Below are 72,089 nucleotides of genomic sequence, written 5' to 3' on the forward strand. Positions count from 1 at the left end.
TTTGTTATGTTTCATTATAAATATTTTTATTTCTGCAAAATAAAAAGTGAGCAGGAAGAGAAGATATGGGGAGCTATGGCCTAAAACACAGAAGACTGGATTTTTCTTCTGTCTGGCAAAATCAAAAGTGAAGATTATTCTTTATTTTCTCTTTTTCTCTCTCTCTTTTTTTTTTTTTTTTTTGCCATTTATCAAATCCCTTTCCGTCACACTTAGAAAATGAATATTTTGTAGGTGCATACATTGCAGAGAATCATTAACAGCATGTTGAAACTAAGAGAGACAATACCACTAAAATTTGCATTAAGAAGAGATATTTTTCCATTGGAATTCACATTGGATTGTGAACTGGTCTATAAAGACTAACTCCTGTCTCCTGTAGCATGTATCCCAGACTACTTACTGAAAATTTCAGTACTACAGGTACCGCTTGCAAGAGAATTTCCAAAGCTTTGATGTTATCCAGTACATTCAGGACAAGCTTTTCCACTTTCTCTTCATTCATATTTGATAGTCTTAATCGTAAAAAATAAAGTCTTCCTTGGTTTCAGCAAATGGATTTTGCCCACCAAGGTAATAGATGGGGATATTAGCATACCCAACACATAAATAGGTAATGACTCATGCTTATTGTTGGCCTTTTGTCTTACGTTTCTTTGCAAATGCTATATGGACTATCTGACAAAACTCACATAAACAGTAGAGCTTAGAGGAGATACTTTATTTTGATTAAATCATTCTACAAAATGTTTTGCAGCCCATGTGGCCTTCTGCTCTTTTTCATATCATATGGAGAGAGACTTGTGTCTTTATTTCCCTATTTTTCAGGTTTTAAATTAACCTCATAATGTTACATTTGGTTTCTCCGTTTCTTTCCTGTCATTCTTAAAGTATGAGACAACAGACTGCCTGAGACTATGAGACAACAGACTGCCTGAGACTGTGGATTCATGCAATCTGCCAAGAGCAGAGAAAACTGCCCATGGTGAACATTCACTTCCTGCTGGTTTGAATCCTGATTTCAACTGGGAAAGATACTGCATAAGCAAACAGCTGCTTTTTAAGGAGAAAATAAGTGCATCACTTTACATACTGATTGTGTCATTACATCTATTTGCACACTATCATAGAACTTAGTGGCGTATACACTGTTGGTTTGTTCTTTTTCTCTTCTAGTCACTTCAATTAAAACTAAATTCCTCCTTTCCTTTCCTTTCCTTTCCTTTCCTTTCCTTTCCTTTCCTTTCCTCCTACTTCTCCTCCTTCTTCTTTTGACATTTTTTGAAGTCTGTTTCATAAATCATATTTGTCACCGTATTTTTGAAGACTGTGAAAAATCACTTGGCAAAGGCCTGCAGAATCTGTTGGATAACACTGTGTCTCAGAATAAATGTTCTGATGTCTATCCTAATGTATACTGATGGTGATGTACTTAAAATTTTATGTTTCAACTCATGGCTCTAGATGGTACAAATTTGTGGCAGGTGTCATGATACATAATTGCCTTTCGCTAGTGTTCTGTATTATGGACATTAGCTTAGCTTATGCTATTACTTCATAGGTGATAACAGAGCCTCTACATTTCTAATTAACTCCTGGACTCTGAACTGCAGTCATTACCGAAGCAGCAGAATGGAAACGACTGGTGACAGACAACAGTCATTTCCTGACCAGGTTCTGGCTCTCTGTTGCACTCCTGTTGTCACGCTCTGCTGGAGCAAGGATATGGGAGCAGTGTCAACAGCGATGGTCTGTTCTATTTAACTGCAGCTGCTGCAGAACAGGGTAAGGATTGGAGAGTTCGGGGAGCACTCTGAACATTTTTTTTAAACACAGTTTGGGAACATTCTGTAAAACAGAGAAGCAAATAGAAGCTGAAAATCTCATTAAGTTTGAAAGATGGAAATGGAAACTGTCTGCTAACTCCTGAATTGTTGTGTGGCCAGAATTTCTCACTGCAAACTGGTATGGATGTTTCTATGAGATTGGATGAGCAGCTCCTGCTCCATGACTTTTTTAGCAGAACAGATAAGACAAAGCATTTACAGAAGGGATTAAAAATCGTTCTCTACTTTCTTCTGAAAATGGATAATTTACTAGGGAGAGTGGGAGGAATGGAAGAACCCTGAAATTGCCTGTTGATTATGTTAATACCCTTCATACTATGGACATATTTTCTAAAAGAATGTTAAACTTTAAAAAATTGCTTTACATTTGTACTCAGTCTTTACATTGATCTCAGTGTGAAGTTTTGAATGCTCAGCAGGCATATAGCTCTGAATTTAGTGGTCTGAATTTGAGTGCAAATGTGACACTTTTGTCCTTTATTTTTATCTCAGCTTTTGCTCCATTTGAGTCCAATTTTAACATTTATGTCCTTTCATTTCATCCATTTATGATCAGTTAGGGCTTTCAAGCCCCCAACTGTAATGAAGGACTTAGAACCCTTGGTCTGTGATATTCATAAACATTTCTTCATCTTGTTCCATTTTTCACTCACAGTATACAGCATGAGAATACCAAAATCTGCAAGGTAGAAAGAGTCAATAATACCTAGCTGCAAAAGTGACTTTTGTTTGACAATTTTCCTGAAGACTGGAGTGATATATAAATATACAGCAGACAAATGGGATCTACAGGGACCCTTTAAGATCTTTATGAATATTTGAAAGGGCACCTGGAGCTGTGGCTACACAGGGCAATCAATTGCTATGAATTTTTATTTCCTCAAGTACTCAAAGGGCCTGACAGGTATATGTATTATCAGCAAGATTCATTTAAAGAAATATGGGGCTTATTTTGAGAGGACCAAGGGGGAAAAAACATCATTCATAACTAATCTTCTTTAAATTGAGTTTGGCAAAGCTTATTACTTAATTATTGGAATTATTGTAAAACTGAATGCTTCTTATTCTTTTTAGATGCTGCATAGTCTTTTTTGAAGTCTAGTGCTGCTTCCTTAGAAATTTGAAAAACAATCTGAGGAGCCTGCCAAAATTAATAATTAAAAGAAACATTTTTTTTTTTTTTTTAATAAGAATTGAAAATCAAATTAGAAGTTGGAATTTTGGAAGTGTCTGTCTTTCCTTTCTCTTTAGAGACTACTTTTCGAAAAATCTTCTCCTCCTTCTAAAGGAGAAGAGTTCAAACCTTTCAGCTTAATATTGACAGTCATCAAGTATTTTAAAATTGCATATTATATCAGAAACAGTTAGGAAACTATTGTGTCATTGGAAATTCCATTGTTACTGTCATTTATGTACCTCTTTTGTGATGCATATATGAAATAAGTTAAACCAGAAAAATAATTATTCATGCTTGTATTAAAGCTGTAAGAAAAAAGCATTGTATCTCTTTAAACTAAACTATAGCACCATCTATTTCTGTTTGGTTTTAGGTCAGGCCAAAATGTTGTTCTCAACAAAGCCCAAGTTCAAATGATGCAGAACTAACTTCAGTAAGAAAATTTAAAAGAGAGGAGGTATACTGCAGAAATAGCATACTGTACACCTGGTATAGAAATTAAGACTGTGGTTTGCTTGTGTTCATACTCAATGAAATGTGTAATCATAAAAGTGGTGGGTAGGCACCTTGGTTCTCTGAGATCCTAAATTCATTCTCAGAAATCCAGCTATTTAATCTTCCATTACAATACTGGCTCCTGAAATTATTTGTGGAAGAACAATTTGAAGGATTTGAGGCAGAAGGTGTCACTGTTATTTTAAATTACTCTAAGACACATGCTCCTCAGTTTTGACATTTTTCAGTTAGCTCAAACTTTTAGGAAGAACAAAATACAAACCAGGTTTTTATTGTGTAAGTTGCACACAGTATAAAATACTTGGTAAATTCTAAGAAGTCAGTAGGCAGAAATTAATGCATGAAATAAAATATTTGCTTGGTGATCATTCAGGATCCTCAGGGCCTAAGCTTTTTTTATAAAAAATCTATCTGAGAGAGAACTGTTTTCTCTTTACAGTATTTCATATCCAGAGGCCACTGGCCATAAAAGGTGTTGAATCCATTATAAGCTTGCAGAATTTGTGAAAATCATGTCACAGCTGAGTTTTTTGCCATTTCCTCAGATCAATTCCATAAGTACTAGTTCTGTAAAAGTAATTTTTTTTAATGCCTAAAGCTAAAATACAGCTAATATATACACAGATCAGTGATCATTGTTTAATAGGAGAAGAAGATTCAGTTGTGTGGTTGTTTTGAATATGGTGTACTGAAGTGTCAGCTCAAGCTATTTCTGATCTACAGATAGCCATTGACCTGTGTACACATGAAAACCTTGTTCAATACTCAGGTATATGACTGACTCATAGGTCCTCCTGATTAAATAACAAATGAACTAAAAAACCTCAATATCAACTACAGAAACTTTTAAACACCTATTCTCTTTCCCCTGCAGACAACACAGCCATTTAAACAGGAGCTTGGCAACCAACCTTGTTACTCAAATGTCTCTATACTCCTTGCTGTAGTTGACGACTGTATTTGTCAACTTGTATTTGTCCTTGTTATTTTCAGATCCTTACTTTCTGCTTCCTATTCTACATTTAGCCTGTTATTAGAAACATATTTAACTCTCCATTTCAATTATATTGATGTATGCTAATGATTCAAATAGCCATATTGCAATTACACCGCATGGGCAGAATTTCTCTTCATGGCTTCAATTAAATCTCATGCTATAGAGCTGAACAAGCAATTTTCTTCATTTCAATGTATGTAGGGAACAGCTACAGATAACAGTGATTTATGCATATTGTTCTCTGGAGGCTAAATGTATATAAGATTCAGGCCTTAAGACATTGTTCTGAGTTAAGGCATGGAAAGAGAAGGGTGTTAAGATTAACATAAACAGAACAAGTAAAAGTGCTAAAATTCCAAACTTTCTGAAAGTTTGAACAGAGGCAAAAAAGATGTTCATGATGGTCTCATCGTTTGAGGTAGTCAAAACTAACCCGTAGGCCCATAGACTAAAAGCAGACATAAGATTTTTCTGCCATGGAACACTGATGGCAAGACTGGAGATGCCTTTCCAGTGCCCTTTATCTCACTGGTTTTGCTCTAGGCTCTTTGTTCTAGTTTCATGCAAGATGCCGCTGATTTACCAACCTTTCTGAATTCTCAGCATTTAGTCGGTTTCCTGATCCCTTCATTGCTCTGTCTTTTCTGATAGAAGTTTTCTTAATCCTCTCTTCCAAATGAGAACATGAACAATAGAATGCTGCTCTTGTCTGGAGGATTTGACTAGAAGGTTCCCTGTGAAAATATACTTGAATATAGCAGATTTTTCCCCTTAATTTAAAACACCGGTAGAATACAAAACAATACAGTAAAGACACTGGAGTGACATTTTCACTACATAAAGTCAAATCCATTGACACTTTAGAAATGAGCAATACCTAAGTAAATATATCTGAAGTTTTCCTGGCTCATACTAAAATCTGTGATTTGCTGTAACTGACTGAGAAACTCAGACAAAAAAAAGTCACAAGGATAAAGAAACTACAGTGATACAGGTGAGTGATCACTCCTCCTTGTAAGGATGCTGTTCTGGCTAGAGGTAAACATGCAGAAATTTTATGAGTTGAATTCTCATACCCAAGTGCACATATACTAATACAAAATTACTACATTGTCTGGTTCCTCCTTAAAAAAAATCCCAATTTTTATAATTGTGATGTAGCTTCATTTGGTGAAGGCAGTTATCTGAAAACCACAGTAAAATACTTGTTGTGGGACTGTAATAACACTGCTTCTTCATTTATTTAAGTAAGACAAAGGATCTCTATTATACAGTTGTGTAATTAAGGACATCAGTAAATAGCATCCACCTGTCTTAACAACTGGCATTCTAGAAGAAATTAGTTTAGGAGCTGAAACACAGCCAAGAGGCTCAAAGGGAAAAACAATACCTTTAAATAAATTTGCAATCCAGAAAATACTAAGAAGAATAAATTCCACCTTATTTCCAGGGAGAAGTTCCTCAAAAATATGTAGGAATGCAGTGTACTTGCTAGTTATACAGGTGGACTGTTTTTTACACGCATGAGTGGATAATGTAGCATGCCTTGCCAGAATACAGACGGACTTTTCATTAGATTTGCCTTGCTCATCAAGTGGATATGTCCTGTCCTTTTGTTAGACTAAACATAGAGAAATGTTGTACTGATATGGCTGTAATACTGAGTAGTCCTGACTGGCAGGAAGATAAAGATCCTCGGATTTTTGTTTTTCAGTCTGCATTTCTTTGTTGCATTTGAATGTTCCTGAGAGCGTGTCTGGTCCTTCAAGGCCTTGAAAATCCCTCTTCTGCAAATCACCAGTCTTTTCATACCATGAAGTTTTATGCTCTGGCTTCAAGATTGTTTCCATTGTCCCTTTTTTCTCTAAAATAGTTAATGGGAATCTATGCTGTATGCGATCTGACTGTTAATAAACTCTCTGGAGTAAAGAGAGGAAGGAAAGAATTCATTTGCCCTGCTGAGAAACCATCCTCTGCCTCTGAGTCCATTCTGTTAAAGCATACAATTTTCTGCTGTCAGCCCTATACAGTCCTCATCAGTCCCTCCTGGTTTTCATCTTAAAAAAGGAGTAGCAGAGAAGAAGTGCTGTACCAGTCAGGTGCAAATGTCAGGAAGGATCTGCGACAAACCGTATATGTAAGCTCCATACAGACAAAGTCTGCAGTTCAGGAGTGTGTCTGTGTCAATGTATACATGCACACATATCATATTTATGTGCACAAAAAGATAGGATGGTAGAAATGAAGAGCAAGAAACAGGAAAAACCCCACAGGATCTGCACACAATAAACACAATACATCACTAACTTCTTTACTTTACATATCCTGGCAACAGCAGCCAAGTCACTGCATTGACGCTATACTACACAAATCAGTGAAGATTTAGATAATCATTACCACAAACTATGTTTTTGGGGGTTTTTTTTAGTCCACAAAAATGGTATTTTTGGTGTATTTATTAACACTTCTATTGTATTAGTTATTTTTAATTTATAGTTAGTCTCCAATAAATGATTTATTCTGAGGAAATAATTAACTCTGTTACAAACCATCAATTTCTATGTACAGAATCTACAGAATCTACATGAATAATTTACAAGTCTAATGCAAGTTCTAGATTTGTTTCTCTATCACCCTGCCCTGTTTCTGTCTTATTTACAAGCATTTTGCTTGAATTAATAAATAAACAATAGCTGAAATCTTTCATATTAATTAGCATAAAATGGCATTTGTTATAGCACTATTTAGCAAAGCAATCTGATGCAGAGGATTAGCACTGAAACTAAGATGTGAATAAATACATGGTAATTGAAACCAAATTCACTAACCACACACAGGATCACACTTTTAGATAAAGGTCTTGCATTTAATATGAGATAGTATAACCCTGCTGTGTGGACTATGATAAATTGCTTAGTGCATGTCTGCTGGGATGTGAGACGACAGGACATTATTCTTAACCCCAGAACTGTCAAACACGATTATTTCCACAGAAGCTTGACAGCACTGGGAGTGATAAAAGGAAGCCTCTGTAGGGAAGAGGGCAGGCAGGAGCCTAGAAGAACATTCTGCAGGTGTTTTTCATTGAATCAGAGAATCGTTAAAGTTGGAAAAGACCTAATGAGATCATCAACTCCAACTGTTAACACAACACTGTCAAGTCCATCACTAAAACCATGTCCCTAAGTGTCACATCTGCATGTGTTTTGAATACCTTTGTTTCAACCACTTCCCTGGGCAACTGGTTCCAATGTCTGACTATCTTTTAGGCACAGAAATTCTTCCTAAAACCTCCCCAGTGCAACTTGAAGCCATTTCCTCTTATCCTATCACCTGTTATTTGGGAGAAGAGACAAACCCCCACCTCACTGCAATCTCATTTAGGTAACTGTAGAAAGTGAAAATGTTCCCCCTGAACCTCCTTTACTCCAAGATAATCAACCCCAGCTTTTTCAGCTTCTCTTCATCCAACTTGTTCTCCTGACCCCCACCAGCTTCATTCCTCTCTAGACGTGCTCCAGCACCTCAATGTCTTTCTTATAGTGAAGCACAAAAACTGAACACAGGATCTGAGGTATGGCCTTACCAGTGCTGAGTACAGAGGGACAATCATTGCTCTGACCATACTATTGCTGAAAGAAGCCAGGATGCTTGGCCTTCTTGGCCACCTGGGTCCACTGCTGGCTCATGTTCAGTCCTGCCAACCAGCATCCCAGATCCTTTTCTGCAGGGCAGCTTTCCAGCTACTCTGCCCCCAGCCTGTTGTACTGCATGGCGTTATGACCCAAGAACCAGGCGCTTTGCCTTGCTGAAACACATGCAATTGACCATAGCCCATCTATCCAGCCTGTCCAGATCCCTCTTTTGAGCCTTCCTACCCTCCAAGCAGATCAACACTCCTTCGCAGTTTGCAAACTCACTGCAGGTATCCTTGATCCTCTGGTCCAGATAATTGATAAAGATATTGAGCAGGGATGACTCCAACAGTGAGATGTGGGTAAATAACTTGTATGAATGACTGTTGTCAGAAGGGAAGAAGCCTTAATTTTTCTGGGACAATTCACAGGCAGTTCTGTGATTTCTAGCACATAAAAAAACCCTTGCATCTTTGCTGCCACATGAATCTTCATCCCCTAATTCCATTGAGACACATTCTTGTTGAAAAGAATGCACAGTCTGTAATAATAGTGGTTGGATTTGTTCTGGGGTTTTTTTTTGCTCATAGTAAACAAATTTAGAAAAAATGGCATTGTCTACAGAAAGTGGGTTTTACTATTAACAACCATCCTATATGTGCAAAAGTGAAGAAAGAAGAAGTAAATTTATAGCAGAGCTAATACAAGAAGCCCTTATATATGTGATCTCAACAGATTTGTCACTAACAAACACCATGCCTGTGAGGTCCCTGCAGTAGAGCTTGTCTTACCGTGGCTGCACGTGCTCATGTTGAAACTGAGTGTGCTGCTTTGCTCTTGGATGTTGAATATTGAGCAGGCTTTTCAGGAGCTTTCTGCCAAGCTGGCAAAGGGGCTCTTGTGGGCTGCTGGGAGAACTGAGAATGTCCAGCTGCCAAGCTCTTGAAGGGGATGGAGTGGGTGGAAGGTGGCGGCAATCTAGTCTCAGACCCAGTAGCTACAACAAAGATAGACCTTGAAGAACTTTTGACATTCCTGCTGTGTCACATATGAAAAGAAATGTACAAAATATTATGGGAAAAGCATGCACATGCCATGTCTCTATTAGGCTGGCTCAGCACATTTTAATATAATAAGTGGGTGTGTGTCTGTTTGCTATGATCCACCCTTGAAGACAAGGGTAACCCAGGTTCTTGTAAATACATCCTTTGGGGCCGATGAGAGTGAAACAACATGGAAGTTGTTTCAGTGTTTATAAATATTTCATTGTTTCTAAATGAATAAATAAATAAATTAATATATGTACATTTTATTTTAGAACAATTTGATTGCAATGCAAAGCAGGTATGAGACCTTTTTAGGATTTTATTGTTAAGCTTAGGTGTGAACATGAATTTCCTGATTTCGGGTGTGAATGTGACCTTCCCAGGGGGTGGGATGTAAGGGAGGACATTTGGCATGATTGAAAGCACTATCCTGTCTCCTCAGGGTCTGCTTCTTATCTGTCTCTAAGCCTGGCTTGTGTCACTCTGTCTTATAAACATCAGAGGTTTCACCACCACACACCCAAAATCTCACCTCCTCCCCCTTGGAGCAAACTTGAAATTTCTGTTTGTACAAATATTAACTCTCCTGGAAAGTCAATGCCAACATTTTACCTTGTACTCTTCTGGCCTTATTCATTGTGTTTATGTCAAGAAAGCTAACTTCTGTACTGCTCTTTGCTTCTTGTTGGAATTTTGTTGGCTCTTGTAGTTGTCAGGAAAATGAAAGGTCACTGAGGACATTATGTGCCGTGTGCCAAAATGCACCAGAAGTTTAAATTCACTATTTAGTGAAACTCAGTGGAGGTTTAACAGAGAAGCAAGCAGCAGGACCTTCAGAGACATACAAAAAGACTGGGAAAGGGCTCTTAATTAGGGCCTTATTAAGTAGTACAGAAATAAGAGTATATGAGCCTGAATATTAGCAACATTCTTTGAAACTAGTTGAAGATTAGTAATAGGGAAGTGCACCATCCACAGGATGCCTGTCTTAGTTCTGTTGTCACACTAGGAGATTAGAATTATTCAAGTCTACATTTTGTCCTCAGAAGCATTAGGGATTGGTGAAATTTTTGCTAAATTTTTTGCTTTTCAGAAGCAGCTCACCACCAATTAATTACTTGATTCTCTTGTTGCAGCTACCTGCCATTACAAAAAAACAGTCTAGTAAAATTTTTTCTTGTCAATTAAGTAAAATGTAGAGAGAAATCAAATTTCCTCAATACTGAATGATTTCCATTTGCTAGACATTGGAGAAAACAATTCTTCTCACTGATACAGCTAAATAAAGATTTCTTTTATTTTTGTTGTGCAAGAATTACAGTAAAATTGAGCTATTTTGTTCTCTTTCCTCTAGGGTTTCCTAGCAGATAGAACAACCTAAACACTGTTGTAAAATAGTGTTAAGAATAAATGAGATAGAATGAATAAACCCAGCATGATTTAGAGGAAAACCTGTGGGAGAAAAGTAAAGATGCAGTGGAAGTGCTATGACTATGAACTGGTGAAGGGGATGCCAGGTAACATCTTTTATACTGCATCACTGTAGTCCAGGGAAGTCTGTCTGTACAAGAGAAGTAGAGTCTGAATAGAAATATATCCAATAAAGGAGAAGAGATGCATAAAGAATGCAGCCACAGTAATACACCAGGAAAAGTATTTGATTAGTGATATTTCAATTTTGACTGAAAGATTAATTTAAACTTTGATAAGGAAAGACATATACTATATTTATGCATTTATATGTTAGGGGTTGCCATGGAGAGAGCAATATAACACCTTTATTTCCTCTGTTCTTTTAATACTGAGATGCCCAGGCTGATTACTTGTCTTTAACTTTGGATAGAGATACCCTGCCTGAAGAAATCTCTGCCCTTGCCTTCTACAGTACCTCTAATTTTACTACCTAACTTTAAAAAGTTTGATTTTATTTTTTTTTCTGCAGAAATAGGAAATTTATGAGTAAGATGTACTGTTCTTGATTTTAGAGTTCAAGCAACAAAGAATCAGTCAGATAGATAGCTGAATAGGTTCCTTCATTGCAAATCAAAACTCAGTAAAAAGTCATGCTCTGTTTCCTAGCTTTGATGGGATCAGGTTTAATGGTTGTCTAGCTTTAGTTTTTCATCTGTGTGTAAAATTATGCTTGTGTGGTGCTTGCACAAGATTATGGAGGCTCCTGCAAATGTAGACAATCACTAAATACACCCATATTCCCTTCACTTGGCAGGAAGTCTAGCTGTCTATTTACTCTTGCAAGAATATAAATATTTTTTCAGCTTTGTTTTAAACAGCTCTTTAATTAGGAAGCTGGGAAACAGAAAAATATATTTTGACATTATGGTGTTGGTTTGGGTTTTTGTTTTTCTGGAGGAAAAGCACCTTTCAAAAAATTTTTTTAATGAGTACTGATATATCAAATAAGGAATATCAAATATTTCTTAGCTATTATGTGTAAACAATATGTGTAATATATATATAGAATTATTTAATGAATCTGAGGACTATAAGTATTATAATTAGTATGATGGTTAAAACATGTACAGATGTATGTGCCTTCAGGCTAATTTAGATGAATAAAATACTTATGATGATTAAGAATTGAGTTTCTGTGAATTTTTTCTTTATTTGTGATGTGCTTTACAGTGAATGGAACAAATTATTTGGTGCATACATTTTCTTTTGTTGTGAATTTTTTTTACATCATGGTAATTGCTGAACTATTTCACATGGCAGAAAGCACAGCTGACTGAAAAAGTCCTAAAACTTTGTAAATAATTTCCATCACATCATATTTCTCTATTTCCAAATGTCACATTGTAATAGTACATTGTAGAAATTTAACCAGGAAATTTTGATACTTCTTGGGAGGTAGAGTTGACCAACACATAGAATCAAATGCAGGGATAAAAGGAAGACTGCCATTCCTATGAAATTTGGGTCAACTAATGTGTAATTGAAAAAAAATGAAAAGTATCACCAATACTGAGACACTGAGTGCTTTCCCTAAAATTCAGTTAGTTTCACTTTTCATTTGAAAATTGGAATATAATTTCATTAAAACTATTCTGCTCGGGAAAAAAAAAAGCAATCTTTCAAGCACTTTTATGCTATAATGGCACACTGGTTCAAGATGGCTGCTTTTATTGCAGCTTTCTATTTTATTGTTTGAATCCCTCATTGCTCTTGAAAGGATTGTAACATAAATCCTGTGAAGGTTGGCAGCAAGTACAAATCTGGAGGGTCAGATTTAGAGTTGTGTGCATGGACCATGCACTTCAGAGCTAAGCTTCTAGATCCCTTAAACTTCAGAAGGTGAGAGCTGTTTAGAACCATATTTGACTTCTAGATTTTTTTTAGAGATGTCAAAAAATTGGGCTCAGATGTAAAGGAGCCTTAGATCTTGTTATGAAGGTTATCATAGCTTCCTTATTCTTCTTTCACTCACTTGTTCTTTCAGTTTTTCACCCTTTTGCTCTCTTGTTTTTTCTTACTCAGACTTACTTGTTTTAAGTATTCCTGGGATTCAAATAGAAGAGTGTGACTACAAAATATACAAATATTTTTGCCAAAATTTTGAAAGTGTGGAGGAGAATTATCTCTGCTGCACCATCAGTATTGATGCATGAAGATATGAAACGGCTGCAAGAAATTAAGTTAATGAAAACTTAAGGAGCAAAATATAATATCATGTTTTACATAAAATAAATGTTGTAAAAATAATCTGGTATCTTTATTGTAGGAATTCAAATAGCTTGATGATGAAACACTGATGATAACAAACTGTTATTAGACATGCCTCTGCTAATATTTGTGATGCACAATAATCCTGAGTAGGAAAACTGAATGAAACAGTATCACATAGAGTCACATAGATCTTAATGAACTAAAAAAGTGTTAAAAACATTTTTTTGGAATTTATTCTGGAAAAGATACATTCCATCAAACCCATGTCCATTGGAATTGCACTAGGAACTAATTTAGGAACAGTTCAGATAATAGAAGTTTTTAAAATCTGAGGATGTTCATTTTTTAATCACCTCATGTTATAAAAGCCTGAATTTTAAAATCTATCTTTTGAAGAGTTAGAGGGTTTTATCTTCAGAAAACCTTTTGAAGTCTGATCATCATCCGTCTTCTGAAACAAATGCAGCATTTGCTTGATGTCATTGAATAATGGCTTCCTTTGAGCTTCCCAATGACAATATTTTTAATGATTTTGCTCCTGCTTTTTGTCCTCTATGGAAAATTTCAAAAGTGGGCTGCCTTGTCTCTGAAAGTTTCAAAACTTTGAAGGGAAAGGTAATTTGAAGGTTGTCTTAATAAAAAGTATGAAAGCACCTGACAAAAGTGTCCAAGATGAAGAAAACAGCTGCAACTTCAAAAGTGAAGCTAAAAAGCTTCAAAGTACACAAAGAGGAAAAAGGTTCCCTTAATCTGTCATAAAGCATCTTTTGTAGCAGGATGTAATACGAAGAACAAGACTGAGAACTAAGCATTAGCACAGAGCATACTCATATTTCTGAATCACTGGAAGCCCGCTGCAATTGAACTGAAACAACTTGTCTTTGGGCAGCCACACTGTCCAACAGAAGGAGGTTAAAACAAACAATAAGCAAACCAAAACATATCCACACATAAAGAGAAAACCAAAGAAGGTATGTCAAAGACAAATTATATTTTGGTGTAGCTTCGTATTCTTACCCGTGAAAAATAAAACACATCATGTATCCTGTTCATCAAGTAAACTAATGTAGTTCAAGGTGAAAGGAAGATGGCAAATTTGACCTGATTCTCTGAACATCTAGTGAGAATGACTATCCACTATATTTAGTTATAAAAAGACTACTTAAAAATTGACCAGGTGTTAGAAGAAATGATAAATTAAAAAGAAAATTGAGAAAGAGAATTTGAAAAGGTAGCAAAAACTGGCCTAACTGGAATAGCTCTCAACAAAGTTATAGTGTTTTAAAACTCTTCTAAAACCTATGAAAAAGTGCTACTGTTAAATATGTAGTGAACACTTGATCACACAGTGAATTTATTAAATGTCAATGGTAATTTCAGGTAATGCTTATATCATGAGTAATTCAGCTATTAATTAAAAAAAAAATTAACATTTGAAGCAAAATCCAGCCTGCTGTTCATGTCCAATTGGTCGTTTCACAAACGACACAAACTTGTCTATTTCTTCCTGTGATGTAAGGACATAGCACTTGCAATGAACATCTTGGTCTACAGAGAAGATTCTGATGAATCCTATTATATCCTTTGGTACCACTGTATCTCATTGGTTATTTTTAAAATAAGTAATTATAATAATTTATTTTAATAAAATTAACCTATTTTTTATTTGGACTAGAGTTTTCTCATTAACATTCTGCTCTCTTAATTTTTTTTTGTTGCTGTTGTTGTTTTGTTTTGTTTTGTTTTGTTTATGTAGCTTTCTAGCAATGTTACTTTTATTTTTTGGTAGTCCTTTACATATACAGCGAGATTTAATGTATTAGGAATTCATGTAATGAAGCTGTGATTGAATATCAAAATCTGAAGCCAAATGGCAAATTGAGTTTTTTGTAACTGTCCTGGGACAAGTGGGTAAATGCGTTATTTATTAATGCATGTACATTTTCTTGCTTTGCAGCTCTAATTATGGGCATTTTTTCTACTCCTAGCAGGGGTAGAAATAAACTCACCCATAAAGCCACCAATTAGTGTGCCAGCAAGACCTTGGTGATTTTGCAAAACTAATTTTGTAAGGAGCTTTGTGCTTAGAGTTCCCAAGAAAGAGTCCTCTTAAAAACAGTTTAATGTACAGCTTAAATATAGCCAGGAAAAGAGAAAACCACAACATTTTTGTATCACTAAGTGAGGAGATAATATATTCTGAAAATGTCTTTCAGTTTTATTGAGTATTCTTGGTTAATGGCTTGACAATGGAATAGGGTGGAATGGGGTGTAGACTCATAAAATTAGCTGATGATTCTCTTGTGGCATAAGCCGCACTTAATTTGAAGGTCAGTGTGAGAACATAGTAGAAGAAAACAAGTTTCTTAGTTATACACCTAATTCCTTGTTCCTATAAGTGTCCTACTCCAGATGGTTTGCTGTTCTTGGATGAGAGAAAAGAAAAATTCCTGATATTTCTTTAACTTTTCTGACCATAATAGTAAGCAAAGTGTTCTCCAGCTCTCAAGTGTGTAGAAATATTTGCAATTTAGAATACATCAGATACTGGATGAGTAAGCTTTTAGAGACCTACATTTTTATTAGAATTATAAAATGTTATTAATGATAATTTTAGATACATACTTTGGTTTCTCCTTCATCCTTAATAATGAATGTTATAGTACTTCAGTTTAGCAAATCTATACCTGCTGACATTTTTTTCTTCCTTTTCACCTTAGTAATGTTACCGTAATTAATTGTTTTCTTTTTTATATTGTAAATTTGACTGCAGTGAAACAGACTTTACATCATAGTCACATCTTCAAGAAAAACCTCCCTTAAAAATTAATGGGAGAGAATGCTTCAGAATAGGGAACGTAATCTGATATTTTAGGAAACCTTTTAGTATAAATCATTTGAATGTATATTCATGCACATCGTTGTGGCAAACTGAGGAAAGGGTGTAATCTGAAATAATTTTCTCTAGTCCATAAATTTTAATAGTGCTGAAACCAAGTGCCATAGAGAAGATGAAGAATCTAAGCAAAAGATGCAAGAAAAAGAGTAGTCAGTGTGCTCATATTAGGGAGACAGATAAATGAGGAGAAATTGATCACAGAGAATTATTATCCACATAAAATAAAAAGTGATTGGAACACTCTGCTCCATTTATCATGTGCTAAATCTGTAGGCAGGATTTTGCTAAAATTCTTGTACTTATTCTCTGATGAGAGGGTTTAAATTTAAATTCTCAGGTCAATAGTTTTGCAGCATGAAATTTGCCTTCAGCTAAATTAAACAAGTTATATTTTCAATTTCATTTAGAAGGTAAGGATGGAAAGTCTATAGATACAAATGGCAGGAATATATCTAGAGGCTCTAAGGACCAATTCAAATAGGTTAGCCCCAAAGTGGATTTTTTATTACATTACTCCCATGAGAACATGCAGTAAAAATTACTTCCCTAGTATACGTCAGGAAAGTGAATGACACAAAATTTCAATTTTTGCATGTGATGAAGATGAGTGAATGATACCAATTCAAAGAAAGCAGCTACCTGAAAGAGACAAAGGCCAGCAAAAAACCCCAAGTCTGATCTCCTTGAAAAGTATTCATGTCATTAATGTGCTTGTCAAGAACAGCTGAATGATCTAGAGAAGCACTGAGATAAGATCTGAATGGGCTTGGCCAAACTGAAGAAGAAAGCAAATAAATTTTTAAGTTAAAGCTCAAGTATAAGGAATATAGAGAGCAACCTACAATAACAGCCTCTCCTTACACTGTGGTGATCAGACATGAAGATAAAAGAAGGTCCTCTAATCAGGACTTGCAGCCACTCTCAAGTCTTAGGTTTTTCTAGGAGTCTTTAGCCTTTAAGGGCATGCATCCCAAAGCACATGACCAGGTGCAATATTTTTGACATAATATCCAGAACTTCCCTTACGGGCATTGATATTATGGACTTAGGCTTAAAAAAGCCCACAATCTGTAAATTTCTGAGAAAGTTATCTGAATTCTAAATATCTTCTCCACCCGATTAATGTGTATGTATGATTAATGACTTTTTTTTCATTTCATTCATAATGCATTTTTTTTCAGGATGCTGAGCAACAAAGCTTACATTTCTTTCTCTACACAAAGACCTATTGCTTTTTGCTCTGATGTTTCATCAAGATGACAGGATTAGACTGTCCTAACAAGGTGATTTGGTAAATTAGACAGTATACCCAATGCACAAATGGTATTTAAGTACTCTTATTTTAATAAGTTGTAATTAAAATATTAATTTTAGCAGTAGAATAATTTAGGAATTTAGGAAATAGTTAAGAATTTTCAGTTTTCTGAATGCAAACTAGGCAATACTCTAACGAGCTCTTCTGGCTGTTTTGTTATTATTACTTTTAATTTTTTTCTTTTTTTTGGCATTATGTAGTGAAATGCTACTTTCTTTCACGATACATGGGGTATATCATGATGGGGTTAGTGCAGTAAATACTGCTCTTGACCAGACTAGAGCATAGAGCAGCGAAGATGTCTAGATGGCTGTTAAGATGAAAGAATGATTAGTGTCTGACATTCCGCTCCTGGTTCATAGGACTCTGAAAAGGGTACATAACATTTGAGGTGTTTCTTTTCCCTCAGTATAATTTATTTAGTGGTTTTCAGAGCAAGCTGTGGAAATGAAGAAATGGACAGGCAGTGCAACTTAAACCCTATGCTGTCTAGAAAAGCATGAGCTCCTCAAGGGTTGTTTGCGGCTCTTTAGTTCGGGGGGAGAATGGCAATAATCAGAAGAGCAGCAGGCACAAGTAAAATGTTGTTGTTGAGTGCTTCATAACAACAATTTAAATGAAGCAGCCTTAACATAAGTCCCTGATGAGTTACAGAAGCTTAATAGTTACTCTAAATTATCTGCAAACACATAAATGGTTCTAAAGTTACCATATTTTAAATCTGGAAAAGAAAGTCTCTTTGCAAATGCTTAGGGTTGTTTTTCCTAAATATGGCACATCAGGGATTTGACTTTTTTTTTTTTTTTGTCATCCTTCAAAAGTGAGACCTGTCTGAAGAGGCTAAATTATTTACCTTGACTCAAAAAATCAATTAAGAACCTTTTCTTCTTGTCAATAGCTATACTGTATACCACCGATTTAGAAAAACTTCTCAAGTTTCTATTTCCCTATTGCTAAACATAATTATAAACAATCCAATTCATTATGAAATCTTCCTGTCTTCAAGAGTTATGCTTTACTCCATTTAGTATTTCTGAAATTATCTTCTTCCTGAAATATGAGACTAAACAAGCCAAAAACATGCTGCAGACCTAAGAATTGCTAAATGTCTGTATGAGGAATGTGGTGGAAAGAGGAACAAAAATATTCAGTTTTGCCTACCTACACGTGCTTTGGTCCCTGTTCTGATTTGATGCCTACTAAATTTTACAGTATGCAGAGCACAAGAAAAATTCTAATCCATTTGTAAGGATAAATCATCTATGAGTATATAATGTTTTAGTGCTGTGTTGCAACAACAGCATTATAACATATAAGCATTAGCATCAGGGACATTGACAGTCTTGAGAAGGAGGCCTGTGCAAACCTCAACAATGCCAAATTCGAGGTCCTGCACCTGGATGCAAAATCCAAGTACAAAAAGAGGCTGCGCAGAGAATGGATCGAGAGGAGCCCTGAGGAGAAGGAAGTGTTGGCTGATGAGAAACTCAACATGACCCAGCCAGCGGTGTCCTGGCCTGCACCAAAAGCACTGTGGCCAGCAGGGTGAGCGAGGGGATTCTGCCCCTCTGCTGTACTCTGCTCTGGTGAGATCCCACCTGGAGTGTAGCACCAAGCTCTGGGGTCCCCAGCACAGGAGGGACATGCACCTAGTGGAGTGGGTGCAGAAGAGCTCAGCAAGAAGATCAGAAAGATGTAGTGCTTTTGCCATGAAGACAGGCTGAGAGACCTGGGGTTGTTCAGCCTGGAGAAGAGAAGACTTTTGGAACACCTTATAGCAACCTTCCAGAACCTGAAGGGCACCTACAGGAAAGGTGGAGAAGGACCTTTTACAAGGGCATGAAGTGATGGGAATGGCTTTAAGCTGAAAGAAGTTAGATTTTTATGAGATATCAAAAGGAAATTCTTTACTGTGGCAGTGGTGAAGTATTGGAACAGGTTGCCCAGAGAAGCTGTTATGTCCCATCCCTGGAAATGTTCAAAGCCAGGTTGGATGGCTTTGAGAAACTTTGAGCAACTAATAAGTGTCCCTTGTCCATGACGGGGGGGGGGGGGGGGGGGGGGGGTTAGAACGAGGAAATTTTTTAAGTTCTTTTCCAACCAAAACCATTCTGTAATTCTATGAATCTATGCTAACCTTTTAAGTTCCAGGGATGATATCAGACATGGGAGGTAGTTTTCATTTGCCACTGATGTCATTTCATTTTCTACTACTCTGCCTTGAAATCACTCCTCAACAAGAAATAATTTGATGGTATTTCCTCTAATTGATACTGGTTGTGGAAAAGTAGCATAATTTTCTGTCCAGAAAACTTAATTATTATTTTAAATAGCCTGATATTCATTCTATGGTTAGTTTAAGAAGTGCCATGCTTTCTAAATGTAAAGAAATTCAGAGGCAATACAGCAGGACAGGAAATTCACTCTTCTAACAAAACTAGAAAATATGTTTAGATAATATAAAATAACAGAAGGACAATAAGGATGGTCCACTAGCGCACTGGAGAGAACGTTAAAGTACATCAACATATTGTATTACATAAAACAAGGGAAAAAAAAAATCAACAATAAAGAAATTATTTACTGACTCTGGCATCTTCCGAGTTCTAAATTCTCATTTTTATTAGCCATTTATTCATTCACTATAAATTCTTCATCTCCTGCATAATACACACGCTATTTTGATTTCATCTGGAATGTAGATCCTTTGGATTTAGTGATTCTGCATTTCTCTACAACCAAATTACCTATAAAATAATGGTACAAAAACTGGATTTATACATATATTTTAACTACAGTGCTCTTAAATTAAAAGAAACTGCTCATATGAAAAAAGCTAGACATGCAATTAATGTAGTCAAAAATAATTAAAGTGCATTCTGTTGGGGTTTTTTTCTCTCTCTAATGCTGTATTTATAAAGGTAAAAAGGCTCATACCTTTAGAGAGAAAAACCTTTTAGCTGTAGCTGGGTTCAAGCTGTTTAAATTTTTATCCAGTAGGTGTTTCCACTGGCTTATTTAGGTTTTATTATATTTGCAATAAGCACACATTTATTTATGGAAACTTTATGGAAAAGGTAATCTATAAATTACCTCTTCCTATGGTTATTCTGCTCCCTACAGATATCTGCACTTTGTATCAGCCTTTGAATAGCTCTTATATTAAATTACAGATAAATTCTGCATAATAGGCAATTTGTGAGGATGAGTAAGACATTTCAGTTGAATGATCTCTTTCGTCCTAAGATTCTTGAGCTGAGCAGTATTTACAGGTGGATGAGCATTTGTATGGATTATTTTGGACTGATTAAAGTGACATCATAAAGTACAACAAGTACACAAATACAATTGTACTTGTGAATTTTGTTGCAGTTCATTTGAACCAACATTTGAACAGCCAAATTTATGATAACACTGAAGTCTCTTAATGTGTGTGGTTTTGATTTTATTTTGCCTTTTTTCATATACAAGACAGCTCTTGAACTACTAAGCCCATATATGATTTATGAAGAGATTGGAAATTTATTACATAAAATAGAGAGAAGATATCAGTGTTATTGAAAGAAGAGTTCTTAGAAGTGTCTTACTTGCACCTCCTTCCATATGTCAATATTTCTGTTTCTTTAGGCATATGTTTAATAACAAAATAAGTAAGTTTCTTTTGGGAAAAAGACCCCAAAACTTTGAAATCAAAAAATAAAAATACAGTTTTAAAAAATTTTTGTAGAAAACATGAACATAGTTTATTATAATTCAGACAACAATCTTCTTCACATAAAAGAAAATATTTTGATGACATAAGATGTAAATAAGAAGCCCATAAAATATTAGTGATATATTCAACAATGTGGTAGTTGCGTTATCGTTATTTCACTTTCATTGCATACTCCATTATTTCAAAGGGTCTTTCAGACTTATTAGCATTCTTCTCATGAGACAGAACATTAACTAGAGAGGCAAAGGTTTATGGGAGGAGTATTTGTACCTTGGCCACACTTGGGTGTTCAGGACGCTAGCCTCATTATGTGCAAAAACCTCATAAATACCTATAACAGTGTGGAAGACAGACAAACACTTCTTTGGGTTCCTGAACATCAGTGAATTCCATTAGTGTAACCTAGTCTTTCAGTCCTTGGCACAGGCAGCTTGGGAAGAGCTGCTGTTGTTGAAAGTAGAAACTCCTTTAAAATGGACGCCTACTTCTAATGTCTCATTTTGAAGGATGAGTGGTGTGTGCATTTCACCCATCACATCTCCCATCACTCCTAAAAATCCTTCACACAGTATGTCTCTCAGAACCCAGAATGATGCCTCTGAGTGATAAATTGCCCCTTGAGCAGTGAGTATTTTCAATGCAAAATTATGCAACACATCAAAAGTAAGGGTTTGGGGACAGTCTTTAGTAAGCAGAATTTAATAAGAAATTAAATCAAGTGCTGTGCTGATTATGTTACTCATTTGCATATATAATTCAGTAAGTCTCCTTCACTCTTAGTCTACTAGAGCTCAAGAATTTTCATCTTCCTCCAGTGACATACAGCACAAGGGCTTATTATTGGCCCAGTCAACTTACTCCAGTGAACTACCTGTCAAACCCATCACTTACACCATCATGTATTCCAGCTATGGCATGTTTTGCAAAGAAAGGAAATGAATGACTTGAAAAAGATTTAATAGATGGGAAAAAAAACACTACAGTTTAAGGGAAGAGTTAGATTTTTTTATTTTAGTCTGTTCACTTGCAAACATCAATTTTTGAAACACCACACAGGTTGACTGATGAAAAATAATTCATTTGAGATGCTATTCTGATGGCTTTGCCAGCCAAACCAAGCCTCAGGACTCTTAATCTTATATTCAACAAGGCTTAAAGACCCTAAATAATATTTATGAGTTTCTGTAAGTTTTGTTGCCACAAGGATTTGTTGTAGATTGGATTTACTTACCAGATTTTTGGAATGTATGTTGATATATGGTTTTATCTAACTCCAGGAGGAGGTAAGAGTCATCAGCTAGGAAAAAGGAAATTTAACTATCATTCTGCTGTTAAAGAAGAGACTATATCTTCAAAGTGATTTTACTGACTTGTAGAATTATTCTAGCAATTTCAGTGACTGTGGATATATTTTATATGTAAAGGGATATTTTTTTAAACAGAAAGCTCTGTCTGTGAAGCTCAGTTGAAGGTTATTATTATTTATCATGACCAGTGAATAGACTTTTGTACTGCACTTGTGATAGGAACAGTCTAGAACAATTTACATTGACTGTGTGTTTATTTTCATTTTAATTCTGCACACTAGTCCACCTTCTGAACAGCAGGGAGTAGAGAAGCTTGTCTCATCATCCTTGGTTTCAATTTTCTTTTTGGCATAGTCTTGGTGATTATCTTAACTAATGTTTGATAACAATTTATCAGTAAGAAGAGAACTGGTGCATTATTGGATGAAGCAGAGGTTGTTTCTTCTACAAAAATCTGTGTGTTTTTCATTCCCCACTGAATTTCCAAGTGTATTTGTTGTACTTGTTTAGATTTTTCATGTCATATGAAATGTTTCTTTCTGACAAAAAATCACTAAGGGAAGAAATGTTTCCACCAGGATAAGCTACATATAATTTGATTTATGTCATCATTCTGTGTTTGGTTGCATGGCAGATTTTTTTTTGTTTTGTTTTGTTTTTGTTTGTTTTTTGTATGTGTTTTTGTTTTGGTTTAGTGTAGTTTCAGAAGGTAGATTGAAAATCATCTGAATTTTTCCTATCTAGTATTCTTCTCACGTAAGGCTAGGGATGGAGAGGAAGTTTTTGTGCACAGGAATACCTCTCCAAAAGACTTTTTTCAGGCTTGTTAGAAAGTTCACATAAACTAGACATAGCTGTAAGGAGATGGATTGGTGGGCAGAATGAAGGTTAGGAGACATATATGATGAACACAATTTGTCTCATGGTTGTCCTTATCATAGATGCATACAACAAAATGTCTTCACTGAGCATAATAAAACGCAGTCACCTTTGCAACATTCCTTATGCAACAGCTGTTTAATTGTGCACAACAACATAGCAGTAATGCACTGCCACTTTAGTGGCAAAATATTCCCTTCACTATTAGACAATTATGCAGAGAGTTAATAATGAGGGGCACGATGCAATTAGGAACATTCTATTTGAGTGCATGAAGCACAGAGCATCCAACTGAAAATATGCATCGGGACATATAACGACCATAATGGCCAGGACACCAATTTGTCTGAAAGAGCAGCCCTTAATGTGGTTTTCTTGGGTAATGTGAAGAACTCTTAAAAAGGGCGTAATTCAGAGCACAAACACCCACACATTAGAAAAATGGGCAAATTGTTACACTGTGGAAATGTAGACCTTTCCCATACTTTTGTAGTATGCAATTTGGAAAAAAACATTTTTAAACATGCACTTTTATGTGACATTTTAGTTCTATAAAAGAAGTAGAATCTCCAAGTCCCAGTGTAAAGCAGCTAAAAAAGATCAAAGTATTTGAGGTTATGCAACAGTGAGGTTTGCAAAATTAAGTAGCAGTTTGAACTTTGACAGCTTAATTTTTCAAATCAGCATAAACTTCAAAGGATTTATCTTCTTTTAGAAATATGTTGAAGGGAAAAAAAAAAAAAAAGGCATAGCCTGACTTCTACTTATTGTCCCCATATTGGAAATTCCTTTTCTTTGACATGCCGTGTCTCTGAGGCTTGGATTTACAAGCAACTAGACACTGCTACACAGCAATTTTCAAACCCATAAAACTTCCTTTGAGGGGAGACAAATATGTTAGCCTAAGGTTTGTGCTTTCAAATGGGCTTTCATCCTCAGTTGTTTCTTTTCATTATTTCAGGGTTAGTGCTTGACCTTGCTTTTCTGGAATGTGAATTAGGACTAAAATGATACAAATTGTTCAGGAGGTAATTGTCCAGTTCATCGTTAAGAACAAGATTATAAAATAAAACTGCTGTCTAAGAGTGCAAAATAAGGAGGTGTTATCAATGTTAAAAGTCAATGAGGATAGAAATTGCTTTGCATTTGTATCACTGTAACAAACCAGGCATCTGGGAAAAAAGTATTTTCATATTATTCCACAGAGCATCCTGTAAGCACAAAATCTAGAGGATGAAAAGTTACTTTTGGCAAATGTTGAAAGGCTTCAAGCAGAAGGCAGAAGGCACTTGATAAATCTGAAATTGAAGTTATTATTTACATTTATTTGCAAAAAAGTAAACTGAAATATTCTACATATAGTGTTACCAGCTTTTAGGGGCTGGTGTCACCTCTTCACTCAGATACCACTTCATCTTGACTTTTACATTTTTAGCATTTTGAAAGCATTATCTTTTGATGGGTTTGGTTTTTGGTTTTTTTAAACTTGACTAGAACTAAGTAACAAAAAATGTGCTGATTAAGCTTTCAAAAAGAGAAGTAATTGAAAGACTGGAGATTTCTGGCTGTGGAAAAGTTGGTAATCACTTAAGCTTAATGTCAAAAGCAGAATTGTGTGTTTATGTGGTGTCAGTGCACATTTATTTTTGTTTGCTACTCTCTGTAATCTTTAAACTTGAATTTTTGAATTCAGTGGTAATAAGAAGCTGAAAACCTCATGTAATTTTGATGGCATCAAGAAAAGACAGGATCCAGCATTTATTGCCATGGTCTAGTTGACGTTGGTTGGTTGTATTAGGTCACAGTTTGGACTTGATCTCAAAGGTTTTTTCCAGCCTAATTGATTCTGTGATCTGTGATAGTAGAGAGCAGAGGTGACACCTGGTTCATAACAATGAAAGAAAGGGATATTTGTACTCTGACTGCATCCTTATAATAAAAATTGGAAAGTAACAGGAGCAATGCTGTAGAGTGAAGCTGTTGGTATTGAGGATCCAAAATCCACAGTGCCTGTTGGAACTGTTCGATTTGCCAGGAGTTGAAGCACAATAAATTAATTTCTGTAATGTATCTTCCAGTTTCCACTTTCCTGTGGAAGGAAACTCGTTAATATGTATCAGTTTGCATGATGTGAACCACAGAAAATGAATAGGAAAATCCAGGATTCAAGGAAAAAAAGCTCAAATTTGAACTTGAAATAGTGTCTCTCTTTCACATTAGTTGAGTGTTGTTCATTGAATTTGTAATATAGGCATTTCAGAGTTTTAAAATTCAGATTAGTTTTAGTATAAATATCTTTTTTGCATGTACAGTCTATTAAGATGGATTCCTGCAGTGCCTCTTCCAGTTTCATTTTATCCATAAGAAGTCACAAATCAATGGACATCGTCAGAGATGTTTGCAAAATAAGATTCAAAAGTGCAGCCCACCAAGAACTACAATGGAGTAGCCTCTCTTATATGCATAACTCTACTAAAGGAACCCAAATATAATTCCTGTCTGTAAATAAACTTCAAGTCTATATTGAATAAATAAGAGCATTAAATTAATTACATAAGTCTTGCACATATGGTTCTTGGCATTTGTTTCCTACACATGTTGCTGTATTTTCTAAAATATCACATTTGAAATATTGGCTAATATTCTTATCCTGATTGTAAAATGATAACAATTACAATATCCTTAATAAAATTACTTTATCAGATAAAATCAAGGCACAACTAGGTATGCTAGTTTAAACCTGAGAGGAATGCTGGAAAAATAAGAATGTTTTTAAGGGTGTCTGCTCTCAGCAGGGGCTTTATTTCAGTGGATTTCTCTTTTCATTGTGTGAGCAATTTTTATGGCTTTCATTCTCTGTGGTGAAAGCACAGGGCTGAAAACCAGAACTGACTTTTGTAATCTCTATAAATTTTCAATTCTGTAATATTGTCATGCATGATTTAGCAATTTATAAATTCCAATTTGCATCAAGAAGTAGATTTCTTATATCAATATAGAAGTAGGATTTCAGTAAGATTGTACAGAATTATTATATGCTTCCACTAACTCAACCGCAAAACATATATATATATATAAATTTTCCTTTATTAACCCCTACATTTTTTAAATATTTTAATCTTGTTTTTATCAGAAAACAATAGTTTTGTTACTTATTTTTAATTCCTAAAGAAGAAAATAGGTTTCTCTTATACACATAGATATCAAATGTGTTTTTCAGGTGATTAGCCTGGGCCACTTGATTTTCATTTCAGCTCTCAGTTAACATGTGGGACCTGAACACAAATGTTCTCTATCTGATTTCCAGACATTAGATGGAAATTCTGTTCATCCCAAGTAAATTTTCACGTCAACTTTGCCTGAGGACTTTGATACAGCAGTACTAAAGATAGATTTCTAAATAAAACATTGTTATAATGATGAAAGGCTCTTGCATCTGATTTCTATTATACACTTAGCCTTTATTCAGTTTCTACTATTCATTAATGAACTTAGATTGATTAAAAGTATTTCTCAGATAAGAAACTAAACCCAAAATTTTAAATCCAGAATATAATGCATTGATGATAGTCAGTGTGATTGCTTTCTAACATCGAATATTCATGTTGAAAAGACAGATTACACCAAAATCGGAACTCTTTTCTTTTGACTATCCACAGAAAGAGGTTTAATAATTTTTGTTGTGTGGTTTAACATTTCAATTTTATATTAAACATGAACATTCTAGACATGAACCTTAAGGCAATACTAAAATAGAATACATTCTGATTTACATTTCCTTAAAATCTGATTTCAGATGGCTTTTTTGTCATGCTTTCTCATTATTCTTATCACTTTCTAAGACTGAAATTCTCCCTCAGAAGTCTCCAGGGCTTTGCTGTAGAAAATTTTCCCTTCATTAAAATATTCCAGAATATTTAGAGTCATCTACTTAGATTAGAACTGGCAGAAGAAATTCCAGATTAATTTAGGAAAATGTTTATTTGAGGCTTGAAATAGTCTAATAAAAGGGAGAAAGCAAACTTTTCTGTTTTTTTGGGTTTTTTTTTGTTTGTTTTTTTTTTTTTTTAAGAAAGCAAACTTTTCTGTTTTTTTGGTTTTTTTTTTTTTGTTGTTGTTGTTGTTTTTGTTTTTGTTTTTTTTTTTTACTGGCTGATATAGCCCTGTGATAAATATTTGAGTGCTAGTTACTGTGTTTGTCTAGAAAAAAAAAAAAAAGCATGTGTCCACAAAACCTCTCATTGTCACTGATACAATTTTTATTTTCTTTTTTTCATTTTTTTAGGGCCTTTCTTTGCAATGAATTTTTTTCTTTCAACTGATGCTGCTGTTATTTAAATACAATAATTTTTATTTCTAAGGGGTATTGCAGAATACATTTTATGAAAAACTTGATTTGGTTTTTTGAAAGATCCAGCTTTCTGTTGGAGATTCCACTCTTGGCTAGAATATGACCTTGGAAAAATTGTGCCATGCCTTGTGTATAACATCTCAGAATTTGTCTGCAGACTGTCCTAGCAAGTACTAGGGCTAAGATGTGATTATAAACTTGCATGAACTTTTGGACTGCACTGTAGTGAGATAAAATACTGGAAGGGAAGAGATGAGAAGAACAGTAATGATTCAGCCTGTTATGCCGTGACAAATATTTTAAGACCCCTCTCTTAATCATTTCTGAAATTGCCTACTGATGGAATTACTCAGAAGGAGTAGCAGTGAAATTCTAACTTACTTGCATATCAGTCAAGTTACTTAAACATGGCAAGATTTTCTTCTCTTTGATTAGCTTATTTGATGCGTCAATCAGTAGTTTTCCTCTGGAAGAAAATGGAAAATGTTAATGTAGATTAAGTAAAAATCCAGAAAGGAAAAAGAGGTCATTCATCATAAAAAAGACCCCTACTGATTAGCTGGCATTAAAGTCTATGAAAGTAAACAAGTCAGAATTTTTAGAATATTTTAAAATAAATGCTTCTTTTTAAAGGAGAAAATGCTATTGAAAATAGAATCTCACCTAATTATGAACAATCTTATCTGAGTGTTCACAGTGAGACATATACCCTTGTTAGTCCCTCTGTATGTGACACTGCTGATCATGCTAATGTGGATATCTGTCCTACTCTGTGACACTGCCTGGATCTTCACCAATCAGCATGATACTGCCAGTCAACCTGATAGTGTTATTTAATATATAAAAAGCTCATTAAAACATTAAAATTGACCATTGCTCATTAAAAAATTTGTACCATTAGCAGCCATCCTATCTCTCTTTTGACTATAATTTGAAATCTAATGATGATGAGAGATGATAGATTTACAGCTTCGTGTTGCAGCTTCTTGCTCTGGTACTGAATAACCAAAATAAAATCTTTTAAAGTCTGGTCTTTATATATGCTTATCACAAAAATTATACATTGTTATTTGCATTTCTCATCAGGATAGCAGGAAAATAATTTTCTCTCAGGACAAATTTAATACAATGAATATTAAATAGTTTATTTTTTTGTATATGTGAGTTAGATAGATCAGTCTATCCTACATGCAAGCACTTTTGTTTAAATTCAGGCTCAGACTGCATCTTCAAGGTTAGTTCTTGTCCAAATGTTCTTTACATTTGGCAATTAGATATCTTCTCTGGAATGGATAAAAAAGCTGAAAATGGCTATATATGGCCCTAAAGAAATGCAAATAAAACACACTAGTGGTCTCAGTTCAGAGTGACCATTATGAGACTACAGTTTAGTCATTCAAATTTTGTTAATTGCTTCAGACAGATGTGCTGTTGTGTTGAAAAAAAATACTATTTTCTTCCTAACAAGGAAGAATATTACTGCCGGCACAAAAAAAATTTTGTTTCCATCTATGTCATATGAAGGACAAAATGTAAAAGTATAAAGAGGTTGCATGATGATCTGTTTCCAACATTCCCTCAAGCAAACACACTTTTCCATATACAGCATCTTACTCTGCCATTGAAGATTCCTGTAGACAAGGGAAATTACCTGTGAGCTCTGAGTAGTAAATAAATTCCTATTTCTTCTGGCAGAAGATGTTAAAAATAATGTTATGTTTCTGCATATTTGCACTTAAAGCTCATTATGTAATCAAAGAAAAATAGCCACAGGGACATTAACTTTGTCAGAGTTGCTATTGTGAGGCTAAGTGTTTTTCAGATCATATTTTTATTGTAAGAAAAATTCATCTGCACTTTTGCTTTCATTAGAGGGTTGTGCATCTTTTATTTTTTTAGGGGGAATTGATTTAATGTAATGCATAAAAAGAGAATATCGGAGACATGCAGTCATTCTGGTCCTCTCAAATACACACTATACTTACACATTAGCCTTCCTTAGTTTTACATTTATGGTCGGTCTTTTTTTCACTAAGCTATGGATATTAAATACAGATGAAACGATAGGGCAATTGTATTTTTGCAGTCTTAGAATCATATCCATCCATTCAGTTAATGAATAATTTAATTTCCTTAACTGACTAGCATTTGAATATCTTCTGCAACTTTAGCAAAACATAAAATTGTAATGTTGTCCTTTTCTTATGAAATGTTTTCTCATTTTAAAAGTACTGCATTGTATCAAGCTTTAACTATTCCCAGGCATTTTTCATTATGAACTGGAAGATTGACCTCTAGAGGATGTAGAATTCTAGGCTTCTAGCCAATTGAAAGTACTTTTCCAATATACTAATATATTTCCTGAATACTATTGAGTTTCTCTTAGATTGTGTGGGAAATGGGAAATCAGAACAGACTTCAGGCCCGAATCTGATTGACTGAAGAATTTCCAGCAGCAAAGCACCTTATTTTTCTTCCATAACACAGGTTCAGTAATAACCTTGCTCTAATTTTATTAAAAATCTTAAAGGAGCTTAAGGTTCTCTTTGCATGGCATAACTCTATCTTCAGAATTTGCACATGAGCCTTGGAAAAATTTATACTGCCAGGAGGCTGAAGTAATGTGCTATATATTTTAGTTCCTATATATTTTCCATCATAGAGGGAAAAATGAATAACAAAGAAGCTCCAAGATACTATTTGTGTGATGAAACCTTTATTGTTTTTTTAGGTGTGTTTTGAAAAAACCTAAAAAAATTATTTGAATATACTTTACTTTTTATCTCTAAATTTTTTGAGAGGAGAGAATTTTCCAAATATTTTACCGCTATTATCTAAAAATATGGGGAAAATTTTGTGTAGTTTTACCTCAGAGATACTATTTCATTTCCCTATTAAGACTACGATTTTCCTTTCCCCAAATCCATCTTTGTATTTAATTGAGATTATGGAATCAAGTAGGCTTTTAAGAGAGTGATTTCTTTGTTTAAAATACATCTTTTAATAAAGGGACTACCAACCCGTAATTGGTAAAAAATGTGTACATTAAAAAATCTATTTAATGAAATTATCCCATTATTGGGTTTGTGTTGCAGTTATGGTAGTGGGGAAGGGTGGGTTCTGTGAGAAGCTGCCAGAAACTTCCTCTATGTTCAACAGAGTCAAAGCCGAGTGACTCCAAGATGGACAAACCACCGGCCAAGGCCAAACCCATCAGTAACAGTGACAATACTTCTGGGATGATCTATTTAAGAAGGGGAAAAACCTGTTGTGCAAGAGTAAAAGCCTCTGGTGAATACAGAGAGGAGTGAGAATATGTGGGAGAAGCAGGTTTGCAGTGACACCAGGGTCAGTGAAGGAGGAGAGGCAAGAGGGCTCCAGGAGCCAGGGCAGAGATTCCCCTGCAGCTGCGAAGCAGCTGTGTCCCTGCAGCTCGTAGAAATACACAGAGGAGCAAAGATCCACCTACATCCTGTGGAGGACGCCCTCTGGAGCAGGTAGATGCTTGATGGTGTCTATAACCCCATGGGAAGCCTGCCCTGGAACAGGATCCTGTGGCTCTGTGGAGAGAACACCCTGTGCTTGAGTAGGATCCTGGCAGGACTTGTGACCCCCACGTAAGGGCCCACTCTGATTTGTTAACTGCATCCTATGGAAAGGACTCACATGGGAGAAGCTTATGGAAGGCTGTCTTCTGTAGGAGGAAACCCATACTGAAGCAGGGGAATAACTGGACATTGCCTGTGCCTTGTAAGGGTCCCTCTGGAATCAGTTTCCAGAACCAAAGCAGTGACATCAAGATATTACAATATAAATATGTAAACAAATATGTACATATCAAGGAGGAATCTTCAGCATTCTGGACTGGAATCACTTGTGAATACAGAAGCATTTGAGAATTTACAAAACACAGGATCTATATATTTTACCTGTTTACTACACAATAATGACTTAAATTGCTCCTTCTGGCACCCCATAAAATATGCAGTTATTGAGCTGTCAAATGAAAACTGTGTCCTGAAGAGAAGAAAAGAGGTGGGTTTCTTGGTGAGGAGATTTCATACACTTAAAAAGACTCAGTGGAAAAATTATTTTAAATGGAGGAAAAAAGACATCTGAAGGAACCAGCATCTAGAACAATTGGAAGTCCTGGGGTTTGCTTTCAACTAATGCTCATTTACAGCATGAATCTGGCTCCTGACTGTAATTAGAAAAATAAAAATTAATTACGCTTTTAAAGTTTTTTCCCCCACAAAACTAGTTCTAGGGATTTTTTTCTTCATAAATCATATTAGATTCTTCCAATCATGTGAAGTACCTAAATGGAAGAAGAGATAGATGGAAAGATGATCTGTTAAGAGGAATTTGTTTTTCTGGCTTTCAGAATCTTGTAAGCAATATGCAGTCAATCCATGCATCCAATCGTGGATTCATATTTTCAAGGTCAAATAAACAGTAAATCTAAAAAGAGTGCTTGATGGAATGACTCAAGATCCCCAACATGCAGGGAAAATGTAGAATTCATCTTCCTCTAAAAGGATGTTTGAGGAAAATAGCCTCTGCAGTAACTGGATTTTCAGGCAATAAAGACAAAAGGGACAGCTAGCATTGTTTGATGTTGCACAATGCTGTCAGAGCATTTCAATCCAAAATTTGTATTTTGACCCATGCCTTAAAAACGCTTTTTTGACAATCAAAATGCTGATTTCATCATTAACATTTAACAGACATCTCAAGCGCTTTATTAGCAAAAACTAACAGTAAAATGAAAAAAAAAAATGAGCTAAGCCTAGATCCAATAATGGCTGATGCCCAGGAGCTAAGTATTACAATAAATAAGATTTTGAGATTTTTTTTCTACATAGGGTACCTCAGCTTCTTAAGTAGTTTGGTTGACTCAGAATGTTGAGCTGAGCAGTACAAAACCATTCAGTAGAAAATCTGAACAGGCTTATATCCTGAGATTCATCCTTCTCTAAAGTTTAGGTGCTTAAAGGATTTCAGAAAATACTTTCATCCATTCGAGATCCTGACCTGAATGCAGTAAGTTACAGTATTTGAAAAAGTGAGCAAACATCACTGCACCCAAAGGGGGTGAAAAATGGAAGTCTGAGGCAGGAAAGAGAATATTTTAAAATCTTTCTTTGTCTTGAAGGAGTTTGCAGTCTGTGCTGGTTATGATTTGGACAGAATTAACTTTTTTCTTAATAGGTCATATGGGGCTGTGTTTTGTGTTTGTGCTGAAAACAGTGCTGATAACACAGGAATGTTTTCATTATTGCTGAGCAGTTCTTACACAGTCATGGCCTTTGCTCCTCATCACCCCTGACCAGCAAGGAGGCTGGGAGAGGACACAGCCAGGACAGCTGACCCCAGCTGAGCACAAGGACACTCCATACCACATAGTGTCATGCTCAGCTGCGAGAAGAAGGAGGAATGGGCAACTTTTGGAGTGATGGCATTTGTCTTCCTAAGTCACTGCTACACGTGACAGAGCCCTGCTGTCCTGATGGTGGCCAAACACCTGCCTGGCAATGGGAAGTGGTTAATGAGTTCCTTGTATTGCTTTGTTTGTGTGTGTGGCTTTTGCTTTATCGATTAAACTGTCTTTATCTCAACCCAGGAATTTTACTATTTTGTCAATTCTTCCTCCTATCCCAGTGGGGATGGTAAGTGAGTGAGCAGCTGTGTTGTGCCAAGTTGCTGACTGGGTTCAACCACGACATTGTCATGTCTGCTATATATCAGGGTTCAGAATAAAACAGGATAAAACGTAACTATAGCTGATGAGACAGTCATTGTTTTAATAGGTCCTGAAATAGTCACAGGCTAATATATCCCCTTATCTACTAAGTCACTGGTCTGCAGAATCACACTATTTCCTCTATTGCTTTAGTCATTTAATATCTCAGTTTTCTGGCTGAAAAAGAATTAGAGTTTGGAACAGGTTAAATCTCAGTTTGTCCTAATGGTCACTTTCTAAATATTTCTAGTATTTATAGTATTTCTACATTTCTAATAATTCTACAAATATTAACCATTAGAAGTTTGAGGCACTTCCTAAGGAAGTTGAAATGATACACAAGGAATTTTTCAGCTGGAAAGTGAATCTTTGTGAATTTATATTGTCGTAATTACTTTAATAGAGAGAGATTTAATAGAGACATAACCTACTTTCAAAACCATATATTGATTTCATCTCCCAAAGCATGAGAAAATTTTCAAATTTCAAATTGAGAAGGCAATGTATATCCCACCTTTCCTTAATTAATTCTTTAGTAGGACAGGGAGGGTTTAACATTTTATAACAGTTCTCCATTAATTTCTTCAACTTGAGTCCATCCCACAGGCAATGGTTCTCCATGAACTACTGCAATGTGTGTAACTCTTTCAGGCTGCTCTGATGTGGGTTCCTTACAGGGTCACAATTCCTATCAGGAAACCTGCTCCAGTGTAGACTCCTCTCTCCATGGGTCCACAGGTCACTGCCAGGATCCCTCTCCAGGACAGACCTTCCACAGGACCTCTCAGGCATCCACCTGCTTCAGTGTGGGGCTCCTCTGGGGGCTGCAGGGGTGTGGCTGCAGCTCTCTTCCCAGACAGCAGCAGGCACAAGTTTCCCAAGGATTTTTCCTGGGGAAGACACTGAAAAGCTCAGAGAAGAAGAGAAAACAATTCTTATCTCTATTCACTGTTTCTGTGGTTTTGGACATGTGGAATATGTTATGGAGGTTGTTTACCCAAAGTGATTTGTTAATTGGATGCCAGTGAAGGTTATTTTGTTTCCTGGGCCAATTGGGTCAAAGCTGTATCCTGACTGTCTCCAGACAGTCACGGGGGTTTTTTTAGTATCTTTGTAGTATTGTATCTTTTTAGTATGTAATTTAGTATAGTAATAGCGTAATATAGTATAGCTTAAGAAAGCCATTGTTCAGCCTTGTGATTCATGCAGTCAGAGCACAATACTCCTACATCAAGGGCATCCTGTTTCTACTACATAGGGGAATCTCAGCTCCAGCACCTGAAGCACCTCCTCCCTTCCTTTTCCAGTGACCTTGGTGTCTGCAGAGTTATTTCTCCTATTTATTCTCACCCTGTTCTTTGGGTGCAATTACATCTGTGCAATACTGTTTTTTTTAAAGTTTTTTGTTTTCCTTCTTAAATATATTATCACAGATATTACCATAATTTCTTATTGTCCCAGCCTTGGCCAGTGACATGTCCATCTTTGAGCTGGCTGGCACTGGCTCTGCTGGGCATGGAGGAAGCTTCTGGCACCTTCTCACAGAAGCCACTCCTATGGCACTCAGGCTACCAAAACCTGTCTATGTGTCCTGGGTTTGCCTTAATTGAATTGTTTGTTATGGAAGAAAAAGGTCAGAGAATTTGCAAAACACAGTGCACCAATACATACAAGGATGAAAATCTTAAATTTACCTGTAAAAACACTCCCTTTCTCTAAAATGTTGGTAAGGTCTCATTTCTTTTTTATTGCATTGTTTTTATGATGCTGCTTAGAAAAATGGTGCCATAATATTTACTCTGTTTTCTCACTAGGAGTGATACTAGGAGACCTCATTTTCCTACAGGGGGGAATTGACTGTACATATATATTTTATTTTCAAACTTTGCCCAAGTTACAAGTCTAGACAATCTTACAAACGAGGATATTCACTAACTCTTCTGCTTTAGCTTTGTTCCTGTAGAGAAAAGGATTTAACGGTCAATGGGAAAAGTGAATAGCTGATGCTTGGTTAGGCTGTTTGCCTGGACCCAACAAACCTGGATCGTCTTTGCACTGTTGGCTTCCTGATTTTTGATTTGGGTTTGATTTGAATGTCCTGCAGGGAGACTATAACTGCAGTTGTCCCCACTTCTCCTGACTTCACTGTATTTCCCAGACTTTCCCTTGGCAGTAGAGGGAGAGAATGCTTCCCTCTGAGACATGGAGCTTTCCCAAGCCTGTGGGACGTACCAGCTTGATACATGCTTTCTAAAGTATTCTCCCAAAGGTAACTTGGTGGACATTGAAAATACTTATTGATACACTTGGGGGCACTTTCAACTAGAGCATGAGTGATCCAGTGATGTCTACATGCATACACACATGTACAATCTGGTGTACTAACATGTCTCTGAGTAGGGCTATATGCTTAACTTCATCATGCCATAACTTTCATTGGTATATTTGTTTTATGGTATAAGCCTTTAGATTTCAATACTGTAATATTTGAGTTCCCTTCTTGAAAGGATAATCAGCACACAGACATACTCTCAGATTATGTGACACTGAAGTTAGGAGAAGACTCAAAGAAACCACTGCTTTACAGGCACCCAAATAATGAAAGAACTTTCTAACTCATGAACATGCTATTGTTGCTCTACTCTCTTAATAAATGTAGTAAATTCATAGTATTGTACAAGTGTAATATGATGCTTCATACTCTATATAGCAAAGAAGTAGCAGTCATTTCATGCCATTTTCTTGTTATTTGAGAACACTTAGGGAGCTAAACCACCTTCAAATACTAGAAGTGTGCATTTTATGAAAAGAGAAAAAAAAGTTGGTAAATAAATGCTCAGTTATTCTCAGGTTGAAGCATCAATCTGTGCAGAGTTTTTTGTTTAGTAGGTGAGACTTCTATAACACTGAATACATGTGTATGACAAGTTGAGGTTTTTTTTTTTTTTTTTTGTTTTCTCCTCTTTTTCATAGGAACAATTTCAATCTCTACTTATGTACCTTAGAAAAATGTTTACTTCTTCCAGTGATTTTTCATACTAGTTTTGTTTCAAGTCTGTAAAGTATTGTTGCAAGTTGTGACTTTCCTGTGAAGAAGTTCTTTGCTTCATTGGCATGTTTCTGCTGTAAATCACTTCCATCTGAATGGATGGTCCCCAAAGTAATTTTGCTTAGATTTGTTTAGAGGCATCTGACTGGAATGATTTTCAGTTTTCGTAAAAGCAGGAATCCATTGCCACTATTGCCATTACTTGCTATACAGAGATCCAACATAAACAGACTGATGATACAAAGCGCTCCAGGGACCATTCTGAAGATTGAAGAGTCTGAATGAAAAAACAAGTTTGGGGTCTGGAGTTGGTTTTTTGGTATCTCTGTGACTATTCTTAAAGTTTAATTTGAACACCTTGGGAAATTCTGTTTAATTCTCATCTCTTATTCAAAAAATATAAACCCAAAGTTTAGTGTGATCCTTTAGATAATCCTGTATAGTCTTTATATAGTTACCATACAGGCTTTAATAAAAGCTGCAGAAGATTGAAAATGAAAAGTTGGGATACATTAGGAATGCAGCAGAAATCTATGCAAGCTTAACACTTTATATTTGATAGGAAAATTTTATTAAATATCTTAAAGCTTTCTGTTGAAACTTTAGTTGAAGAATTTTCCAAGAGAACAGCTGATACAAAAATGTCATCCTTAAAAATTAGTTTATATTTTGGTGAGGTATTTATTTGAAGAAACTGCATAACTTAAATAAAATATTTCAATTTTCCGTTTGAAATTACTTTTGGCAGCTGCAAGAAATTAGCATTTTACAAGAGTGTAAAAGGACATGTTTTATTCAATGAAAGTTTTTAAAATGCATCTTCCAGCATAAAGATCTTAATAACTCCTTTTGTTTTTTTTTCTTTTTTCTTTTTTTTTTTTTTTTTTTTTCCAAAATTAGAATGGAGCAACTTTGATACAGGAAGCTCTTTGAAAAACAGAACTTTTGATCTCCTTAATTTGCTTAGGAATTCTTAATTATTTTAAAGTTTTATCTAAAGCATTACAAAATATCACTTTCAAGGATAAGGAAATCTAAAAGATATCTTCTAATATCCTACTTAATTCTTCCTTCATATAGGAATTAAAAGACACTAGGTTTCATTCAGATTTACATTATATTCTAAGAGATTAAGAGAAGTGTATAAATCCTTACAGCATAAATTTCACAACTCCAAAAACAGATTTGTGGTAGATTCAGTGATTTCAAACCCCATCCGGAAGATCTTCATCATAATCAACATGATTGTTGGCTTCCTTTTAATTGCAGGGTGCTAGAACTTTGAGATTTCCCCTCTGTTAACAATCATTCACTTCTGTAATGAAAAAATGATCTTTGCCTCAAACAGCATAACAGAAGCACATAAATATAGTGCAAGAACTGTCGAAGGGGGATGCAGAGAAACCCTGGGACCACACTGGTCAGCACAGTCTTCAGTATCATCCTGGGGTAACCACAGCTGTAGAATATGATCATTTTTTTAAAGCACTGCTTTAAGGAGAGGAAATGAAAGTAGAAAACAAAACGTGTTAAACTGGCATCTCTTGTTTAAAGCATATAGCAGGATGAAAACAGAAATGGGTCATAAATTCTATGGTATGGTAAAATTCACTGTGTATGGAATGCCTGTGTTTTCCTACAGCTTTTGATTACCTTGTAACAAAATGAAGCCCTTTCTGTGGCATTCCAGCACAGTAAAATTAAACTAATACAAAGCACTATTACACTAGATTTCCTTTCAGGTATGATCCAAGTTTTGTTTGTTTGTTTGGTTGGTTGGTTGGTTGGTTGTTTTTTTTTTCAATAATTTCTTATATTAAAAATAAATTTCAGGTAGTTCAATTATAGTAAAAGGGAAATTTTCTGCTTTGGGGTTTTAATGTCATAAACCCTGAAACTTTCCTGGATGACTGAAATAGTATAATGTGTGATTTGTTGAACACGTAACTTCTACAAGAATTAGTTATTTCTTTGACATAAATGGCAAATAAGAGTACGATTCTTGCTATATTATCCAGTTAAGATGCTTGCAAGTGTAAACAGGCATAGAGAAATTTATAAAAGAAGCATTTAGTCATGCAGGAAAGTTTAATGGTTAGAAATGTTTTGAGTGTCTGAAGCATCAGAATAAATATATTTCAGAAGCATCCAAGCTTCACTAAACTTTTGCTCCACAATTTAAGTTCTTTTAGGTCTGTGCATATGAGAAATGTCTGTGGGAACTGAAAGGTTTCCTTTCATCCCCTAAATCTTGGTAAAATTACAGCCTATTTCCACCATGTGATTGTTGATTTAATTGATCAGCAGGGCGGATGGCTGGGCCATCTTTCACATGACCGCTGTTCAAAGCTGGGTGTGAGACAGCAGAGAGGGGAATTAAAAGTTCATTTCTGACTCTGTTGTGACATGAATGATTTATAACCATGAGTATTCTAATGATTCAGTTTCTGGTGAAGCCACCTAAATAAACAGTTGCATGGGCACAGTAAGAAGAGATTGGCTGAAGGCAAGAAAATAAATGGGAGTGAATGTTTGGGAGCGGTTGCCAAGCCAGCTTTTTCATAGAACAGAAAGTTCATGTAGCAGCTTGAGTTTTTCAGTACTCACAGGACTCAATAAAGTTTTTCTTTTGCACATTAGAAAGAAAATGGCAGCCTGGAAATGAGAAAACTCCATGATGACCTAATTTCAGCCTTTTAGTACCTGAAGGGAGCCTACAAGAAGGCTGGAGAGATATTTTTTACAGGAGCCTGTAGGGACAGGACAAGAGGGAATGGCTTCAAGCTGAGAATTGGTTTAAATTTGATATTAGGAAGAAATTATTTACTGTGAGGGTGGTGAAGCACAGGAACAGGTTGCCCAGACAAGCTGTGGGTGCCCTATCCCTGGAAATATTCAAGGACAAGTTGGATGGAGCTCTGAATTATCTGTTCAAGAAGAAGGTGTCCCTGCCCATGGCAGAAGGGTTGAAACAAGATGATCTTTAAAGTCCTTTCCATCCCAGGCTATTCTATGATTCTATGTCTGCTATGAAAAGTAGGACTTACAGGTAGAATTTAGGCCTTGGACTTTGAATTAAAGGAAATTACTAGCATGTGAATTGATATGAACACTTGGCAATGAAAATAAAATACATTTAATCTTTCCAAAGAGAAATTTGTCTATTTTAATTGAGTCTGATGCTTTGGGCATTCTAGATGGGTTTCTTTTAATTTCTTTTCTTTCTTTTTGTAGACTTTTTTTTGACCCAGGTAATTCAAGCTCTACCTACTGTAAAATTTACATCTAACTTCAATATTTTATTAAAAAAGGCAACCAAACAAAACAATAAAAACAGAAAACAAATAAACAAAAAACCCAAAGAAACCCCACAACCCACTGTGTAATCTTTGTGGGGTTTTTTTGTTTTGTTTTGTTTTGTTTTGTTCTGTTTTTTTTTTTTTTTTTTTTTTTTTTTAATCTTTATTATATTCCAGAATTGAAAGCAGCTCTAATCCAATCACTGCACTACCACAAGCATCTTAAGCCACGCATTTCTGTTTGATATTTCTATCAGCTTTATTGCTGGGGGCCTTTTAGAACTGAATAGACTGTGACTCATTTGGTGCTGTACAACATCAATAAGGACATGTTCATCATTAGTCTGAAAGAAAATGTTATAGAATGACTTCTCAGACCAAGGTGAGAAAGATATCATTCTTCACAAATCAATTGAAATTTCCTTTGAAAAAGGAATACACAATTTACTCCTTTTTTTGCATTTTTTTCTTTCTTAATATAGTTTTTATATATTTGTCTTTCCAAAAACTTAATATTGGACAAATAAAATTAGAAATAAACAACTTTGTAAGGAAAGGTAACTACAACATAACTGAAGGCAAATTCAAGACGGTAGGACAAAAAACAAAGGAAAAACACCCCACCAAAATAACTCCACTCCCTCCTGATAGGAAAGTTTTGCTCTGAGGATAGGGGTTTCTAATGTGAAGTCAAGAGGCATAATTTTAAAAAGATAGTTTTTGTGTAAAGAGGGCTAGGTTTGTTTATTGATAATTTTCTTTTTTGACTGTGCCTGAAACCAAACCGCACATACCATATGCTAGCATATGCTGGTTGTAAAATGATGTGTGATATATTCTGGTAGTGAAAAGGCTTTATTCCACACCAATTAGGCATGCCTGGTTAAAGATATGCATGCAATAAAACTAATAATGGGTTCATAACAAAGACTGCTGTGATCATGCAAATCAGACACCTGAAGTTCAAGGAGTTAGTACTTAGAGAAAAGAGGTGGAGGAATCAAAGAAAAGCTGTTATAATGGGACAGTAATTATATTGCATCTCTGTGATCTGGCTGAGACATTGTTTCAGGATAAGGTAGCAAAATGTCATACATGGTATGGGATGGAATATGCAGCTGAAAATTAATAGGAGGAAAAAAAGATATGTACTGAATATTTGACCTGGAAACGTATGAAAGCAGAGGGTTTAAAGAGAAATAAATGCTAAAACATCTGCTTCTTTGTAATTTTGTAGATACTTTTGTTTTGCAGATCATTCAAATTCTTTCTGATTATTTTGGTCTTCTCTAATGTACAGCAGTAGCTGAAATGGTGAATAAATGTTTGTAAAATGTCAGCTTGTTTTCTATTTAAAAGAGGAATCCTTTCATGTTTCCTCAGCAGCTGCTACGTTTAATAACTCTACCAGATGTCACATTTAAATTGTGTTTTCCATTTACGGCTTTGAAAAGCATTGGAACAGAGAGAGTCTTTAGAATTTCAGCAGCTATACAGTTTCTTAGAGTTATCCAACTCTGTAATTATAGAAAAAAAACCCCTTGATGGTGAAAAAAATGTAAGGTTTAAATAAAATATAAATACGCAACAGCATACTACAGATAGGTTATAGGGTGCATTTTAGTTAAATCTAGTTTTCTGAACAACAGAATTTCCATTTTCTCTGGAACTTTGATAATGGCAGCAAAACTAAATACTATAAAAAATTAGCTGGTGTAAGGGGTTGATAGTATTCAGAGGATCTTGTTATGAAAAGGCATCACTAACAGAGTCAATCCCAGCTGGCTACCATTTAAAGACCCCCTGGACACAATGGGTAATGGATCAGAACACCACCTCATCCCACCGAATTTTACTAAATAAAGTCACTTGACTTCAAACTTTTTAACTAATACCATGAAAAAATAGAATTCTTAATTTTCATTTGAGACATTTGGTACTGGGGTTTTTTTGGTTAATTGTGTGCATTCACATGGATTATAAAAATGCACACTCAATCCTGAAATTTATTACCTGTTTTTGTCACATATCAGTATATTGTTGAAATATTTTATGATTGTGGATTCCTTTTGTGGTGGTGAGTTTTTTGGTGTGTGTGGTTTTTTGTGGTTTTTTTTTTGTTTGTTTGTTTGTTTGTTTTTTCTTTGTGATGTGCTGTTGCAGTCCCCAGTACTGAAGTTAAAAGAGGGTGGCTTGTCCTTCAGGTCCTCTTGAATGATCTGCAATCAGTGTTGGTCAAGAGCAAGACTGTACCACAAGGGGAAAAAGATGACTCTATGAAAAGAAGTGAGAAAAATGCTCATTTTGTTTCTCAGCACTATAAATGAACTCTGTGCCAGCGCAGAGATAATTACTAAGTTCTTTAATCCATGTTCTGAATAAGCTGTCTGAAAGACTTCTTTGTGGATGTCCATTAAACTGCCAAAGCTCTGAATAGATGCCTAATTCAGTCTATGAAATTCTGAGTCCAGAATAACCATTAAATATTTAAAATACATCAAATTATACACCTGGAACATGAAATTCTGGTTCTATTTTACTTGAACTTTACCACTACCATCAGCAAAGAAAGGATATTATCCTGGTTTTTTGTTTTTAAACTGTCTCTTGTTTATTGGCAAAACCAAAATCTACCATGAGACAGTATCTATTTATAAGATTGGCCAGAAGGGACAAGGCTGTCTCTGGTTATTTTGAAGACCAGAACCTCTTGAATTTCCCACACAATTTGAGAGTTGAGAGAGAATTTCTAGGTCATTTGTTTGGTTTATTTCTCTCTGGTTAAATAGATGTTTACTCTGCAGAGGTAGAGTTCTGGATCTGGTAATGAAAAACTGCTTTTACTTTTATGAATCAGTGGAGGCTAGTCTGGTTTGCATCATCCTAATGCAGAACATAAAGATGAGCAAAAATAGTTATGCTCTGAAAGTGATTAGATACAAGAACCTGGGGAAATTACTTCATACAAACACCTGTGCTTTATATATCTTAAGTTAGAAGACATTAATGCACTCAACAAAAAGAAAAGTTTTAATTTAATGGAGTATAAAATGTTTAAAAAGTGTTCATAAATTTTGAAGCATTGTAATATATTTAAATTTAGGATGACTGTTCAGAATGCTTATATTGAGAAACAAGCCCCTCCTCCCCCAATCCCCTTTATTTTCTCCTCAGTAGTAATAAATATAAAATTAATTTACAATTTTTATTAATATGAATGTCTTTTAGAGTACATGCTTTTACACTTGTGGAAAAAAAAAGTGCACTTTTTTCTCCAGCTGGAGTTTATGATTTTTAACACTTTTCCACATGGTGGCCAAAAAGAACTTGTTTTAAGACTACTGCTGCTAGCTCCTAATCTCTACTGTCAAGATGCTATTTTGCCTTTACCTAAGAAATTGTATATGTATACCAAAAATGTTCTGGAAGATAACAAGTATAGACTGGATATGGGGAAATGCATTTAATCAAATCAGTTACTCTGGTGTGTGAGCACCAAGCTAGTCAGATTCTGGCAGCTGCCATGGTTTTGGAAGACATTAGACAATATGAAATCTCACAAACTTTGAGACTTCGTAATATTTTTTATAATAGAGTATTGAAATATTAGTTTTCATTCATTTACTTCATTCTGTAATTTCAGGATTTATCTGAAAACAAATAATAAAATTAGCAGCCTATGCACTTAGTTGGATTTTTTAATCCTAGCAGATGTTGGAAAACCACTTCAAATATTCCTCTTCTAATAAGAGAGTAGGCAATGTATTGTATTTAGTATCATGTAAAGAAAATACTAGTTTTAGTTTGTTCACTGCAAGTGAAAGTGTTAACATTGGAGGCTTGGGGGTATTTTCCTTGACAAAGGAGGTAGTTCATTCTTCTAAGTTCAATACTAACAGTAATTTCAATAGAAATTCTGTTTTGCTAAAGCTGTGATTTTTCCCTAGCTATGTTTCTGTTGGTGAAAAGATGTTGCTTTATACATATTCCAAAGACCTTCTGAAGAGTCATAAAAAATGCTTTATACTTGAAGTACAAGCCAAGACAGAACGATCCCATCAGTGTTCTGCCTCTGTGCATGGAAAAAGTAAAAATTACTGGAAGAAATGTCGTTGGAGGAAAAGCTGGGAAATTGAATTCTTCAAAGTGTACAGCACAGAAGACATGCCGGCTAGGACCCTTATGACATTTCTGTGTGTTCTGTTGTCTTTACAGATTAAGTCTGGGCTTCTCCAATCTCTTAATAATGGTAAAACTTAACCATATACAGATTTTTGTCAGCTACATCTCTACCCACTCAGAGTGCCACTCTCTAAGGGCTAAACCACACAGGGGGAATAGCAGGTCTTATTAGCTGAGTAATCAGTAATAAATAACTATAGATGTCTCTGTAAAAGTTAACATTGTGAAAGTCCATCAGGAAAGTCCTTCTTCTTCTTCTGCTGTTATTTTAGAGAAAACAGTGTATTCAGACTTGTCTGGGATTTTTGAAATTATTATTTTGGTGCCTAACTTCACTTTCAGTTCAGTTTGGTTTGTAGTATCCTTAACATGAAAAATTAAGTCACATGAACAACAATGATTGCTTAAGGAGATAAATAAACAAATGCATGTGGGTTGAAGAGAGGAAAGAAATATTCATTGGATATTTATAGCTCCACACACTAGCAATGTACTCCAGTCATGAACACATCAGCACTGCTGCAGTACTCCAAGAAACATAGACTTCATGTTATATAACTCACAGTTTCTAGAAAGAAATCTCATAATCTGCTCCCAATAGCCAGCCACATGTTAATACCCTTAGAATTTTCCTTGTTTTTGTAATAATAGTGGGAAATATACTGAGTATCTGAGTTATGCCATTTCTAAAAGTGCAGGTCTCTAAAACTCCAGGTCGTTGCAAATCTATCAAGAACTTCTGAGCCACCAAATAATGCAGTACTGCTTGATAGGTCTGGTGTGATTTGCAATCCAACAAGCTGCTTAGAATGAAGAATTGTGTCTGGGGAGCTGTCATTGTAACAGTATCTGAACCATTACACATAACTCCTCAACATATGCATAGAACATAGGCCATAAATTTATATGTAACCTAGAGAATGAAGCATGTATTTTATTGGATGCATTTTATATAATTTGAGTAGGTGATTTTAAAATTGTTTATTATTCAAACTGCTCACCATGTGCTGCAACTACACAGATAATAAAACAGATACCATATTCTATATATGTACTTATTTGGGTTTAACTGCTTCGATAGATAATTTTTTAGGAGCTTGTACTTAGCATTGTTTGGCTTTCAGAATCCATATGGGTGTTTTCCACACATAGGAGCAAAGTGAGTGGATTTTTTTTTCTCCTTGGTGTTTTCATAATTCCATGCCTTTAATTGCTCTTATAGTGTGCATAAAATTAAAAACGCATAGAACACATATTATAGAGTTTATACAAATTGCTTAGGACAGCTGAAGAAACTTCTAATATTCACTTCCTAAATGCTAGTGCTTATGATTACAGAAAAGCCAGAAGCCTCAAAAGTGCTGTGGAGAGAACATGAAGATAGCTGAGCTTTTAAAAGACAAAAAAGAAAAAAAAAAAGGAAAAAAAAAAAAAAAAAAAGAAAGGAGTACTAAATGGAGGGCAGTTCAATTCTTTTTTTTGAGATGTCCTCTGCCTAAATGTAGCTGTGTGTTTTTCCCTCTTGGCTTGTAGTTGAGAGATGAGCTTTCGGGATAGGAATGTGCTTAGGCACTGCATATCACAACACATTTTTTATTCACAAAAGGAACTATTGCTGCTGGTGCCAAGAAATTAGTATAGCTTTAAGTATCTTTAAGACCTGGGTGATAAAATTAATCAACATATTATTATTGCATCCACAAACAGAGGAAAACAGTCAGTAAAAAATAGCATAGGACATAACACCCCATTTTGTGCTGCTATCTTGTATCCACAAAAAGAAACCTCTTGAAGGTGGCTTCTAGCAAATGTGATGTCTATGAGAGTCTTCCTCCTCAGCTTTCAAATGTGTACTAGAACAATCGTGTAAACTGCCCACCTGCTGTGCTGTTCACTGCACTGAATATCCAATCCTGGCATTGACTCACTGACTTCAGTCACTTCCATTTTTTTGTAGTCTGGAAAGGAGATTATGAAATTTTCTTGTACAATATTTTAGCTACTTAAGCTTTTTTTTTTTTTTCCCCCTGTAAATGGTGACATAGCAAGAAAATAAACAGCAAAGTTAGGAAAATTATCAAATATAATTTTTACTTTTAAAATGAAAAGGGGACTACAAAACTGAGAAAACATCTTTTAAAATAAAGATTTTTTTCAGAATTAACCAAAAGAGGTTATAAAGCCATATTTAAAGGAGAATTAAAGTTATATAGGCAAGAAAATATAAATATCCTTAAAACTAAAAGGTATTCTTTAAAATGATGTTACTCATAAAAATATATTCCAAGTATTATCTGAAGAGAAGCTATTCTGGAAGAGTCAGGAACCTTAGTTAGGTGGGTGTTTGTCTTATGGAAGGTTTGAAGCTAACGACAGCATCTGTGATGTAAATTAAATCAGGGTAAATTAAATTAGGGTTTTAGTATCCCATTTATAAAACTACAAGAAAAAAAAACCTCACACAGCCATGGTCTTCCCTTGTGACAATGGTTCTTGGTGATGGCATATTTTATAAATAGTGCCCTGAACACTCAATGAATCTTTGTGTTGCCTTTCATTCTCTGTATTTTTACCTGTTTGTCCACCAGTAACACAGAAAAATAAAATTAATTTTAAAGCTGAATAGGAACAGAGGAAGACTTCTCTTTTCAATTTAGAAACCTTTAAAAAATTTTTGTAACATCTGTTCCATGTTAAACACATTTGAAATTTGTCAACACAGCTCCATACTGAACTAATCCATTTAACATTTTCATTGATATTTTGTCTGCTTTATGTGTATTTAAAACACTGAAGATTTTGTGGCTGAACATTCCCAGACCATCTCTGCAGTAGTTCTTTATATTTCACTTTTGTAATCCATTTTCTGAAATTTGCATCTGGTTCCATCTGTCACTATTGGCAATTCAAGTTCTCTTGCAAGAAAGTACATTACAAAGTGATATTCTGACTGTCATTACAGTATTCCCATTTAATTTTTAAAGACAAACTTTAAATTTGAGTAATATTTTAAAAAAATATCCTCTTTCTCCTTTGGATAAACCACTTTTGATATTGGTAAATAAACAACTTGGCAATTCCCAGTGCCTATTGTGATAGCTATTCTGTATTGCAGCTGTATTTTTTTTTTAATTAGCAACTAATTTAGCAACATCACTGTAATTTTACATGGTAATTTTTACCATTAACATTAGGGAGTTATTATATTGCAAATTTTCATTTAGATAAAATATGTACAATTACATCTTTACCAGACGAGAGATATTCTGAAATTGTATTGCTGAACTGAAAAATGAGTGGCATAGGCTATGGTATCTGTAGTTTAATTAAAGTTTTTAGTAGCAATGGTGCTGTAGGCATAGCAATGAAATACAGCTAGGCTTTGAGAAGCCTAGAAAAAAATCTCTGCTTCTTTGTGTCTACTTTAACCAGTAATGGCATCACTATTTAAATTGTTACAGAAAAAGGACCCATCTCTATTTAAGTTTATAGTCTTATTTCTATATCAATAGAAGCATTTAATCTTATAAAATCACAATCAATATAGAAATAACCACATTTGTATTTAATGTTGTGTACTTTTGGGCAGGGTTTGAGGGGATTTGTTTGGATTCTTGGGGGTTTGGTTGTTAATTTTTCTGCCTAGACCATCCTTAGGCAGAAGCTTCTTGAGAAATTTTTTGAGAATTTGCATAGAGGAATTGGATACTCCCATTTAGTGGTCACATCTAATACATAGAATTACTGATATTAATTTATTTGGTTCTTGACTCAAGGGAAGTGGGTTTTTTTTTCCCCTTTGTCCCCTGTGCAGCTTTTAGCAGATTTTTAGTATTCAGGTACTACTAATAATGGACCAATGTCCTTGTCAGTATTTTGCAGACACCCAAGAAGCAAATAACGTGCCCAGCCTCTCTCTCTCCTTCTGTGACAGTGAAATAGTGCTTAATGTCCACCATTCTTCTCTCACAAGCTTCATTACAAGGTGTAAAACACCTTGACATCTTAATGGGTGCTGAAAAAAAAGTTAAGATAAAGGTGAAATATCCCAAATGTTTGACACTGTTGCCTTTTGATGACTGATCAAAAAAAGGATCACACTTTCTGACTGGATTTATGTCTTATTTCTTTTCCATTTGCATTCCAATTTGATTGTAACTCAGTTGTAAAATCAATTTCACCTTTAATTCACCCATCTACAAACCTTTGTCTCAGACAACTTGGGTACTTGACTGATTATGCTTTGAATTGTACAGTTACTTTATGCCTTGAATAAGTTTATTTAATTCAAGTTAATTTATCTTTTACATTTTGTGTTGTCATTTCAATTTCCTTCCTTTACTTTTCCCAGCTGATTTATTAACTTTATTCCATTGCTCCCAAAACCTCAAAACAAATGCACAGTACTGAATGTGTTACAAATTCAATAATGTAGACTGAAGTGGTATAAATCAAGCAATTAATGAACAGATTATCTCTCTTTACTAGGAGAAGAAATATATTATCAACTATAGGAAATAGATAGTTCTCCTAATAATTCTGTATTAGGGGAGGAAAAAAAAGGAAAAAAAAAACAACAAAAAAACAAACCACAGAACCCACTCTACCAAATAATGAAATTAATTTTTTACCATTGTTACAGAAACGTCACATTTTGTGGTGTGGTGTTACATGGTGCATCCTATGGTGCAATGTCATAGTTAAATAAGGACTTGATCAAAAATGAAGTGTCTTTTCCAGATGATATCTACTTCTCTGACCTAATCTTATACTTAGCAGGTGTTTCCCATAAATGTGTAAGGAATATGTATTTGCCCATGTCTCTTTTTCAGACGGACACATACAAAATAATGATTAAACTAGGAGCATTTGTACTGGTTTACCACACAATACTACATCTGCTTCTGTGTTATGAGCAAAGAAAGTATTTTAGAAATCTTCTGCATATGCATTGCCTCTGAATAATGTGAACAATCTGTAGGAAACTCATGAAGAGGGAAAGGAGTTTCACTTGGAGTGGGCAGCAAAGAATAACAGCTCTAAGATGGTGTGGTGATGCAGTGTTTCCAAGGCAGCAGTGTATTTTGGTGGGGTTTTTTTCTGTATTTATTTACTAAATTGGTAAGATTTATTTTTTAATTAGATTTTATTTCTGTCATCATGGTTGGAGATGTATGTTAGTGGAATGCTCACAAAGTGAGGTTCCTTAAAAAAATAATTTAACCTAGAAAAAGATTCTCATGTTCAAAGTATTTACCCCAGCATTACCTGGTTTAGAGTTATATTACTTATTAGCATCAAAGTAAAAATTGTTTTTCATAATATGCCTGCCATTCTGTAAATCACTAATTTTTTGCACCAGGTGCACTTTCTGACTGGATTAATTTACAAACAGTGATGATCATTCACCTCACAGTTATCCATGTCATTACCAGAAGTTAAATCTGATAATGTACTCAGAAAGGCTTTGACCTGTGTTTTCATTGCCTCCTTAGATTACATCTGAGACAGACTTTCTGATATGTCTTTTCTTTTGGCCACACATGGCTCCCTAAATCTTTTTTCAACTCAAATAGCACATATCCTGCTTCTGTGCTGAAGGTTTGCAGCTTAGAGCCCAGCAGGAGCAGATATTTCTCCTTTTAACCAAATTGCAGGTTTCAATTGCCTCTGAGTTGAGTTTGGCAGAGTTTAGCAGCTCAAGTACCTGCTGAAAAGGCAGACGTGCCAAGCATTCACTAAACTAAAAAATGTACCTTGCTGTTTGTGAAGGAATGAGGAAAGGCATATGAGTGTCATAACCTTCAAACTGAGGAAATGGAAAGAGGAATACAGCGCTGGCAGCTCACCTAGACTTTCTTAATGTGTCAGTGTCACTCTCTGGAGGCAGAGATCTCTGCTGGAATAAGTTTTCTGACACAAGTGCAGAAAACTGTTCTGCCCTTCTAAGGCAGGATGTTTCACGTGTCCCTGTCCTCATCAGCATTTCAGGAGAGCCAGAGGTGTCAACAAAGCTGTTGTCTGTGACCAAAGGCTTTGTATTCACAAGTCTTAAAAAAAAAAAAACCAAAAAAAAAAACTTTAAGAAAACCTTTAGATAACATTGCTTGACATGCAAGAAAGCTTCTTTTCTTAGTGTTTATCTGCAAAGTGCTGCTTCTGAGTATGCTTGTCTTGTGTTCAACGAGTCAGATAATCTCTTGAGTATCTTCAATGATAATAAAATCAGTAAGACATTACATTAAGGGTGAATTTGACTCAGAAGAACACAGAGCAGCCTGTCCTGAAACTGCATTCTCTAATTATGTTTTGCTTTCCTTGTATGGGTATTGCTCAGTAAGCAGTTCGTAAGAAAACATGATCTTGCAGCTCTGTGTATCTCACAGTCCTTTCCATTTGCACATCACAGATAAATATGCAGTCAAAATATGGGATGAACATTGTAACGAAAACATTATTTTTTTGAGTATTTTTCTAAAAAATATAAAACATGAAAATATAAAGGTTTTATTGGAATGGAACACAATGTAATTACTAAGTATTAATCTAATGATTATATTTAAGTCAATCCAAATGTGACAGTACATTACAAGGCTAATCTAATTTTAACACTGCTGCATGCTGGAGTTGATCAGGATATCTCTAAAGCAGTTACTAATTCCCCAATTGATTTTGTTTCAGGGGGTTTTTTTGTTTGTTTTTGGGGTTTTTTTTTTTTTTTTTTTTTTTTTTTTTTTTTTTTTTTTTTTTGAGATGGGAAGGGCATTGGCTTTCTTTGTTTTATGTTCTCTGTGCAAAGAATATGAAAAATAAACACCAGGAGAAAAAAAAAAATCTCAGTATAAGCACTTAAAACTTCCTCAATTGGGGGGGAGGGGTGTGAATATGCATATATTTTATTGTAAGATTGTTTAATAAGCTTATTAATCTACTCCCTCTATTAGACACACCTCCCTCCATCTCTGATGGTAGGGGTATTTCAGTGTTGATGCAGAAATGGATGCTGCTGTGTGTGAAATGACACTTCTTGTCTCTCAGATCACTGTTTCTGTTTCACAATCTGCATCGGGTTCTTCTCTGAGATATTTACAATTCTTTATCCTTACATGCAGTGCTTTTATAGCACTTATTCTCTACTTGACCACTGTGCAATACTGTACTTAACATAAAAGCTTTGATTAGTATTGGCATTATTTTTTTTCTTAATTTTGTAAATTGAATGCACCGTGTTTCCAGTATTTATTTTATCATTAAATGAACTACACTTTCATTTTAATACAGTTGGATCCAAAGATATATTTGCTATGTCTTTGGTAGTCCATTTCTGCTTCTTGACCAGTTTCTGCTTCCTTTTCTGCTCATCTTCCATGTTTGTTTCCCTCTTCTTTAGGACTGAGTTTTCATTGCTGTCTTTTGCTCAGGAATTTCAACTTCCTACCACCAAACAGGCTTGTTAAGGATTCTTCAAACACAGGATTCTTCAAACACAAGGATTCTTCAAACACAAATCGTTATGGTTCTTTGTAGGTCTCTCATCACTTTCTGTTTCTCAGCTCTGCTCTGCCCAGATTAGACACATTTTATGCTGCATCCTGGCAGCTTGAATCAGGTCTGGATTTAGTATAGCAAAAAAATTTTGTTACAGATGGGTATTGAAAGGCATCCATTCTGCTTATTTTTCTTAGTCTGAGAAGAAGATATTTGATCTACTGGTGGAACAGGTGATATGAACTGCTTTCCAAGATTCCCCACCTGGTGTTCCCGGTTGCTCTTTTTTTTTGCCACCTTTCTTACTCCAATATTTGAAGTTACTGAAAGCTAAGGGGATGCGCAGAATAATATATTTTTATATATCATTGTATCATACAATTTTGAATATGTTTTTTATATACCTGACTGCACATTAAATATATAGATTGGCTTCTGAGTAGAACAAATGGCTGTGGGGTTTACTACAGTAATATATAATGAGGGAGTGCTGCATGTATAATCTTCCTGGCTAATCTCCATGACTGTGGGGTTCACAGTCAATAATTTGACTGGTCAACTATAATTTTTACCATTTCTTGAATGTCTAGAGCCTTACATAAAATAAAAACTTCTATGAAATCTACTTATAAGTTACTCAATTAACTAAAACATATACTATGTATTGTTATATAAACAATTAATCTTTAACATACAGTGATAGATTATTATAATGTAGCACACAGTTCTGCAGTTACAATGCCCTGTGAACATAATGTGTCTCTTAAATGGATTTCTAAAGCCATTAATATTTTAAGCCATCTGAAACCTTGAAACTTATATGCAAATAAAGCCTTGCTTTACAGGGTGACCTAGATTTCTGTTTGCATAAAGAAACCAAGCACCTTGCTTATTCAGATAGTCTTTTGGAGAATTTGTTTAATCTTTCTTGTTTTAGTTTTTTGTTTTTGTTTTTTTTTTTTTTTTACTTTTCTTCTTCCATTCAACTTGGATGATACAGGGAAAGAGAATTTAAGGAATATGATGAAGTGTTGATAGGACAATTTTTATGTTACTTTCCAGGACAGCATTTAGTAACATAGCATACACTGAACATGGCTGAGAGTGTGTGTGCCTTTGTTTTGCTTTTGTCCTCATCATACATTTGACCTCTTTCTCTGTTTTGAAGATTTCATGTCACAGCTTTCAGAATTGCAAATTCTTAGTCCTTCATGTGAATAGGAATGTTTTGTCTAATGATAGCATAAATGAGAAATGTAACAAAATCCAGCAGCTTTCCTTTCTCCTTTTAAAATAGAGAAGTTTAACCTAATTTCTTATATCACTTACATTTCCAACTTTGTGTGTGGTTTTATAGCAATCTTTTAATTTCTCTTTTATCAAAACAAATTAGCTTATGCTCTTCTGTATTTGGCATGTCCTCATTCAGTTCAAAATTAATGCTCTGAAGGGCTTTAACTAAAACCATTAGTATATTCCTCATTAAGGTTATGCTCACATCTGGCATGCTGGTTGTGTTGTGTCTAGTGAAGGCATAAAATATGTAACAGGTTTTTCAGTGAAAATATTTGTCTTTAAAATGTAAACAGATTCTCACAATTGTGATTTTTTAAAAAATGCTGTATACATGTGTTTTGTGAATCAGAATACATTGACCTTTCCAGCATGTTGTGCACATTTCTGCACTTGATATTAGAGCAAAACTAGAGAGAAGGAAACAGATATCAAAATTGTCAAGGCACAAAAAGATCCTCAAAAAACCAGTAATGGTAGTTAACGTATCTCATCTGTTTTAAAAACTCAGACCTCAAAATCCAGAGACATTATGCTCTCTGTGTGTTCTTTCCTAAAGAGTAAATCTTGCTTTTCATGGTTTATTTTTCTTTTCTTAGATGAGTGAAAAAATAATTGAATCCTAGAACATGGGATTGGAAAGGATTTCCCATGAGCTGAAGTGTAGCCATGGGTGCTCACGAGAAGCACCTTGGGTAACACACAGAATTGCTTTATAAACTTCCATTTAGAAGTACAGTTTTTTATTGTACTCTTACCATCTCTTCTGTCTTTTGCAAGCCTGTGAGAGGTTTGTTGTCAGTTTAAATTTATTTATGGTCAATCTGTACACATTTGTTTCTGTGCCAGTATTGTTGTTTAGTTAAATAGTTTATCTCCCCTGCAGCCCTTGTGTATTCTCAGCTGAAGCACTTGTAAAACCATAATCATATTCCCTCTCATTCATCTTTTTGCTGAACTAAACAAGAGCTTTTAGTACATTGAGAAAGTAGGTTCCTGGCTCTTCTTATCATGATTAACCCTTCACTGCTGCTTAAAAAAATAATTTATATAACCATATTCAAAGGGGGGTATTTTGATTTTATTTAACATGTGATAGAGCAATAATATTGCACAGGATAGTGAACTATGAAAGTGAAAGGTGCATTTGGATTACAATCACTGTGCACAGATTTTTCATTGGGATGTTTGACGAGACAAGGACACATGCTTATTTGTTTGCATTTTCCTTCTCTCAGGTTTTCCTTTCCTTTTGTAGCTGCTTAGACCCTCTGAATGGCACCACAGTGCAGTTCTATAAGGATTTCAGAATCCCACCCTCCTAATAACCTTTTTTCCCTCTTTTCAGAAAAATGATCACTGGTAGAATGCTGGTCAACACTCGTAGTTTTCCCTTTTCCTGCTTCTAAGGCATACTAAAAGCTTGTTACCAGTATATACCAAAAATAAAACTGACAAGTTATTGTAATACTTTTACCTTTTTTTTTTTTTTTTTTTTTTTCTTTAAGGAGGCAGAACACAGTTATGAGGAAAATACTTGTTTTGTCATTGATTTTTTGGGTTTCCTTTCTTTTCTTTTCTGGTTTTTTTTTTTTTTTTTTTTTTTTTTTTTTCCTAGCATGTGATAGTGGAAGGCTAGGAAGGCTAAATGAAATGTTAACTATTATCATATTTTATGTCAGCTTTTATTTTGAAAATAAACTCTCTAGTTTTCACTACAAACCACAAAGCTGCATGTCTGGTGAAGTACAAAACTAGATATAGTGAAGGAACCTAAAGGAAAATTTTAACATTTTAGTGCAATATCTTTTTAGATTATAAATAAGATGTCGTGGTAGATAAGTATCAAAACCTGGGTCTTGTGAGATTTCTTTTGATGGTCCCTGTTGGTTTATAATTATACAGTCTGAAGTTAATGCAAGAATGTGCCATAATAGCACATTTTATCAAGGAAAGGAGGAAGCTGAGCTGCAAAATATGCAGAATGAAGATTTTTTCCAACCAGCAGAATATTTATATTCATGACTAAATTAGTTTCTAATAAATTATGCATAGCCTTTATAAAGTTAAATGAAATCCTGAACCATACTGCTATAGATATGTTACCAGAACCAGCTGCTTTGCAGCAGTTTCCACAAACCACAATTTTTGTTTCCTTTGATACCGTTAATATAAGCATTTATTTGTATTCTAAATGCATTCTTTCTCAATTTTACCTTAATATTTTTAATATCCTAATTCAAATGTTTTACATTCCTTTCTTTTTTTTCCTTTTGAGAGTAAGACTTTCAGATATTCAAATTCCAAGATGGTGTTTAATGCACCTTATAAATTATTTTTATGAGCTTTTTTAATAAAAACAGCAAACCAACCAAATTAGGTTATAACTTAATTATTTTTAAAAATCAAAAGAGCCAGGGGAAAGAGAGCTAAAAGCCCTGTATGCTCTTACACTACAAGTGGGTTTTATTTTTTTTTTAAGTTACATTTTTTCTCTTCAGAATTTCCTAATAATTTATTCATTAATTAGATACTGCTGTCTATTCTTCATATAAATAAATTAGAGCATATCTATCCCCTATAATTACCTCAATGGCACGCAAAAACCCAATTATATTCTGCACAGATATCCTCTGGATGATCCCAAAGTTTTTTGGGGAAATATTTGTTGCTTTATCCACTAATGGCTTTTTACCTATTTACAGCATGACCACTTCTTGAGTAATGAGGATGACTCCAAGTACTGTGTTCTTATGTTTATATTTTTAAAGAAACATTTCTTCTAATTTCAATCATTCTAACAAGATATTATTTTCCATTATGTGCTTTTCCTTTCAAAGAAAATCTTTTTATAGAACTGTAATAGAGAAGTAACAGACTCTTGATTGTAATAATTCAGCTTTGAATAGTATGTCTCAGGCAAAGGTATGAAATATTGTTGAGAATATTTCATATTTTTGTTGGGGTTTTTTTCTAGTTTTTTGGGGGTTTTTTGTTGGATTTTGTGTTTGTTTTTCTCTGCTTCTTTAATGTCTTATTTGGTTGCAACTGATAGTAATACGGAATTTCAAAATCAGTTTTTTCACAGGCTTAAATTTGCTAGGACAGAAGACACCTTTCTTGAAGTCAGTTTTGGTTCTTGAAACTGAATACAGAGAATTTTCTCTCTTGCAACAAAGCAGCTCATGTTGACTTGTGGAGATGATATGGATGCATATGGATGGTATGCACAAAAAGTTAGAAAATTGCTCTCATAATGACACCAGGCCGCATTCTCTGTTCTAAATTTCTGCTTCTTTTTGTTACTGTTTGCACTGAGCTGATGTTCCTAACATTGAGGGGATCTTCCTAACATAGAGGGGATCTTCCTAACATTGTAACTTCATTATTACTTAAAAGGTGTATGAAATAGGACTTTGCAATAAGATTTATGTTTTATCAATGGGTAAAAGAAAAGTTTACAATTTTTGGTAATTTTTTTAAAGTAGTGTTTATGTTGTAAAGAGAAGCACTAATTTAGACACTAAAGTGAGGAGGTTTGACTCTTCTATTGAATTATGAGAATTCATTCTGTACTAATTCTTATATATTTTTTTAAAAAATATCTGAGAAGATTCTAGGGATAAAATCACTTCCTCCTTGGAATTTTATATTGAATTAGCTCCCTTTTTGCTGTTGCTATGTAATGCAGCAGTTTTATTTAAAACACAAATAAATACCAGTTATATAAGCAAACATAAAAATGAGAGATATACTGAGCAATGACTTTTGTTAAACACTGCACGGAATAAAATGAGAAGGAACTTGGGGAGGTAAGGGAAAGACTTACTAATCAAGACTTTCATGGAATTTTTAACGAATATATTTTAGTAAGAAAAATATCGGTGAGGGGGAGAGCACTGCCAACATTTTTCACACTGAATGCTCACCCTGATTTTGCAGCAAGGTTTTAGACAGAACATTATGCAGCACATAACTCTGTCTGTTTTAATGTGGTTGATCTTTGACACTTTCAGTGATAATGTTGCTAGCTCAAAATTGCCACACTGCACTGCCTGCTCTAACAGCAGTTCCAGTGGATTATAGAGCATGTTTCACAGAAAAAAAACGCAACCATGATTTCCCCCAAGCAGAAACAATACTTGCAGGTAACCCCCTCTTTTTGCAAAGAAGATACTCTGTTAAACTTCAGACTTGTTCTTGCTTTCACTCCATTATTTAAAGTGATGTTAAGAAAAATATGTAAGATGTATTATTTCTTGCAGCTAGAGGTCTAGTGAGGCAAAGTTAATGAGCAATTAAGAATTCAGGGTTTGGTTGGAAAGGATAAAACATTGTAATTTTGGTGAAAGAGGGAATCAATTTAAGAAGTATCATAGAATCAATAGCAGAAGTGCTATGCTTTTTCCTATGTAAAGTTAAGTAAACTTACAAGTGATGTAGTTTAAAGCAGAAATGGGAGTAAATACCGTGATCATTTCAAGACAGTATTTTTCAATTAATTTATTTTAATATATCTCTATTACTCTTCTACTGCTTCCAGAAAACCTTCATGTACACTTGTAAAATGGGATACTGATGCATAAAAGACAGATTTCTAACCTCGATCATTTATGCATTTTAGTGTTTTGGTGGCAAGAAAAAAAAGAAATCTAGCCTGAAAGCAGTCCTGCTGTGTCTGGGCATAACTGAGACAAATTAGATATATCTACTGAAATAGGATTCACATAAGAACAATTTATGAATTTTCAGTTTCTGAATATTTGACTCAGGCCCAGTCAAGGAAAAATGCTTTCAGGACATAAGTAAATACTGTTTGATTCATACTGCCTTTTCAGTTTCTCAGATCTAATCTGTGAAATTAATATAACAATATTTTCAAGATACTTGGAGGATGATGCCGATGGTAATGATGATGATGGTGATGATGATGATGATGGTGATGATGATGATGATGAAATGCTGTACAGAATGATTCTTTTTTCTCCCCCCTGAAGAACCATTTGCTATTTCATTTTACTCTTGCTCTGGTAATTATCTGAACTAATGCAAAGCACACTCTCTATGTAGACTGAAACATCTATAATGAGTCTTCTAGTTATAAGATGTAAAGTCTGTACCTCACTTGATTAAAAAGAGTTAGTGCAGTATATGAGTTGCTGTTGTGCAAAAAGTGGTGCTCCTATGTACACAAATGGGTGCACACAACAAAATGTGTCGAGTTCCTGTTATTCAATAATCTGGACTTCTACAAACAAAATTAAAATAAAATGAAAATAAAAACGAATGCTTCCCAGTTGCATCTAGTCTATCCTTATTCATACTCTTTGAATTCAAAGTAACTTCACTAAAGATGAAAACTGTAGCAGTATGAAACTCATGTCATTAAGCTCAGGTTAACCAGCTAAATATGTACACCTTAGTGAAAAGCTCTGTGTGCTTACAAATGTAGAGCAGGACCATTTGTCAAAGGAAAGGAAATGTAGGAGACAGTGTCCTTAGAAATTACTTCTTTCTTCCTGCTAATTACAATCATTAATTGGGTAAAGATGGTGAAAGGCACCAAGTTTTTAAAATGTTAATGTGTCTTGAAGGGTGTTTCACTTTTGGGGGAATCTGTGGCTTTCTTTTTTGGAGGTTGTTGGCTTTTGTTGGGGTCATTTTGTTTGGTTAGGTTTGGTTTGGGTGTTTTCAACAGCTCTCATTTTTCACACATTAAAGATTGCCTCGTAGTTTTCCTCCCATGACAAGAAGAGTATTCTCTGAGGTGACCTTCTGAGTAGGCTGAGAGTAGAATATAAATTGTATATAAATATGACAGGACTCTTCAAGTGACACATTAGGATACATCTGGTATATTTACATAGTTAAATTGAAACCTGTCACTTAAAATTCAGTCCTAATTGTCACCTACTTATCTGGATCAATCTGATTTGGGGGATTTAAAGCTCTATCTTTCTAAGATGCTGAGTGACAAGTAATCAAGAACATAGAAAGAAAGAACATTGTATCTAGGGATAAACATATTTAGATCTGATTGTTAATGTTTAACAATTATTACTGGATTTTCATGATACTTACATGAATATTTAAAATATTACAGGATATTTAAAATTAGACTATTGATTACTGTTTCTTACGGCAATAAGCCTCATAATGTCATGTAATATTTGATAACCAGGGAGACATACCACAGAAAGGAAGCTGACTCTTTTTAAAGTAAAAATATTTAACTTCTAACATAATTTATAAGTTGTATTCAACTTTATCAGTGGAAATAATAAGCAGCAAAAATGAACTCAAGATTCACAAAAGATGGCAAATTAGGTGCACTGTTTAAAATAATGAACAAGGGAATAATCTGTCACCAAAACAACAACGTCCTGTGAAACTCTTGAGGATAAAATATAATTATAACAAGGCTTGATCTACTGTCTTTAAATATTTAAAATAATGAGAATGAGGACTTTCAATAAATAATGAGAATCAAAAGCATGGTACTCAATTACCCAAAACATTACAAGCATGTCAAAGGAATAAGATACTTTTTTGTTATGGTAGTTGAGCTTCTTCAATATGATATTTTTAGCAATAGTAAAAATAAATTAAATAATGTGAATGTGACTAATGTAATATTTAAATACAATTTCATATTAGTTCTTTCCAGAAAGAAAAGTGTTTTTATTCAGCTAATACTTAAAAATTTTTATTTTTACAATTTCAGAAAAATTGTATCTGAGAATTTGTTGTGTGCAATTACAGTTGATGGGCCAATTACACAATGCCCAGAATTTTAAATAAAATATCATGAACATTCTCCTAAAAATAAAAATGGTACAAAATATCAGTCCATGACGGGCAAGAAAAGACTTTTATTGTGTATGAAGCTGAACTGCATGTTTTGAAATAGACTAGCAATTGATCTTAAGAAATATATATTAATTTGTCAAAGAACCTCTCAGAGAAGATTACCAGTGACAGAATATTGAAAAATATCTAAACCATAGAAGAAACTATAAATCAAAAGTACATGAAGAAACACCCATTTAGTGTATAAGAGAAAGACTAAATAATGATATCAAAGTTTGTGAAAGTCAAGTTAAAAGTATTGATTCAGAATTATTATTTTGGTGAAAATTTTAATTGAATAAAAAAATGGTATTTCAAAGTATCTAGTTTTTATTAAACACATGCACTATGAATTCAATTATCAGGAATAATATAGTGTTTATATTTCAGTGATTGTTTACCACATTTTTCACCAAAAAAGAAATTCTGTAAAGGAAATGGTTCACACTGGTGAGAAGATCTCCACCTGGTAAGGCCTAATGAAGATAAGTTTGAACACTACAAACTTAATTTTTTATTTGAAGGTCACAGACTCTCATCGACCTTTTATATATATGTGTGTATATATATATGTATATATATATATATGTGTGTATATATATATATATGTATATATAGGTATGTATATACATGTATATAAAAAACCTCAAAATAGTTTCTTGATGCAGTAACCTGATAATATCTGAGTTAGAAATCAAAATTACATATTGGATGACCAAATTCTACAGATTAAAAGTCTGAATTATTCACAGAAGGAATCAACTTTTATGACATAAATTGAAAATTTGTTTAACTCAAACTTTTGTGATTAAATTTAATATGTACGTGACAAGTAGGAGAAATGCACTGCACAAGACTGTAGACAGAACGTGTTTGTCTCTCCAAGTTTCACCTGGGTTTTGTATATCATTTGTAATGCTCTGTCACAGAATGCAAACTCCTTTGAGATTTGCTGTAAATTATGAATGTCTGTACACAGATTGATAGTGAGCTCCTGCAGGGCAGAATAGAAGGGAATGTGACAAACCTTTTTTTTTCCATTGTGAACAAAATCCTGGAATGCTGTCTCATTTTTGGCATATGTTTTTATTTTTTCACTGCTGTAGTAGCAGAAAGACAAGAACTTTTCACCACCTCTTATTTCTAAGCAGTTTCAAAGTATGCTAATGAAGGGACTTAAGATAATTAAATTACTTATATAACCTCCACAATTTCATTATTTGGAAGCTCTTCGCAATCAGGAGGAGTCTTGATTAATGTGATGCTGGAAAATAATATTTTCCATGAAAAATGTGACATGCCAGCATTACACTGCAGGAGTGCTATGGAAACTTCTTCCTGAAAACAGCAAAAGTATGAAACAAAATGATGATGGCAACCTCATCTAAAATTCTTGAAGGAGCTTCTTATAACAGCATGATTACTACAGATAGTTATATCATTAGGGGTAGAAAAAACAGTATTATTGCAGCACAGAATAAAAATATTATAACTCACAGTAAGTTACAAGAATGTGATATATGTATCCTTTAATGATGTAATTTTTTTTTATCATTTCCAGAACGATCAAGTAAGGAAGTATATTTTCATTTTTAGCCTATGGAGGGTTAACCACAGACAGAAGATAAGCACCCACACACACCTGTGCACTCAAGCCCTCAGAGACTGGGATGGAGGAGAGAATAGGAAGAACAAAAACAAGAAAATTTTTAGGTGAGGGTAAGGACAGTTGAATCCAATAAGGAAAGAAAAAGAATAACTCATACAAAGGCAATCCCTCTCCATCTGCCACAAGCAGACCAATGCCCAGACGGTCTAAGTGGTAGCCACTTTGGGAGACAATCCCTGCTGGGTTTATATATATATATATTTTTTTTTTTTTTTTTTAAATTCCTGAACATGATGTGTGGAATATCCCTTTGGCCAATTCAGATCAGCTGCCATGTTTGTGCTCCCTCCAAATCTCTTGCTGACCCACAGCCTCCTTGTGGGGCAGGAGGGAAGAGTGAAAATAGTAAAGGTGGAAGGGTGGTACCTCTGGTTAGAGAAATTGCAGTTATTGACATTAAAATCTTAATGAAAGCACATTTTCTCCTGAACACGTGTTTAAGCTTGAGGGGAAATCAGGTGTTTTACACTATTTTTCTAAGGACGATGCAGATTTATTTTGGGGAAAATAAGAACTTGTGTATTGGATCCTAATGGAAATGGAAAACATTCTCAGGAGCTGAGAAGTCAAATTGTTCCTGACTTTAGGAAATAATTATGTCAAGCCCAGCAATGCAGATTGATGGCAGCATGAGTGCTGTCTTAGGGGTATTTTCCCTAAAGACACCTTCTGTGCATTAGTTATACTTTATTTTCAGGAAGCTGACTGGTTACCTGTCCTTTTCCAAGGGGGATGGTTGCCTTTTCAGCACCTCCTGATGTAGTGGTGGCTCTCACTAGAAATTGAAGAAGGGCTTTTTTGAGGGAGTGAAAGTCTTGCCAGATATGAGTAGAAACTCCATGACAATACTTTAGACCAGAAGAGACTGTCTGAAGGGTCTGAAAGTACCAATTTATGATGACTGTCTATCTTCCACTAGATAATTTTTAAATTATCCTGTCCTGAATCTAACATATCCTTATTTCTGAAAATTATATATTTGCCTCCTCAGTTTTTTTTAACCACTTGATGTCAGAAAATATACTCAAATAGTTTTCAGCAGTGGTTTAATTTCAGTTTGCCTTAAAGTAACTCATATAAAATTGCGCCCACGTTTGTTTTGGACCAATTTACCACGTGAATGACAAGTCAGTACCCTTTCTGTTGTCTTGGTTAGGAAAGAAGCATACTGTTTCTATTATGCCAATTGGGAATTGTGACTTTTTAGTGGTGATTGTTCTGGAAAGCATTTGACCTTGCAGATGACTTACTAAGCAGCCCTCTCTTTTTCTATCTTTATTTTTTATAAAGATATGTGCTCAGAATGAGTAACTTATCTTAGACCAGTCATGAATTACTTATTTCTCCAATATACATTTTCACATATTAATTAATCTTTTTTTTTTTTCTAACCTTGTATTTTCATTTAGCCTTTTTTAACTAATTCTCAGAAATGTCATTTGTCCTTGTTTGTGCTGGTTTATTTCGATTATTTAAAAACTAAATTTTAATCCAAGTGTTAGAAGCCTCCAGAGGTTGGATTTGCAGCTAATAGCATGTTTTTTGTTAATAGGGTAGTGGTGGAGAATCAGTTTTCAGTTTCATTTAAATATTCTATTCTTGTTTGCACCCTGTTGCTCCTTTTGAGATAGCCATAATTTAAATAATTGAATCGATGAAAAAAATCCAGCAGTGTAAAGCTTAACAGTCTATTCCAAAAAGGTCAGATACCAATTACTGTAATTTTGCGTAAAATGAAATAAGCAAGCCCGTTCTTTTCACTTCCAGAGAAAATGCTAGGATAATCAGAATTCTCATGGGGCTTTTTCAATCAATAAATGTTTCAGTGAATGATTGCTGCAGCAAAATTGAAAAGCATTGTTCTCGCTCCTGCAATTACAATAATAACCCCCTCCCTTGATCTGACTGGGGGGGGGGTAAAAGGAAAGATGGGCAGCACAAGACGGGAAAGACGAAAAGTCAAAAGTATAAGAAAGACTGGGTTTTTGTTGTCAACAATGCTAGTAATTTTGCTTTTTTAACATTTTATTATAATTGGTTTTAACTTTTGTAATATTGTTTATCTTTGCACTTGTGGTTTCACTTTTTCAAAATATTTTTATATAGTTTGGCAGGCAATCTTTGCCTAGTTCACGTACTTGAAATGTAAACAGGAGATAATATGTTTTGTAAATTTTATTTTAATCCTTCATGCCATTCAAGTCCAACTACACATCACAAGGCAGTGCCATCTGGAAACAGCATAGCAAGCTTGGAGCCAGTTTATTTTAGTATCAGGAGCAGTCTGGTCACGCTAGTGTGGCATTCTGCCTGGCTCATTAGCTTGCTGAATCATTAAGTGTGTTGTTCAGGTAAGGCACTATGCTAATATAACTACACAACTTTCAGCATGCAAAGCATTCTCAGCATCTCAGAGGAGTGCAGGATTATGACATTAACATGTTCTGTGCTCTTCCCTTGGGTGGGGATGGCCTCCATCAGTTCATGTCATACAACTTGTTCTCTGGCAGTGTTTTTTACCTGGTCCAGAAATCCTACCAGGGAGGAAGTTAAATTTGGTCAGCTTTTTGCTTGATTCATTAAGAGCATCTGGAATTTATCTGCACCCCACAGACCACCAGTAAAAGAAGTTTGTAGCCTTCCTACTGTTCCTTCTTCCTACTGTTCCTATGCCCTTCAAATAACTGCCTCTGTTTCCACTCTCTTTCCTGAAACCTGAATAGAAGATTGGGTAATTAATGCACAGGTCTATTTGCTTTGCAAATAAGATGTATTGGTAGGAAGATTTAGCAGAGAGAGCTGCATAAAATATAGCTAAAGAAGATGCCATATGTAGTTTTAGGCTAAGCAAGGGTAATCTAAATATCTAAATAAAGAGTATTTTCCTTTGTACAACATGTTCTGCCTGCCTGCTTCCTTCTGAGTGCTGTTTTTCAAGTTTTTTTTTCAAGGTGACTGTCCTATGTGTTGCACTGTATTTGTTGCAGAGAGCTGCCAGGACCTTGACACTAGCATACAAATATGGCTGAGAGCATTTTGTGGACAGTTTCTCTTCAACTGCACATTGCATAGAAAATTCATGTCCTTTTAAACAAAGGGCAAACAATTCCTATCAATAACTGGTATGTTGCAAAATATTTTGATCAAATGCACTGTAGTATGACAACTCACACACTGTCTTATGAAAATGGCAAAAAAAAAAATGCCCTTCAAAATATTTGACTCCTCCCACCTTTCTCTCTCTGGAGCCTTTTTCACAAGGCCACTGTACCGAGTCATAGAATTTCTCTCTTTGAAAGTGGCACATAAGGATCATTAAGTCCAATTATGAAGACTTCCAGTCCTGTCCTCGCAGGACTGTGTAAAATTAACCATAGGGCTAAGAACATCATTTGGATGCTCCTTGAACTCTGACGGACTTGATGCCACAACCACATTCCTAGGGAGCCGATTCCAGTGACTGAACAACTTCTCAGTGAAGAACCTTTTCCTAATGCCCATTCTGAACTTTCTCTGATACAGCTTCATTCCATTTCCTCATGGATATCCTACTGCAAAGGAATTTGGTCCTAAACAAAGTGTTGATTTAAAAAAAATTGTTAGTAGCATTATTTTTTCTTTCATAGTGCTTGTAATGCTTGGTTTTATGAATTACCTTCAATACAGCATGCTGTGTTTTGAAATCCACATCTTCATTGAAATTCTTTTGATCTCTAATGAACTTCTGAAAGCTATATGTAACCATCTGATCAATTGTTGTGTTCTGACCATTTTGTAAGGTCTTTTTTTCTGGTCTGATTGTTGTTTTCCTTGGGTGCTTACTTACTCTCAGTTTTGCTTTTTCACTTTTTTCCTCACTTTCCTGGGATTCAGATCTGAGAGGGAAATAGGAGAAAGTTACTGATTAAACAGCTCTAATGCAGCTCATTGAATGTACAGATTCTTACAGGTCCATCAATGAATTTCTAATTTATACATGATTTATATTTTGCATGAAAAGCTTTCTGTACTCTATTCAGCCAACAATTTCTGCTCATTTCTAATTTATTTTTTTCATGCTTTTCATTACTCCTGTTCTAATGCATGACACATTTCTTCTGCACTGATTAGATAACATTTTTCTTTTCCTTTTCATTATTTCTGGACAGCTAACATCTCTGCTTAAAAACCCCCACCAAAACCAGATTGGATGAAAATGTCTATTCTTAGGGATCCACTGATGTCAGGAAATATTATGGAAACTAGCGAAGCAATACCCATTTTCTCTAGCTGTGTCTCATTAAACTTGTTTAACATGGATTTTTTTCATTCACTTCTTTATTTGTGAAATCACATCAGTCAATGATAGCTGAATATAAAGAAATGGTTTTGGTTAATAATTTTCAAACTGGGAAAAAGAATTATAATTTTAAAGTAAAACAAAGTTACAGTAAATATAATGTCAGAAGTACATCTCTAAGCTATGAATTTTTTTAAAGAATCTAAATCTTGACCCAGAGCCACTGGGTGAAGAGTTGAAATTGGTAATGTGCTATCTATACCTCATTTAATTAGACAAATGTCCCCATTGAGGACCTGCAGTGCATCTTTATATTTACAAGTAGTTTTGCCTGAGGAGATTTTTGTGTGTGTGCATCTTTTCCCTAACTCAGTGTTCCTGTTCAGAGTTTTTGTTCAACTGGTTTTTCAGTATTCTTAGCTTTGTTATCAATACCCACTTCATTTCTTGTTGCAGAAAAACAACCTCTTTTCTGCAGTTTGTGAGTGAATGGAAAAACACCTCATAAAAGGGTAATGATAGGAAAAAAAATCTGGAACTAAAATGTCCCTTAAAGAATATTAAAAAATAACACATGAGTCTTTCTTTCTCAGTAGAATGATTCTGCAGATGTATTTAAAGCTAGATAGAGGAAAAAACCCAAACCAACAACAGAGAAAACCAATTAGTCAAAAAACACCAACCAAGGAAAACAAAAATCCCCCAAACTTTTATTGAAATTTTAAGATGTAGATTTTTTGCTTTTAAATATTTTGTCTTCTTTTTTAATTCTATAAAGAAAAAAAAAAAGTGAAACAATCTAAAACTAACAACTGAGACTATAACATATTTTCTTCAATTCTTGATTTGATCACCTGTCAGTATCTGAATTCAGAATTTCATTTGCTTAGAAGGGTGGTGTACACTTCTCACCATCAAATATTAGCTTACAATTAGTTATATATGTATTGCTAATTTTCCTAAGAATTACACAATTCAAATGCTGCTCTTTTTAGTTGCAATAAATTTGCTATAAGTATGCTCAAATATTAATTATTAGTGACTTTGGAAATCTGTTTTAAGGAAGCAGATCCATAAAAAAATTTTGTAGTTGAGTATAAAAGTTGATATGTGTTTTTTGCAAAGTGCAGTGTCAGTAATGATTGAGCTTGCCTACACATAAAATAACAATAACATGTTCCTACCACAGATTTAGATGTAATTATTTGTTAAACTTGAAGAAAATATTTGTTTCCCTGTGTAAAAAAAGGCAAGATCCTTTGACTTTTCAGACATCCCACATGGATGAACTTATTAGAAAACGACCTATCCATGCCAATGAGAGAATTACAAGAGTAAAACTGAGAAAGTTTGTGGCTTGAGATCAAGGCAATTTAATTGGGAAAGCAAAGGCCACACACAGGGAAAGAAAAATAAGAAATTCATTCCACACATCCCATGACAGGCAGGTGTTCAGCCATTCCCTGGAAAGCATGGTTCCATCACCCATAACAATGACTTGGAAAGAAAAACACCATCCTCTGAACATCCTTCCTTTTATCCCACCACCCCAGCTCTATATGCTGAGCACGATACCGTACAGTAAGGAATGTCCACATGGTCATGGTCACTTGGGGTCAGCTGCCCAGGCTGTGTCCCCTCCCAACCCTCTGTGCAGCTTGACCTATGTCATTGGTGGGGTGAGGAACAGAAAAAACCTCTGTGTGAGCACTGCTCAGCAGTAATGGAAATGATTCTCATCCTAACTCCAAAACGCATCACTGTACTCACTGCTAGGAATGAAATTATCCTAGCCAGGGCCTGTGTGGCCACTTCGAAGGATGATGACAGCGTGACTTCCATCAGGCTGCTTTTTACTTTCAGACACAGAAACACCCTGTTGGTTTTATGATTTGCCAAATGTCTGCCATGCTAATAAGACCGATGTCCCTTAAAATCTCAAATAATTTCTTCCCATTTTAATACATTTGCTTTTTCTAAAATCTTTGTCTTGGTCTGGAATTTATTTCTACATTTCCCTTAAATTGGTGATATCACAATAGTAATGCATGATGATACTCCGAAAAATACTTCTACTTTATCAGGAAACAAAGTGTGCTAGTGAGACTTTTGTCTGAAAACTGAAATTCTGACCAAATATTTATATATGTAAAAAACCAGAAGAAGCATGTACTTTAGCAATCAAGAAAATACTTTAAAACCTTCTGCAGAGTAATTATTTGCTGGAGAACACTGAAAACCAGACAGCTGCAAACTTTTATTGTCACTTTTGTAATCAAACTCTCCCTAAATATTAATGTTTCCAGTCACTAGCCCTGCAAGTTCTTAAAGGGACACATAGTACGGTGCAGTTCCTTCTTTTTTAGACATCATCATAAATGCAAAGGACTAATTCAACTCCTGGTTTTTCCTTTTACTTATTTGACTTACTGGAGAATTCTTCAGGAAATACAGGACTAGAGAAAGAAAAAGTGTGAAAACATTTTCTTAGGAAAACATTTCCTGATGTCAATACTTAGTACCAGTAAGACTTGTCTGTATTATCATAGCTGGGGACTTTTCTGAGTACTTCCTACACTCAGTAACCTACTTCCTGAGATCATTTTCCATTTTACCACTGTGAGGTAATTGCTGGATCAATTTTTGAAAAAAGAAATTCCCTGGTGGATTCAAGTTTTCTCTTTTCCTTAGTTTGCAAGAATGATGTGTCATCTCTGTACTCGGGTGGTCTGTGTGAGTCACAAAAATGCTTAATTAAGCTAAGCTATGAATTCCTTGGGCTCTGGTACAGTCCTATTAGCATATTGAAACTGTTGTGAGGCCCTAAATAATAAATTTCCTTGTTTTCAGTAATGTAGAAGGTTATGAATGTCTCTGTGGCTGCCTTGGAGATTCTTGCTTCTTTTTTCAGGGATGGGGAGATGTATCCCAGGACAGCAAGTTGTGAAGATCAATCACATTATAGGTGCCAATGAGTATTAGGCATTAAGCATATTAACAACTTTGTAGGATATTGTTGTTGGCCCTTGATTTCTTAATGTTACTTTATTTGAAATGTTATCACTTATCATGAGGCTGCACATACCAGTCCGAGATGTCCTGCCAAGACAAAATACTGCCCTGGCCTATGCAGGTGTTCAGAGACAAAAGAAATTCTGTATAATCTGCAGAGCTGTCTATATTTAGAATATCTTTCTTCTTGGCATTCAGAAAGTTTCTAATTAACATCACAGTATGTGCTGCACTGCAGCTAGATATGTTGTAGGGGTTATGATTTTCCCCAAAACCATGTGGTATGCTGCTTCTCCAAGAAAGATCTATAAAAGCAGTGCAATTGTATGTGAGTTGGCAGATGGAATTCTGCCTAAAAGTATTTTTGTTTTGTTGTTTTGTTTTTCAGTCCTAGACACGCTTCTTAAGATGTTGGGGGTCTTAGACAGGTTTACACACTGTAACAGTTGCTATTATCTGGCAAACAAAATCATAGGATGGGTATTTGTTCATTTGTGACAAATAACACCTTTTTTAAAAAATTTTAATTTCGTTTTCAGGAAAAAGAGATTCTGCCTCTGATTATTTGCATCCCTGGTTCCTTTATATTTGAAGATTCTGTTTTTACTTATATGTAAGTGAGGGACAGCATATGCTATGCAGTGTCCTGTTCATAATTGACTGTAAGAACATATTTTTTCTTCTTCATTTAAAGTCAAACAGCAAAAGTATCATACTATTCCAGAATCTTCTTCTTCTGTACTTAGAAAGGAACATGGTAGCCTGTGAACACATTTCTACTTCTAACAGAAAACAGCACTTTCAGTGAGAGCACTTTTGTCCTCCAACAACCCTGGGTGCTCAAGATTCTGAGCTCTTTGCTTTTTGTGATTCAGCAGGACCTGCAGAATCATGATGGATGGCTGAAGCACTGTTCAGTCTTTCCTCCATATGTCTTGTTGATTGCACTGAGGTTCTGTTAGCACAGTCAGGAACTAGATATATAATACACTAGGATACAGCTGAACATATAGCTATGATGATGAATAGTTATTTTTAACTTCCCTTAATAAGACAAATGAGTGAAATCTTCCTGGTTTGTACCTATTAGTTGACACTTTTTGATCCAGTCCAAAACACTGCATTGCATGTGGTCTTTTCAACAACAGTCTGATTTATCTTACTTTGCAGAAAAGTGATGCAATGGACTCCTGCAATATAGAGGAATGACTGGCCTGAAATGAACTATAAGTGCTCTGCACAGGCAATACAGATATTGATGTATGTATGAAATTGCATCCCAATAATATAGAAACTGTACTGTTCAGTTTAATAGAAAAATGACAGCAGTAACAATTCTCTTCTGCTTATTTTTCTGTTAATCATAATAGTCCAAGAAAATGAAAGCTTTGTTGATGGTGATAATATGAAGCAGTGACTCAACACTGTATTTTTTTAACACCTCAGTTTTTAATGAAAAATTTATATTTTAATTTTTTGTTTGTTTGGGTTTTATTTTTCTTAATTCTATTCACATAAAACTTAGGAACTTCATTTATTACCAAAACCAGACTCTTCAACCAGAATCTTCAATTCACAGAATCACAGAATATTCTGAGATGAAAGTGGCTCACAAGAATCAAGTCCACCTTCTGTTCCTGCAGAGGAACACCTCAAGGGTCACACCATGTTCCTGAGAGCATTGTCCAAATACTTCTTGGCAGGCTTGGTGCTGTGGCAACTTCCCTGGGGAGACTGTTCCAGCACCCAAACAGCTTCTGGGGAAAGAACCTTTACCTAATATCCAACCTAAATCTCTTCTGATGAAAGTTCAGGGTATTCCCTCGGGTCCTACCAATGATTTTCAGAGAGACCAATGTCCCTCCCTCCTCTTCCCCTCACAAAGAAGTTTTAGACTGCAATGAGGTCTCCCCTAAATCTCCTCTTCTCCAAGCTGAAAAGACCAAGTGACGCCAGCCACTCATAAAGTTTCCCCTCAAAACGCTTCATCATCTTTGTTGTCCTCTTTTGCATGCTCTCTAATAGTTTAATGTCTTTCATATATTGTGGCACCCAAAACTGATCCCAGCACTGGAGGTGAGGCTGCCCCAGCTCAGAGCAGAGTGGGACAATCCCCTCTCTTGCCCGGTTGGTGATGCTGTGCCTGGTGCCCCCCAGGACAGGCATGGCCCTCCTGGCTGCCAGGGCACTGCTGACTCCTGTTCAACTTGCCATCAACCAGGACCCCCAGGTCCCTTTCTGTGGCGCTGCTCTCCAGCATCTCATTCCCCAGTCTGTCCATACATCCAGAGTTCCCCATCCCAAATGCAGAATTGGGCACTTGCCCTTGTTAAACTTCATACAACTGGGAATGGCCTAGCCCTCTGTTTTGTCGAGGTTTCTCTGGAGGACCTCTCTGCCTTCAAGGGACTCAACAGCTCCTGGTTTTGTGTCATCTGAAATCTTGCTTTGTATTCCTTGGAGTCCTGTGTCCAAGTTGTTAATGAAGATGTTGAGGAGCATGGGGCTGAGGATGGAGCCCTGCAGAGCCCCACTAGTGACAGGTCCCCACCTGATGTCACACCATTCACTATGCCCTTCACGCCTGACCCATAATCCACTTGCTCACCCATTAACACATGCTGTGTTTACCCAGCTATGGCCTGCATATTTTGTCCTGAAATATCCTGTGAGAGATGGTACCAAAAGCTTTCTTGGATTCCAAACAGATTGCATCAAATGACTTCCCTTGGTCAACTAGGTGGGTTACCTTTTCAGAAAAGTAAATCGAATTTGACAAGCAGAACTTTCTACTTCTGAAGATGTACTGGCTGTGTTTTCCTTCAGATGTTTCTCAATATCTCCCAGAATAATCTTCATGACTTAACCAGCCACTGAAGTGAGACTGACAGACCTGTAGTTTCCCGGGTCATCCTTCTTGCCCTTTGAAAATTGGGATGTTATTCAGTTCCCAGTCAACCAGGACCACTACAAATTCCCAATAAATCCTTTTAAATGAGAGAGGAAAGAATAAAAAACACTCCTCCCCACCCCCACCCTCCCCAAGTCCTATAAGCTAAAAACCTGGCATCTTGTTTAAAGAGCTCTCACATTTTGAAAGTGGCAGCTGCTTGTTTCTTAAGCCACTGGTAGATCAGGGAAATTGTTCAGAATAAGAGAAAATTCTGGAGTCAACAACTTTACTCCTGGGTGAATGGCGTATCAGCATTAACTACTCAGCTCCTATGTCTTCACAGCCATCCTTCTTTTTCCATGATGCACTGAAGCTTGTGCTCTTTTCTTCACAGTTTCTTCATTTCCCCAAGGGCAGTGGAGCATGACTCTGGCTCAAATTAGATGATGTTTAGGGAGCTGTTGTCAAAGGCATGAAGCATCTCAGGTGAAAACAGATTTGAAACAGTTGCTCACCTTAGGATAAATGTTCTGACAAATAGACCCATCCTTCATGCTTGCAAGAGCTACATTTGGAAGATGAAAAAATTCAGACATTTGCTAAGTAAAATATAAAGCTCAAAAGATCTTACAGAGGAAGGAAGTCATCCTGCCTCTGTGCAGATAACAAAGAATGACCTGATTTAAAAACAAACAAAAAAAAACTAACAAAAAGTTTTTTTTTTTTCCCTACACCAATTTTACTGTATCACTCCTTAGATGATGTGGAAAATGGTTTTTTATGGTTGATTTTAAAAATTATTATCCCTACATTGTCTGGAATGTCTCATTTTCATTTTATAACATTTTCATCAGTGGTTACAATATCAAACCAAAAAAGGAAATACATGCAACAATTTTTTTTATACTTTTCTTTGTTGTTTATACTAAATAAATTTACACTTTTTTCAGTGGGTATAATAATTA

The sequence above is a fragment of the Onychostruthus taczanowskii genome, unplaced genomic scaffold (assembly GCF_017590055.1).
Source record: "Onychostruthus taczanowskii isolate IOZ18803 unplaced genomic scaffold, ASM1759005v1 scaffold16, whole genome shotgun sequence".
Lineage (NCBI taxonomy): Eukaryota > Metazoa > Chordata > Aves > Passeriformes > Passeridae > Onychostruthus > Onychostruthus taczanowskii.